The 72,089-nt window shown below is 41.5% G+C and overlaps 1 pseudogene; it reads right to left on the reverse strand.

Annotated features, from left to right (window-relative positions):
- Nucleotides 1–31,785: 31,785 nt before the first annotated feature.
- Nucleotides 31,786–36,970, reverse strand: LOC103299253 (tRNA (adenine(37)-N6)-methyltransferase-like; annotated as a pseudogene).
- Nucleotides 36,971–72,089: the final 35,119 nt, after the last annotated feature.

Genomic DNA, 72,089 nt, shown 5'->3' on the forward strand with positions numbered 1-72,089 from the left:
ACTTTCTTGATGATGTCTTTTTATGTACAAGTTTTTTAATTTTAGTGAAGTCAATTTATATATATACTAGAGGCCCGGTGCACGAAATTCGTGCACTGGGGAGGGTGTCCCTCAGCCCAGCTTGCACCCTCTCTAATATGGGACCCCTCGGGGGATGTCCAACTGCAGGATTAGGCCCGATTCCACAGGAATCGGGCCTAATCCTGCAGTTGGACATTCTTCTCACAGTCCGGGACTGCTGGCTCCTAACCGCTCACCTACCTGCCTGATTGCCCCCTAACTGCTTCCTTGCTGGCCTGATTGACCCCTAACTGCTCCTCTGCGGGCCTGATTGCCCCCAAATACCCTCCCCTGCTGGCCTGATCACCCCCAAGGCTTTTATTAGTATAGATATGACCCTGCACAGAAAATTTTACTAACCCTGCTTTACAATAAGGGCTTGACGATTGAATCATTAGGACCAGACACCAAGATTTCCTTTCTTTGAATAGTGGAGGGAATACTTATCTTGTCTTTAAGTTGCCCGGAAATTAAAATGAGATAATGACTTAGAAAAGTATAAAAGCATCACATAAAGACAACTGTCTTTTTAATGAAGTGGCAAAATGAAAAACACTTTTTATTCTCCCCTTCCTTCCTTTACAGCTTTTATTTAAACTTTGAAATTTATAAAAATTTCACTCCAATTTTCATTTCTTTATATTCAACATTATTTTGTATTGGTTTCAGGTTTTATATTAGTTACAGAATAGTGGTTAGACAATCATATACTTTACAAAGTGTTCCCCGATATTTCTAGTACCCACCTGGCATCATACCATCATTACAACACTACTGACTATATTCCCTATTTAAGTGACAATGGGTTTACAGGTTCCTTTCAATCTTTCTTTTGTGTTTTTTTGTCCTTACTTTTCTTTCTCACTTCTTCCCTCATTTTCTTTATATAGTATCTCAATTGGCCATCAAAGATCAGTGAAGGCACTGGGAAACGCTTCATCCATTTTACAGACCAGGAAACTGAGGCCAATTCCAGTTGGCTGTGGAACTTGACTCAGGAAGCCCTCAGAGCACACAGGAAGCCCTCAGAGCCATGCTCTTTGCGCTTCCTAAGGGGCAGCGGCCCAGCAAACAGAACAAACCTTCCAGTCAGGCTTCCGAGCCTCTTTCTCAAGCACCTCTTCATTGCAGATGCTCCACATTCTTTCCTCTCCCCCCATTCTTTACTGCCCCCCCTTCTCCGAAGCAGGTGGAAGGCGTCCCACTCACTGCCTAGGCATGCTCTGCTATGGGGCAGGGTGTAGCGAGCTTGCTTTTGGGTGAAGGCAGGAGCAGTAGTCACTGCCTCTGAAGTGTGAAGGCCGCCTGAGCGAGGCCCATTAGCACTGGGAGCTTCTCTTAATCATGTCAGTCAGTCCAGTAGCCTGCAGTGCAGTACCCCTTCACTGAGGTGGCTCCATCCCTCAACCCCCGCCTCAGGGGTGAGGGTCCTTGCCCCTCTGCCAGGAGTCCTTCCATGCCCCTTGACCCCTGGCTGGGCCCACCCACATCTTGGGGGCACTGCAGAACCTCTGTCTCTCTGCAGATGAAGCAGATCCCTGCCCTAGGTCTCCGCAAAGCTATGAATCTGTGGCCAGAGGCCTGGTCTGGGTCTCAGCAACCACATGCCTGCAATGTTCCCAGGGACCCTGGGAGGGGCTGGGCGAGTCCTGCCACGCCCCACCCAGGGTGGCGATGGCCCCCCGGAGCGCCTGGCTTGGCGGACTCGCCCCCCCAGGGTGGCGATTGCCTAGCTCGGAACGCACACGCCCCCGCAGGGTGGCCATCACCTGGCTCCGAACCTCCGTATGTGCCTGGCTCAGACTGCACACACCCCCGCAGGGTGGCGATGGCCTGGCTCCGGACCCCGGCAGCGCCTGGGTCGGACCGGACACGCCCCCCAGGGTGGCGATCGCCTGGCTCAGACCCCAGGCAGCGCCTGGCTCGGACCGGACACGCCCCCCCGGGTGGCGATCGCCTGGCTCAGACCCCCGGCAGCGCCTGGCTCGGACCGGATACGCCCCCCAGGGTGGTGATCGCCTGGCTCAGACCCCAGGCAGCGCCTGGCTCGGACCGGACCCGCCCCCCAGGGTGGCGATCGCAGCCCCAGACCCCCGGCAGCGCCTGGCTCGGACCGGACACGCCCCCCAGGGTGGCGATCCCCTGGCTCGGACCCCCGGCAGCGCCTGGCTGGGACCGGACACGCCCCCCGTGGCGATCGCAGCCCCAGACCCCCGGCAGCGCCTGCCTTGGACCGGACACGCCCCCCAGGGTGGCGATCCCCTGGCTCGGACCCCCGGCAGCGCCTGGCTCGGACCGGACACGCCCCCCAGGGTGGCGATCGCCTGGCTCGGATCCCCGGCAGCGCCTGGCTCGGACCGGACACGCCCCCCAGGGTGGCAATCGCCTGGCTCGGACCCCCGGCAGCGCCTGGCTGGGACCGGACACGCCCCCCGGGTGGCGATCGCCTGGCTCGGACCCTGGGCAGCGCCTGGCTCGGACCGGACACGCCCCCGGGTGGCGATCGCCTGGCTCGGACCGGACACGCCCTCCGGGTGGCGATTGCCTGGCTCGGACCCTCGGCAGCGCCTGGCTCGGACCGGACACGCCCCCCCCCCGGTGGCTATCGCCTGCTTCGGACCCACGGCATCGCCTGGCTCGGACCGGACACGCCCCCCAGGGTGGTGATCGCCTGGCTCGGACGCCGGGCAGCGCCTGGCTCGGGCCGGACACGCCCCCCAGGGTGGTGATCGCAGCCCCAGACCCCCGGCAGCGCCTGGCTCGGACCGGACACGCCCCCCGGGTGGCGATTGCCTGGCTTGGACCCTCGGCAGCGCCTGGCTCGGACCTGACACGCCCCCCCCCCCGTGGCGATCGCCTGCTTCGGACCCACGGCATCGCCTGGCTTGGACCGGACATGCCCCCCCGGGTGGCGATCGCCTGGCTCGGACCAGACACGCCCCCCCGGGTGGCGATCGCCTGGCTCAGACCCCCGGCAGCGCCTGGCTCGGACCGGACACGCCCCCCAGGGTGGCGATCGCAGCCCCAGACCCCCGGCAGCGCCTGGCTCGGACCGGACACGCCCCCCAGGGTGGCGATCGCAGCCCCAGACCCCCGGCAGCGCCTGGCTCGGACCGGACACGCCCCCCAGGGTGGCAATAGCCTGGCTCAGACCCCCGGCAGAGCCTGGCTGGGACCGGACACGCCCCCCGGTGTGGCGATCGCCTGGCTCGGACCCTGGGCAGCGCCTGGCTCGGACCGGACACGCCCCCCGGGTGGCGATCGCCTGGCTCGGACCGGACACGCCCTCCGGGTGGCGATTGCCTGGCTCGGACCCTCGGCAGCGCCTGGCTCGGACCGGACACGCCCCCCCCCCGGTGGCTATCGCCTGCTTCGGACCCACGGCATCGCCTGGCTCGGACCGGACACGCCCCCCAGGGTGGTGATCGCCTGGCTCGGACGCCGGGCAGCGCCTGGCTCGGGCCGGACACGCCCCCCAGGGTGGTGATCGCAGCCCCAGACCCCCGGCAGCGCCTGGCTCGGACCGGACACGCCCCCCGGGTGGCGATCGCCTGGCTCGGACCCCTGGCAGCGCCTGGCTGGGACCGGACACGCCCCCCGGGTGGCGATTGCCTGGCTTGGACCCTCGGCAGCGCCTGGCTCGGACCTGACACGCCCCCCCCCCCGTGGCGATCGCCTGCTTCGGACCCACGGCATCGCCTGGCTTGGACCGGACACGCCCCCCCGGGTGGCGATCGCCTGGCTCGGACCCCGGCAGCGCCTGGCTCGGACCGGACACGCCCCCCCGGGTGGCGATCGCCTGGCTCAGACCCCCGGCAGCGCCTGGCTCGGACCGGACACGCCCCCCAGGGTGGCGATCGCAGCCCCAGACCCCCGGCAGCGCCTGGCTCGGACCGGACACGCCCCCCAGGGTGGCGATCGCCTGGCTCGGACCCCCGGCAGCGCCTGGCTGGGACCGGACACGCTCCCCGGGTGGCGATCGCCTGGCTGGGACCCTCGGCAGCGCCTGGCTCGGACCGGACACGCCCCCCGGGTGGCGATCGCCTGGCTCGGACCCTGGGCAGCGCCTGGCTCGGACCGGACACGCCCCCCCGGGTGGCGATCGCCTGGCTCGGACCCTGGGCAGCGCCTGGCTGGGACCGGACACGCCCCCCGGGTGGCGATTGCCTGGCTCGGACCCTCGGCAGCGCCTGGCTGGGACCGGACACGCCCCCCCCGGGTGGCGATCGCCTGGCTCGGACCCCGGCAGCGCCTGGCTCGGACCGGACACGCCCCCCAGGGTGGCGATCGCAGCCCCAGACCCCCGGCAGCGCCTGGCTCGGACCGGACACCCCCCCCGGGTGGCGATCGCCTGGCTCGGACCCTGGGCAGTGCCTGGCTCGGACCGGACACGCCCCCCAGGGTGGCGATGGCCTGGCTCGGACCCCCGGCAGCGCCTGGCTGGGACTGGACACGCCCCCCGGGTGGCGATCGCCTGGCTCGGACCCTGGGCAGTGCCTGGCTCGGACCGGACACGCCCCGGGTGGCGATTGCCTGGCTTGGACCCTCGGCAGCGCCTGGCTCGGACCGGACACGCCCCCCGTGGCGATCGCCTGGCTCGGACCCCCGGCAGCGCCTGGCTCGGACCGGACACACCCCCCAGGGTGGCGATCGCCTGGCTCGGACCCCGGGCAGCGCCTGGCTCGGACCGGACACGCCCCCCCCGGGTGGCGATCGCCTGCCTCGGACCCACGGCAGTGCCTGGCTCGGACCGGACACGCCCCCCCCGGTGGCGATCGCAGCCCCAGACCCCCGGAACTAAGAGGATTGGGCGCCGCCATCTTGCTCTTCTCAACGGCCGGATAGGCCACCCGGAGTCCCGCCCCCAGCCTCTCGCAGGCCCAATCATGGGCATAGCGGAGGTGCGGTCAATTTGCATATTTCTCTATTATAAGGTAGGATATATTTTTTTTTTCTTTTGTTGCTTGTGCTTTTGTTGTCATTTCGAAGAAACCATTGCTTAACCCAAGGTTATGAAGGTTTATTTCTTTATTTTCTTCTAAGAGTTTCATAGCTTTAGATCCTATGACCCATTTGAGTTAAAATGTTTTCATGTGTTGTGATGTAGCAGCCCAAATTCATTATTTCCCATGTGGATATCCATTTCTCCGAAAACACTTGTTGAAAAAGGTTACTCTTTCCCATTTAATTTTCTTTGAATCATTGTCAAAATCAATAGCCTATAAATATGAGTGTTTATTTCTGGACTCTCAATATGTTTCATTGATCTATGTGTCTATCCTTATGCCAGTGCCACACTCTCATAATTACTGTAGATTTGTGGTAAGTTTTGAAATTGGGATGTGTAAGTCCTTCAACTTTGTTTCTTAATTTTAAGCCCATATTAGCTGTTCTAGATCACTTGCATTTCCATATGAACTCTAAAATCAGCTTGTCCATTTCTGAAAAAGACAAAAATTACCAGTTGATTTTGATAGAGATTTAGATTTCCAGTGAATCTAGATCAATTTGGAGAATATTGTAACTTCAACAATAAGTCTTCTGATTCATAAACCTGGGATGTTATCCACTTACTTCTTCTTCTTCTTTTTTTAATGAACTCTTTATTGTTGAAAGTATTACATATGTCCCCTTTTGTCCCCCATTGATCCCTTCTAGCCTGACCCCATCTCCTGCCCTGGCCTTCACCACTATATTGTCTGTGTCCATGGGTTATGCATATATGCATACACATTATTTGGTTGATCTCTTTCCACCCACCAACCCACCTCCACTTTCCCTCTGAAGTTCTCCACTTCTTAAATTTCTTTCAACAATATTTATAGTTTTTAATGTAAAATCTTATACTTCTTCTGTTAAATTTAATTCATTATACTTTATTCTTTTGCTGTGTCCTATGTTTTGGTACATTCTGTTTTTGTTTTAATTTGTGTCAATGTATATTCTAATTTCTATTTTTATGTCTTCTTTGACATTTTGATTAATTAAGAGTTATTGTTTATTTTTCATGTATTTGTGAATTTTCCAAATTTTCTTTGTCTCTAGCAATAATTTTTATCATAAATCAATTTGTCTGACATTATTATCACCTCAACTATCTTTTTGTTATCTTTTTGTTATTGCTTGTATGGTATACATCATTTTCCATCCTTTTGCTTTTTAAAAAATATATATATTTTATTGATTTTTTACAGAGAGGAAGGGAGAGGGATAGAGAGTTAGAAACATCAATGAGAGAGAAACATCAATCAGCTGCCTCCTGCACACCTCCTACTGGGGATATGCCTGCAACCAAGGTACATGCCCTTGACCAGAATCAAACCTGGGACCCTTCAGTCCGCAGGCCGATGCTCTATCCACTGAGCCAAACCAGTTAGGGCCATTCTTTTGCTTTTAATTGATTTCTGTCTTTGACTCTAAAGTATGTCTTTTGTAGACAATATAGAGTTGGAACATATTTTAAAATACATTCTTCCCATCTCTGCCTTTTGATTGGGCAGTTTAATCCATTTACATTTAGTATAATTACTAATAAAGTAAGATTTACATATATAATTTTGCTATGTGTTTTCTATAGATCTATGTTTTTTCTCTTCCTCTGTTTTTCAATTAGTGTCTTTCATATGTTAAATAGATATTATCTAGTGTACCTTTTTAATTTCCTTTTTTGTTTCTTTTAATATGTTTGTTGAGTTATTTTATTAGTAGTTGCCCTGAAGTTACAATTAACATCTTAATTAAAATAATCTATTTGAGAATATTATTAGCTTAATTGCTCTAATATAACTCAATTCTCTCACCCATCCTTTATATTAATATCATCATATGAACTATATATTTATGTTATAAACTCATCAATACAAATGTGCTAGTGTAATTTTTGCTTTATGCAGTTGTCTTTTAAAATAGAAAAGAGTTACAAACAAAAGTACATTTATATTGTCTTTCATAATATTCATATAGTTAACTTTATTAGTGTTCTTATGTCTTCATGTGGTTTAAAGTTACCATTTTGTGTCCTTTTATTTCATCCAGAAATTCTTTTAGTATTTCATGTTGATCAGTTCTGCTATAAGTCTCTCTGTTTTTGTTTATCTGGTAATGTCTAATTTTTCTTTACTTTTGAGGGAGAGTTTGTCTGTATATAGAATTGTTGGCTGATAGTCTTTCTTTCAACACTTTGAAAATATATTGCACTGTTTTCCCTTTTTCCTTTCTCTTCTCATTCTGGAACTCCCAATATGCATATGTTGATACACTTGATGGTGTTGCACAGGCCTCTGAACTCTTATTTTTCTATTTATTTTATTTTTCTTTATGCTCTTTAGACTGCATAATCTCTATTGCCCTATTTTCAAATTTGCTGAATCTTTCTTTCACCAACTAAAATCTCTTGTTGAGCCTTCTATTGAATTTTTATTTCAGTTTGTACTTACCAGCTTCATAATTTTTTCCTTAGTTCTTTTAAATAATTCTTTTGTCTTTATTCATATTCTGTATTTAATGAAAGATTGCCATATTTTCCTTTAATTTTTTTAGATGTGGCTTTCTTAAGTTCTGTGAACATATTTATAATAGCTGATTTTAAGTCTTTGTCTACTAAATCCATACTCAGTGGGTTTTTTTGGAACATCTTTTGTTGGATATTATTTTCCCTGTGTATGTGGCATCCATTAGCATTTGTTTACACGTTTCACAAATTTTTGTTGAAAGAAGTTTAAGAAGTGGAGAATCTCCTCCACCAAGTTGTTCCCTTGATCAGTATAATTTAGTGGTCAGTCAGTGATTGGTCAGATTTCCATAAATGCCTTTCCAGTAAATCTTCCATTTTTTTTTTTTTTTTACAGTGTATCAGTTTATCTGACACCTTTAGCTTTCACTTCCTACTTAATCATGGCCTCAAGGTCAGGAAGAGATGAGTGACTAATAATTTTTCTTTCTCTGGTCTTTTCTGGGTATGCACAGAGCCTTGCACAGTCTCAGACTTTTAGATTCCCAGGAAGATATAGGAGCTTTCAAAGTTTCCACTTCCCCCCTGTTTCCCTCTGAGTCAAATCAAATAGCCATAACTCCCTGAGAATATCCATTTTCCATGGAACAAGTTTGAACATATTTTGATGGAGCTCAAAAAAGCAATCAGATCTCTCTGTTGTCTGCAATTCTGCTGGCTGTTTGCTATTGAGTTTCTCAGCTGGCAAGGGATAGGAGAGAGAGATAGCCTCAAGGTAAAATGTTACAGATTGTGCTGTCTTATTGTGGTTTAATAGTTCTCTTTGCTAAATGATTCTCAATTTACTTTGTGACTCTGGTTTATTGCCCACATTCTGAATTGGCTGTTTTCTGTTTTGGTCATAGTTTTATTGTTTTTCAGAGAGGAGTTCACTAAGGTCACTGCCATTCTGAAGTTAATTGTCACTTTTTGTTTCTTAATCATACACTTTTTCCACGAACTACTAATTAGACTAATTTATTTAGTATTTTCCAAGATAATAATCATATCAAGAACTTAAAATTCAGTATTTGTATTTCCCTTATATTGTATTGCCAATAGTAGATATTTAATAAGTAATTGAATGTGACTAAACTATATAGTATTGCCAAATATCCTACAGAGAGCAAAATATGTATACCTTATGGAGAACCAATCAAGATACATTCATGATTGCATGTAATCTTCACCACGATTCTGCAGGGTATTCTTATATTCATTCTACGGTGGCTTAGAGAGCTATGACATACCTTACCAATGTCACACAGCTAGTTAAGTGGCAAAGGTTGAAATTAAATTCAGATTCTTTCATTCCAAGACCAATCTTAGCTATAATTTATAAATCAAAAGGAATCACTTTATTTTTATTTTTCTAAAGTATAATCACCTTAGATCTTGTCAGTTTCAGGATATTACATTTTATTTGTTCTACAATTTTGGCGTTAGCTTTTGGACATTATTACACATTTGACTGAACCTTTTGAGTCCCCATAATTGAGCAATCAGCAATATTACTGGGTTAACTTGCCTTTTTCCCCCCGATGCAATGACTGTGAACTCAGCATAACTGGGTTTGTGAGAATTAGTGATTTTTATTCTTCCATGCTTTCTTTTGCTTTAACAATAACCTCTCAGAGAAGGCTGGCTTTGAGTTGTGCACACTCATCCACACCCTGTTTGTTTTGTCACTAAAACACGGGAGATATAGAAGTAGTCCAAGCCCACCTATTCACATCCTGCTGCCAAGGCAATATTGCCATGATTCCCTTTGTTTTATAACTAAGATGGCAGCAGGCTGGCCCCAAGGAAACTACACATGCCCACCTGTGTCTTATTATTTTGGGAGAACAAAAGGAAAATTGTGCTTGAATTGGGCACGGTCAGGATTCTTCATGCTTATTAAGAATATACTCAGACAACTGATACACTTTTGATGTTTTTTTCATACAAAGTTTTACTGAAAAAAATAATGTGCCTAACTAAATAGATGCTAGAGGGATCCTTGGAGTCCATGTATTGAAACCCTGATTTGTCACTAACTGAGTATGTAGTCTTTCTATTTTTTAATATATGTTTTTATTGATTTTTTTAGAGAGAGAGGAAGGGAGAGGGATAGAGAGATAGAAATATTGATGACAGAGAAACATCATCAATTGGCTGCCTCCTGCATGCCCCTACTGAGAATCAAGCCCCCAACCCAGGCATGTTCCCTGACTGAGAATCGAACCTGTGACCTCTTAGTTCATGGGTCAATGCTCAACCACTGAGCAACACCAGCTGGGTTGAATATGGAGTCTTAAACTACTCTCTTCCTTTCTTGCAGAAATGTAATTATTAATATAGATTATCTCATTGAGTCACACTAAAGTTAAAAAGAACACATATGAAATCAATTTATAAAGTTATTCAAATGTTAATTTTAATTGTTTTAAAATTCTTCTATTTTGATATAGCTTTATCCCCATGTGAAGAAAGTAATCAGTGACAAAAGAGAAGGGATGTTGAATTGTTTGAGGTCAGGAATTATATTTATAAGGAGCATAAAGTAGCTCCTCAAGTAATTATTATTCATGCATAGGTGTAGGTTTTCTAAGTTCAAGTCATTGCATCTTGAAAAGCCAGGCTCAGCAGGACTCACCAGTGAATACCATAGTCATAAACACTGTGGTGTTCTTATCCTTGGCCTGCCTTAGAAGAAGTACCTTATTTTCATGAAAATAGTGTAGCCATGAATGGTAGATTTGATTGTCATATTTCTAGGAAGGTGTCTGTGTATATTTAAAGTTCCATCATTATGACGTACATTAATATTTTATTCAGTTAGATTAGGGATAAACTGTATTTTATAAATTATCTTTGACAAACATACACACAGCTGTGTTTATCCTAAGCACTACATATTATGATTGAAATAAAATTGAATGGAAGCTTTTATGCGATGAAGCAAAGAGTAACTCGGGCTTTCTCCTCTGAATTTTCTAAACTATTTCAGCCTATTAAGAGCAGATCAGAAATAATTTTATTTAGATCAATATGAATCAATTATAAGTATGGACAAAGTATGTTGGGAAGGAAGTGAGAGCGAATCTGAGCAATAAGAGATTTTCACTGCATCCTTGGTAATTATGCACACATCATTCTCAAGCAAAGTCTTGGTACATTTCTGATCTTAAACTAATATTTTTTCTTTAATGTCATTGGACAACAACATTTACTGGTACATTTCTGATCTTAAACTGATATTTTTTCTTTAATGTCATTGGACAACAACATTTATGAAATGGAAATATCTAAAAAAGAGTTCACAATTTCAAAAACCAATAAAATAATTAGCTATATTATATATAACCCTCTTTGAATTCATGACTCTCTTGAGAGTGAATTATGTTTTGCCTATAGACAAGATGAACACTTGTTATATTCATTTGATAAACTCTGACATTATAAAGACCATAGGAAATTCACCTAACTTAATGTCCCATAGAGCATCGGGTACCAATGAATAACTAGTCAGTGATATTTTTTAAAGTTATGAATGGTATCATCACTACTTCTCTTTCTTTGAAAGGCAAACAGAAATTCCATTTCCTGCATTAAAAGTGGACACTCAATAAATAATTGCTGAATAAAAATGTAATGAACAAATTAAAAAGCATTAGCAGAATGAAAATATTGTATCATTGCATACTAACACAGTAGTAACACTTGCAAGTAACACAGGTGTCTTCATTAGTGATGTGCAGTTGCCTACTCATTTCAGCAACAAAAGGTCATTTCAAATCCTTAAAGAAATAAAGATCATGCCCTGGCCAGTGCAGCTCAATTGTTTGGGCATCATCCTGTACACCAAAAAGTGCCAGTTTGATTCCCTGTCAGGGCCCATGCCCCAATTATGGGCTCAATCCCCAGTAGGGGCCATGTAGGAGGCAACCAATGGATGTTTCACTCTCACATCAATGTTTCCCTCTCTCTCTCTTTCCCTTTAATTTTCTCTGTCTTTTAAAAAAAAAAAAAAATCAATTTAAATAATCTTAAAAATAAAAAGAAATAAAGATCCTCACAACGACTATTTGACCAGTATATGTAGATCTGAGAAAGAGATTTCACCTGAACCACTGCCTACAATACTTTCAATATTAATGATGAATACATAATTAAACAAAAAATTTAATAAGAAATTATAAATGTATGTGTGTGCAGCTGTAAATATTGCCCTTCAACACCTTAACAGCATGGCAATTTTTGGTTTAACATTTTTCATTTGGGCCATATAACAAAAAAATCATACTATTTCTTCTCAGAGAACTGGCAGCTAGTCATCAACTTCAATTAATCAGGATGCTTCAAGTAATTTGGAATGTTTTTTGCATTATTAAATACTTCAGCCTCACTTGGGCCTTTCCCTTTAATGTTCTCAGAATGATTTAATATTATTAATTTTAACAGATTTCCTCATTTGTTCATCCCTTTAAAATGAATGTCTCTCAGGAGGGAAAAGAACCAACACAAACCATTTCCTTCTGACCCCATCAACTCACCAGATCCAGAATCATAGTAGCATCTGAAATAAGTTCATTTTCACCTATCCACAGGAAAAATAAAAGGTGTTGTGCCATAAGAATTTTCTTTGAGTAAATGCTAAAAATACCATATGAAATCATTTTCCCATGCCATTATGTTTCCATCTACTTAATTAATAATTCCTATTGAGTAAGCAATATTTCATATACTTGGATAAAGCAAAAAAACTACTGAAGATTTTTTCAGAAGCTTGCCTTTGAAGCATTTGGTACATGTACATCACATCTCTAGCAAGATTGACTATAAATATATATAGTCTGGTCATCATAAATTAAGTTTGAAATAAATGTATAGTATCTACAGACTTCTGGTCAAGATGGTGGCATAGATAAATGAGGTACTCCCATCTTCCCACAACCGCATCAGAATTATAACTAAACCAGAGAATAATCATCACTTGAAATCTAACTGAATAGAAATCCTACTACTAGGGATTGATCTAAAGAAACCACATTAAGACTGGTAGGAGGGACAGAAATGCAGAATGGGCAGGTCCTATGCCCACACATGGAGGGTAAAAATCAGGAGGGATATGTCAGCTGAAGAGGTACCTCTGAGAAGCGAGAGGTCCCAGCCCCACAGCAGCTCCCCCAGCCCAGGGTCCCAATGCCAGGAGGAGAAGTCCCCATAACTTCTGGCTGTATAAACCAGTGGGAATAGTGACTGAGTGAGATGGAAGGCTGTTGGAGTCCCAGGAAGTTCCTCTTAAATGGCCAGCACATGGATTTACTTGAAATCACTCCCTCTGATCTCCAGCGCTGGGGCAGAAGCTTGAAAGGAATCAGGTACATACAGGGAGGAACTAAATTATCTGGTATCAAGACAAGGGCTGGGGGCAGTTTTCTACCAGACAAAAGTGCTGGCAGAGGCCATTGTTCCTTTTCTGAGCTCTTCACCCATAGAGCTGGCAGGCAGGCACCATATTTGAGATTTCATCAACCTGTCTATCACTGTTTGCCCCACCCAACTTTCATCAAGCCCACCCAAGTTGTTTCCAGTGGCTTTTCCATATAAATGGCCTATCTTCGCTCATGCTTCAGACTTTCCTAAAATCTCTCAATCAAGCAGCATGTTGCCTCAGTGTACCCTATACCTCACAATAAGTGGTCCCAGACTCAGCATTAGCAGCAGCTAGTCTTGGTTCACAGCTTGGCTTTGTCTGGACACCTCCAAGCCCAGAACAAATAGCCCACTGCTGATTGGTTAGTAATTCATAACAGGTGGTCCCAGGCAGAACATAGCTGGCAGCTGACCTAAGCTTTCACCTCCCAGGAAGTCCCAGAGCCAGTGCACCACGTGGACTGCTTCAGACCACATGGAACCACCCCCCAGCTACCTCCATAAGCGACACTCAAAGGCAGGCTCAGCAGACACCAGAGCCCCACTGAAGTAAGCCTTGCCCTATGTTGCAGGGCCCTTGCACAGCTGATACTTCACAGTGATCAGAGCCAGTGTGTAAAGCCTATTGGCCTAAATATAAATCCCTCCCATTGATATGCCAATAGCAATCAAGGCCCAACTACAACAGGAGGGTGTACACACTGGGGGGTACACTTGGAGTGCCCATCTTGGGTGATAGGGGAGGCTGTGCCACTGGGCCCTACAGAACACCTACCACATTAGGCCACTCTACCAAGCCTGGGAGATGTAGCAGCTCTGCCTAATATGTATAAACAAACACAGGGAGGCTGCCAAAATGAGGAGACAAAGAAACATGTTCTAAATGAAAGAACAGAAGAAAGCTCCATGAAAAGAATTAAACAAAATGGAGACAAGCAATCTACTAAATGCAGTTCAAAACACTGCTTATAAGGATGCTCAATGAACTTAATGAGAACTTCAACAGCATAAAATAATATAGGAACACCATAAAAAAGAACCAGTCAGAAATGAAGGATACACTAACTGAAATGAAGCATAATTTAAGGGAATCAACAGTACAGTAGCTAAAGCTGAGAATCAAATCAGCAATTTGGAATATAAGAAAATAAATCACCCAATCAGAACAGCAAAACAAAAAAAGTATTTAAAAAAATGTGGATAACATAAGGAGTCTCTGGGACAACTTTAAGTATACCAATATTCACATCATGGGGGTGCCAGAAGGAGGAGAGAGAGAGAGAGAGGAGAGAGAGAGAGAGAGAGAGAGAGAGAAGGAATTGAAAATCAGTTTGAAAAAGTAATGATGAAAAACTTCCCTAACTTGGTGAAGGAAATTGACATACAAGTTCAAGAAGTGCAGATTCCCAAACAAGAAGAACTCAAAGAGACCCACACCAGGACACATCATAATTAAAATGCAAAAGGTTAGCCCTAACTGGTTTGGCTCAGTGGATAGAGCGTCAGCTTGCAGACTGAAAGGTCCCAGGTTCAATTCCGGTCAAGGGCATGTACCTTGGTTGCGGGCACATCCCCAGTGGGAGGTATGCAGGAGGCAGCTGATTGATGTTTCTCTCTCATCAATGTTTCTAACTCTCTATCCCTCTCCCTTCCTCTTTGCAAAAAACCAATAAAATATATTTTTTAAAAATGCAAAAGGTTAAAGACAAAGAGAGAACCTTTTAAGCAGCAACAGAGAAGCAATTAATTACCTACAAGGGAAAACCCATAAGACTGTCAACTGATTTCTCTACAGAAACTTTGCATTCCAGAAGAAAGTAAAAGAAATATTCGAAATGATGAAAAGCAAGGACCTACAATCAAGATTACCCTACCAAAGCTATTATTTAGACTTGAAGGACATATAAAGAGCTTCCCAGACAAGAAAAAGCTGAAGGAGTTAATCACCACCAAAGCAGTATTACATGAAATGTTGAAAGATTTTCCTGAAGAAGAAGAGGAAAAAGGAAGAAGGAAGAAGAAAGAAGGAAGAAGGGAGGAAAAGGAGAAGGAGGAGGAGAAAAAGGTTAAAAATACGAACAATAAAATGACAATAAATATGCATCTATCAATGATTAAATATAAAAAAAACAGAATACTAGTACATGAAAAAACAGAACAGAAACAGATTCATAGATACAGAGAACATTTTGATAGTTTCCAAATGGAAGGGGGTTGGAGGGATATGTGAAAAAGGTAAAAGGATTAAGAAATACAAATTGGTTGTTATAAAATAACTAGAGGCCCGGTGCACGAAATTCGTGCATGGGGGGGTTGTCCCTCAGCCTAGCCTGCACCCTCTCCAATCTGGGACCCCTCGAGGGATGTCCGACTGCCCATTTAGGCCCGATCCCCTCTCACAATCCAGGACTGCTGGCTCCCAACTGCTTGCCTGCCTGCCTTCCTGATTGCCCCTAACCGCTTCTGCCTGCCAGCCTGATCACCCCCTAACCACTCCCCTACCAGCCTGATTGATGTCTAACTGCTCCCCTGCCAGCCTGTTTTCCCCCAACTGCCCTCCGCTGAAGGCCTGGTCACCCCTAACTGCCCTTCCCTGCAGGTTTGATTGCCCCCAACTGCCCTCCCTTGCGGGCCTGATCACCCACAACTGCCCTCCCTTGCAGGCCTTGTCTCTCCCAACTGCCCTCCCCTGCTGGCCATCTTGTGGTGGCCATCTTGTGTCCACATGGGGGCAGGATCTTTGACCACATGGGGGCAGACATCTTGTGTGTTGGAGTGATGGTCAATCTGCATATTACTCTTTTATTAGATAGGATAGAGGCCTGGTGCATGGGTGGGGGCCAGTTGGTTTGCCTGAAGGGTGTCCCGGATCAGGGTGGGGGTTCCCTTGGGGCATGGGGCGGCCTGGACGAGGGGCCTGTGGTGATTTGCAGGCTGGCCATGCCCCCTGGCGACCCAAGTGGAGGCCCTGGTATCTGGAATTTATTTATTTCTATAATTGTAACTTTGTAGCCTGGAGCAGAGCCAAGCCTCCTGCTTGCTCTGTGGCAGCAGACATTTCTGTTGGGACTTATGTATCTTCTATAATTGAAACTTTGTAGCCTTAATTGGAGGCCTGGGCTGGCCAGGGTGTGCAGAAAGCTTAGCTTCCTCCATCGCCAGGGGCAACCCTAGCCTCCTGCTCTTTCCAGCTCTGTGGCTGCTGCCATTTCTGTTTGGATTTATGTATCTTCTATCATTGAAACTTTGTAGACTTGAGTGGAAGCCTAGGCTGGCAAGGGCAGGTGGAAAGCTTGGCTTCCTCCATTGCCAGGGAAACCCAAGCCTCCCTTCTGCTCTCTGTGGCCGTAGCCATCTTGGATGGGTTTATTTGCATATTCACTTCTGATTGGCTGGTGGGTGTGGCTTGTGGGTGTAATGGAGTGGTGGTTAATTTGCATATTACTCTTTTATTGGATAGGATTATGGGGCTATAAAGTACAGCATAGGGAATAGACTCAGTAATATTCTAATAACTATGTATGGTGTCAGATGGGTACAAGATTTATTGGGATGATATTTAATAAGTCATGTAATATCTACTCACTGGGTTGTATACCTGAAACTAACATAATATTGTATGTTAACTGTAATTGAAAAATAAAAAATGATTTAAATTAAAGAAAGAAAAGTCAATTCATATTTCATTTATTGTAAATTTTATGGAAAGGTTCATTTCTTTCTTGTTTTCTAGGAGTGATAATTTGCTTCTCTTAAGCTATTTAAGGATAGTTCTCTGTTGAAAATAGTATATTGAGACAAGTATTAAATGAAAACAAAGGAATTTGCATGAATTAAAGGTTCAAGGTTATCCAAGCTGAGTGAATGTGAAATGGAGAATAGTTGGGAGTCTAAAGTGAAAACAGATTATACACTAGAAGCTTCAAAGAGGCTTGCTGTATTTAAGAAAACTATAAAATCACAGATCACAGTGCTCACTAGTTTACTAAAATGAATGGCCCCATAAAGGCAGATACTCTTGTGTGTTGGAAGCACTATTGTACCCTCAGTGCTGAGGGCAGTGCAGGCACATAGTAAGTGTTCAATAAATATGTTTTGAATAAGTGACTTAATTAAGGCCAAGAGGTAGCCTTTCCAGAGGCTTCTCCTAGATTGTTGGCTCAATGTAAGGATGCTGGAAGTAGTGGAGACAAAATCAGTGTTAGAAAAATAGGCCTAGGGTGGGTATGCCACTGATGAGGTGGATGTATTTCCTGCATTTTATTCCAATATGTTGTTATAATCAAATTTCTTCACTGAAATCAGCTCTTTTCTGAAGGTTTCCGAAAACAATTGTCTAGATGAAAGGTATCTAATAGAATTTTTTTGACATGAAAATGTTCTATAATTTGCACTACTCAATAGAGACCACTATCTACATTTACCTATTGATCACTTGAATATGTAGTTAATGCAACTGAGGGATTGAATTTTCCATTTTATTTAATATTAATTATTATGAACTCAAATAGCCACTTGTGTTTATTGCTGGGATGGAGAACAGCAGACCATGACATCGGAATTACTTTCTGCTAATTGGTTCAGGGTCAAAGAGGGCTGTTGCTGAGAGGTACCACAGTTCCCAGCTCCTAAAATGGATGCCTTTCAAATAGGGAAATTGTGTTCTTTTTCACAAGAGGAAAGCAAAATCAATCTTTGCCTTATCACATAGTGTCAGGTCATTATAGAGGACTTAAAGAAGGATAGAATATATCAAGGGTTCCCAGAAATGCAGCTAGTAAGGAAAAACAATGAGGGGTTGTGATGTTTCAGTTGAGCATGGATTATTTGGCTTTCAGTGTTAAAAATAGTCTTGGTTTTTCAGCCCTACCTCTGACCTTCAGATATGATAAGCAAGATAAGAGAAGTGTTTTGCTAGACCTCAGAGCTGTCATGTCAGGGTCAGATGAAGCATTGCATTCCTCTCTGATAATAGAGTGTCTGCAGAGAGAAGGGCCAATTCCATTAGACCACACACAGAGAATTAGGTGGGAAGAATTTCAAACAGCTCTGGGAGGGGAGAGCATAGGAGAAAACGCAAGGGGAAAATGAACCAGAGTTAGTTTGCATTTGTGCATAAGAAATAAAATGGAAATGAGTATATTTTTATTTAGAAGATATCCTTAGGAAATGTGATTCTCATAGTCTGTGCTGGTCAGAGGAACACTAAGTACCTCTTGTGAAGGGAAATTTGGCAGTAATTATCTAAGAACCATTCATATGTGTATATTTTTTGACCAAGAAAATTTATTTTTAGAAAGGTATCACAAGAAATAATCATAACTGTGCAATAATACAGCTAAAGGACGTTCACTGAAGTGGTAGATATTGCAGCATTAATTTTAATGGTGAAAAATTATAATTGAATGTCTATCAGTAGAAGTTGGTTAATTAAATTATGATACTTCCATAACAAAGGAAAATTATACAATCATAAAAATCATGTTGGAGATGCATATAAATGCATGAGATTTTTCTATACCCATAAAATTGTTTTTCTTATTGTATATGTGTATTTTAAAAATATTCTTTATAAAGACGATGTGTTGTAAAATTGGGCACCCGAAACTTGTATAATTTTATTAACTAGTGTCACCCCAATAAATTCAATAAAAAGGAAAATATATTCTTCAGTATACTTTCAAATTTTCTTAAATATATTTACAAAATATTTTCAAATAGATTAATTTTATAATAAAAAGAAAAGTTGTTGTTTTCTCAAAATGTTCATATGCTGTTTTACCAAAATTGTTTTTAGCTATTCTTGAACTCCTTCCTACCTTGGTGGACTAGGAGATCTACTGTTTCTTATATAGTGGGCAAAAATAACCCTCTTTGACACCTCTAGAAACTTTGCTGCCTACAGATCTAGGAGGACCTTAAACTAAGGTGACCAGATGTCCCGCTTTTGATGGGACAGTCCCGATTTTTAACCATTTGTCCCGCGTCCCGCGGCGTTTTAAAAAAGTCCCGATTTTTGGAAAGAATGCACGACAAGCTAGGGAACGGTGGGGGAACGGGAAGGGAATATACAGTTTTCGGGGCCATGTGGCTATTTAACCAGGATATTAGTTTTATATTATTTTTGTTAATTTTATCATGTTAAACTTTAATAATAACAAATAATTGTTGAGAACTGATTATCGAGAACTGCTTATCAAAGTTCGCATTGTTGATCAGTTGTTAGAATTCGACCACCGTTGTTTGGACTTAATGAACAATGGCATTTTTTGGGATTGGCAACGACAAAAACATTTTGTAACTGTCTCTCAGACAATACACATCGTACTGCGTGCTAGTAAGCTAGTTAAACAAGTGATGTCATTACAAATCGGCTATTCAGATAATTTAGGTAAGTAATTTATGTATTTATTTCATAAATACATACATTTTCTTGAATTTAGCAGACAGTACTCGTATTATTTATATTTTATAGTGGCGGCAAAAAGTCTAGCGCCGGCCTTGAAAGTGACACTTACGACTTACGTTATGGCAAATTCAGAGGAAAAATAATACAAGTTAGTATTGTTATTATTTAGAAAGAAATATAGGATTAAAATTAAAATAATTTTTAAAATATAGTTACTTTATAACAATCAAATTAATTTAATTTATAAACTAACAATAAAATATGTTCATGTAATTATGTACCTACTTACTGTGTTTTTAAGCAATATGTATATAATAATTTATAATATAATTTTAAATTATTTTTTTAGATTTTTAACATAATGAGTAAGAAAAGAGGATGCAAATTCAATGATGATCTAAGAAGTGAATTTCCTTTTATTAAAAAAACCAAAAGCGATTACAATATAGATCAAATTTTTAATCAAGACCCATCCCCCCCAGGCCGAAACCGGTTTGGCTCAGTGGATAGAGCGTCGGCCTGCAGACTCAAGGGTCTCAGGTTCAATTCTGGTCAAGGGCATGTACCTTGGTTGCGGGAACATCCCCATAGGGGGTGTGCAAGAGGCAGCTGATGATGTTTCTCTCTCATCAATGTTTCTAACTCTCTATCCCTCTCTCTTCCTCTCTGTAAAAGATCAATAAAATATATTTAAACACCCCTCCCCCCCGGGTCAATGGTGTCCCGCTTTACCAATGTTAAAATCTGGTCACCTTACCTTAAACCATATAAGCAGTCACTAAAAAACCATAGTTAATGTGTAAGCCTCTTTATGTACTTATGATTTTCATTTGGCTCATGAGCGTTACATTCCTGTTTTCTCATCACCATAATAAACAGGACCTATTTCACAGCTACAATTGCCAGTGCTGGTTGTTTCCCCTTTCTCTATGGAAAGATCTGGGTCCCTAATTGGGTGACTGGAAAAAACTGTCCCCAGAGTGCTTGTCTATTGCCCCATCCTGGTCAGTGAACGTTTGCAATGGGTTTTCTAGAGAGTATGAAGTCAGGGCCCTGAAGACCTATTGACTCTGTCTCTGCAACCCCTTTTCTGAGGTCAGAGAGTTTGACTTCTCACTTCCTTCCAACAGTACTAAAGCAGCTACAAAAAAGGAGAGAGAGACAAAAAGCAAACAAAAATAAATAAAAACAAAACAAGGAAAGAAATCCAACCTGCACTGTAGACAAGGGTCATGGGAAGGACTGGGAGCAGAGGTCTCAATGCTTTCTCACTTGTTTTCATTGCTCGTATTGAAAACCACAGCCAGTTTTTCAATCTACCGTCTTCACCGCGGCGGTGTCAAAGTGGCATGCACTCAGAAGCTTTTGCTGAAATGAAATTATAATGCCAGGAAGGGGCCTGGAAAGAATGTTCTCGTAACAAAAGGCCATGTCAGTTTTTTCTCATTTCTTTTCTGGAAGCCAAATCTCATGAAACAACAACACATATTCCCGGGAGTGACAGATCATGCCTTTCTTATCAGTGTCACTTTGGACAGAATGTACCCAAGTCGTGGGAATATTCAGAAAGGCTGTTAGCTTAGTTGGGCTTCTCATACCAGTATTAGTATAGCTTGGAGACTATAGATCTTTTCTTAACGAATTCTATTAGCCAAAGGTGCACCTAGCAGTGGCTCCTCAGTTACTCAGTAGTCAGGTCCCATTGGTAGAGACCCCCAAGTATTTCATACCATTCACAGCATGTAGCACATCTGAAATCATGTGTTCAATGCCTGTCTCTCCCACATCACTAGAAGACTCTTGCTTTCGGGGACTATGCCTTTTTTGTTCACTGTTTTATCTCTTGGGCCTGCTTCTGTGCCTGGGGCAGAGTGTACAGTCAAAACCTGTGTGTTGAGGAAACCTTGGAAAAGCAACTCTCACTGGAGTGGGATTAGGACCAGGGCTGATAAGATGGCATGTCCAGTATTATTGCTCTATTGATACTCTTCATTAACCTGAAAGTAATAGTAACAATAACCATTTATTGAGAATCTACTATAAAAGCCAAGCCTTTCCATTCCTTGTGCCATTCAATTCTTATAAGAAGTAGTGAAACAAGAAATTTGGGGGTAAAATAGCACAGGTTTAGGAAATATTATAAATTTTGGAAATTAAGGGGGCCATGGAGGAAGCACAGGGCTGCAGAGCAGCAGAAGGTACATTTCCATAGAATGGGGGAGCTGGGAACAGCAAAAGGTCTATATTTACAAAATAAAGAGTAGGAAGCCCTTCATCCAGAAGGAGAAGAAGAAAGTGCAAAGGGAATAGGAAAACAATAAGGAAGGAGGGGAGAGAACTTCACATGTCCCATGTGAGGTTCAACCTTTGAGCCCAGGAGTTACTATAGTAACCAGTCTAAGGGAATAGTGACCAATCAGAGGGGATATCAAGGCACCAGGATCTGCAGCCTTTATAAGCCACAGGGAAAGGGAACACAGTGGGACTCTTTTCCCCCTTCCTACGTGCGAGTCAGTTCTGTGGGACTCTCCCCTCTCCCTACGTGGAAATCTGTACTTGTTCTTCAATAAATCTCCACCTTTGCTATACCATTTTCTGTCCCTGGATTCATTCTTCGATTCCGGCAGACAAAGAATCCGGGTTCCAGTCCAAAAAGTCTGTATCAGTAGTATATATGTTCTTATTTTGTGGATGGAAAACTCAGGTACAGGGTATTCATGTTACTTAATAGCACAGCTGTAGAGCATATAGCAGACTCTTGCCAGTGATTTATTCAAAAAATAAATGAAATGGAACCACCAGAATTTACTCAGTTCTTTGAGTTCCAAGGCTTATAAAGCTTTCATTCAACTATATTTCACTCATTCCCAGAAAGGACATGTAGACAAATTATATCTGCATAATGCATGTTCTTGCCTAATGCTGAGCTAGCTACTACTAAGCAGATTTCCGCAGGGGTGGCTGAGCTCAGACCTCCTACGTCGTGAGGAAAAGAGGTGCTCAGAAAGAGGGAAGCAAGCTCCACTGGGGTGAGCTTCCGGGTGTAACCTCAGGATGACCTTTCCTCTCCTGAGAGCAAAGCGCAAGGAACACCGATAAGGGGTTCAGCACCTTCCTGGTGGGAGTAAGGAGCAGGACCCCAGCAGCTCAGAGGTGGGGACCACGAACCCTCAATCAACAGCAAGGAAGGGGTGGCAGTAGCAAGACAGGGGGAGGCCAAGAGCACATCTGAGAAAGAAGGAGCAGTTGTGGGAGAACCACCTCTGCTGGGCTCAGCTGAATCTCAGAACCAAGCTCCGGAGAGAAAGGCCTCGTCCTTGATATCTACGTGTAATTAGTTGGATTTGTCATTTAAAAAAAAATTCAATTTCTTTAAAACAACAACAAAAACAGTTCACCTGTTACAAAGAACCAGAATAAATCAAGCAATGCTCGGAGAGTTTGGAGTTACATTTATTACACGCGGGTCCAGAGGAAAATACCTCTCAAATTCTGGGCCCCAACATGGAGGAATTTTCCCTACTTATATGTTTTCACCTTCTTTGTCTCCCAAATATGGGGTGTTTCCGGACCCTTTTGCAAGTTCTTAAAGAGCTCCTATGTGCTGGGAGACCTCAACCAAAGGCCTGGCCTGGTGCCAGCACTGATAATTTTGTTCAGGGAAGGTTTAATGGCCTCTCTGAAGTGGGATTAGTCTTATTTTCTTTATTATTTAAGCAAGCAAGCATTTACAGAAGCCAAATAGCAGGGTTAAAATTTCAAACAGCAGTTTTTATATAAGATGGATTCTTCACACCCATTTCTCCCACCCCCAAGCCCTACCTCTGGCCACAACCAATCTGTTCTTCATATCTATGAGCTTAGTTAGTTTTTTTTTTTAATTTCCACAACAAAAGAGATCATATGGTGCTTATTTTTCTTTGCTTGAATTGTTTCCTTTGGCATAATGTCCTTGAGGTCCATCCATATTTTTTATGGCTGAATAATATTCCATTATATATATATTTATCCATTCACCCATTAATAGACACTTAGGTTGTTTCCAGATTTGTCATTTACTGGTGGACTTGCCCTTAGAGGGCTTGGGGGAATGTGAAATTCCAGGCGGGTTTCGGACAAGGGCACACTGGAGCCTGGTTCTTGGTCTCTGAAAACTTGTTTGGAAGCTGACCTTTAAGGGGTGGATGGTTTGGGACAGAAATGCAGCTTCTATTGGTTGAGACAAAGTGAACTTAATTTCTCCATTTCATTTCCTCCACACTTAGCTTTATGTCTTTGAAATTGCTTGCAGGAAAGGATTCTTTGAAGGCTGGGGCCCTGTGCTCTCCTTAGTGACTGATGCATCCTCACTTGTCCACATCAGTCCCCTTCCAAGAGACAAATAACAGGGAAAGCACTCAAAGCTTATCAGGGCTGACTTGAACCAGAGACCAGGGACTAATAGCTCAGCTGAATTTAGTGATTATTAGGAGCTGAATTGTGTCCCCTCAAATTCACATATTGCAGTCTGAATCCCCAGTACCTCAGAATGTAACCACATCAGGAGTTAAGGTATTAAAGGAGATAATTAGGTGAAATGAGGTCTTTAGGGTGAACCCTAATCTCATATGACTGGTGTCCATATAAGAAGAGGAGTTTAGGACACAGACATGCCTAGAGGATCCTGGAAGACAGACATCTGAAAGCCAGGGAGAGAAGCCTTTGAAAAAGCCAACCTTGCTGACAACTTGGTCTTGGACTTTTAGAGCACAGAATTGTGATAACATAAATTTCTGTTGTTGAAGTCATAACAAAGTACCCAATCTGTGGTACTTTGGGTACCCTCACAGACTAATATAGTGGCTCACGGTTCTGAACATGAAGGTTTAGAGCAGATGGAATAGGGATGAGGGGGAATAGTGGACCAAATTCTTCTTGCATAAGTAAATGAAATCACCAGGTTTTGGTGTACTTTGAACCCATGTACAAATAGAACGTTCACAGAGACTATATAATAAAAATGATAGTAACGGCTATTTGTGGGATATTAATTGCATCTAGTCTGTGTTCCAAGTGCTGTACACATATTTCATTCAATCTTCGCAACTGCACTCTGAGGTGGGAAGTCTAAGGATCCCCATTTTATAGATAAGGAAACAGTCACAGAGGGCTAAGTAATTTGCTCAAGGTCACCTAGCCAGTCACAGAGCTCAGGCTCTGACAAAAGAATGGACTAAATTAGGCTCAAAGGTACTTAGGGCTCAAAGGTATTTAACAGTTATTCAGGCTCATAAAATAAGCAAACTAGCAGATATGGGACTTCCAATCAGCTCCTCCATCTTTAAATGTTGCTTCCCACCCTAACTGGTTTGGCTCAGTGGATAGAGAGTTGGCCTGCAGTCTGAAAGGTCCCAGGTTCGATTCCAGTCATGGGCATGTACCTTGGTTGTGGGCACATCCCCAGTAGGTGGTGTGCAAGAGGCAGCTGATAGATGTTTCTCTCTCATCGATGTTTCTAACTCTCTATCCCTCTCCCTTCCTCTCTGTAAAAAATCAATAAAATATATATTTAAAAAAATAAAAGTAAAGGTTGCTTCCCATCATCCTTCCCAGACTGCACTGACTCAAATGAAGGTTCTCATTTTGCACCCAGTGTATTTCCAACACTCTTTGGAAAAGGAACAGCCTGTTACAAACAGGAGCATTAAGACGCCAGGGGTGGTCAGCTAACGATGGACTCCTTCCACTTTATTTTTGCTTAAACTTTTCTTCCTCATTTCTGAAACTGCTCAGAGGAAACCTTCAGCTTATGCTGAGTATTTATAATATGTACGTAATCTTACAACTGGAATTATGCCATGATGTAAGGCTGCAATAATGCTTAACCACTGACTCACAAGCCCAGCTGGTGCTTAATTTATATTGCAACCAGCAGTGTAGAAACACATTTTTAATTTTTCAAACCTAGTAAACATATGAATCCAGGATCGATGTAGATGGGAAAATGTTTGCAATTAACAAAATATGAGTTGTATAATATTATGCGGGGGAAAAAGAGAGCACAAGCAAGGCTCTTCTCTAAAATTTATCCTGTTGCTCTCTTGTTGAAATGCCTGAATAAATTGTTATAGACTTAGGAAATTGTGTATAAAACAGTGTTGTAGATACACCTGTGTTAAAACACACACACACACACACACACACACACACACACACACACACACACGGAAATAAGCTTTTGAGGACAAATATTTATTTTGATTAAAGATAACATATTTCAGCCCTGGTTGGTGTTGCTAAATGGTTAGAGCATTGCCATGAGCACTGAAGGGTTTGATTCCTGGTCAAGGGCACATACCTGGGTTGCAGGTTCCATCCCAGCCCTGATCAGGGAGCATGGGAGAGACGCCCATTAGTATGTCTCTCTCACATCAATCTCTTTCTTTCTCTCCTTTTCTTTCTCCCTCCTTTTCTCCCTCTCTTCCATTCTCTCTAAAAAGGAACCAGTGGAAAAAATATTAACAACAGCAACAAAAAAGATAACATATTTGAGCTTGAAGAGGACAGATGGTTGTGTGTGTGCCTGTATCTTCATCCCTAATTGTGTTAGAACATTTGTAGTGGATTTCATGTGTTCTCTGAAAATCTTTGAGGTGTGGGCTGACCTTTCAACTGTGTGTTTACTCACCTATTCTTCTGTTTACCTGTAAAAAATGTTTATGACTGGCTTACTGGTGCTCAGAACTGGAGACACCGCAGTGAACGCACCAAAGCTTATCTCCGCTGCCCAAAGACCTCAGAGCCTAGAAAGGCAGTAAGCCATCGATCAAGGGACTGCAGTGTTGATGAGTGCAGTGAAGGAGAAGTAAATGGTTCTATAAGCACAGAACAGGTGGCCTAACAAACTCCAAAACTAAAATTATTCCCCAGATGTGTTTGCAGAGGTGATATGAAATGCCAATAACTAGGAATGAGAGCTTAAAAAGAATAGTCACATTTTATGCTACAAATATTTCCTTTCACTGCATTTATAGAACTTATTCTGTAGTTGCCTGAAAATATAGACTAGTCTAGCTCAATGGTGTTCTGAATGGCTATTCACTACTATTGACACTTACATCAACTTCACATTAAATCAAGAGGAGGAACAATTTTAAATTTTCTCCTGCTTTATTTTCTGGACACCCAATGCCATCCCTCAGATTGGCCGGAGCACCTTCAGCAGGAGAGAAATCAGGAAAAGGATGGAGAGTCCAACTGCTCTCAGCCCTTTCTCATTGTCTTCAGGTCTGTTCTTACTCATTTAGCTGTTGATTTCATGGGTTCTGAACACTATTTGTCCATGACTCAAATGTATGGTTCGGGAAGAGTGAGCTGCTTCCTTAGAATTGAGAGTCAATTTAGACTCTGAAAACTAAATGGATATTTTTTCATGTGGAAACAATGAGTTCTTTCCTAACTCATCTTATGAGTAGAAAGTCACTTAATCACCAAAAAATCATTTAGCCAGTAAATGTATAAACTCTCCAAAGGTGCAAGGTAAGTATGGGAGGAAGTAAAGGAGAAAGGAAGAGAAGTGAATATTTTGAAAATTAATAAAAACAACTACAAGCAAAAGCATTCCTTTTTGACTAGCTGGCTTTGCTCTGTCAAACTAATCTTCAGCCAGGTAATCCTAGCTACCGTATAGTACCGGAAATTTTTTATTATGCTGTGACATGCCTGAAATAAATTTTATTAGAATCCATAATTGTAACAAATATCAGGAAAAGCTCAAGATATAATAAGCTAATGTTTTAATTTTAATATTTTCAATGTTTTACAGCATTAGTATCCTTTTTCAACATAAGTATCTGTTGGTAAAATAAGCAAGCAAAAGGGAACAGGAATTAAAGATGATATTTCCATTTGATAGTTTATAATTTTAAGAGCGAGTAAGGATAAAAGATAAAACCTTTAGGGTTTTATAAATCTCTTATAGCTGATACTAAATCCTGTCTAACTAGTTACTACATGGCCTAAAAGAGAGAAGGATAAATAATCCACACTTGGGGGGGGGGGGGAATATTCAGACTTTAGCTTTCAGCAGATTAGAAAGATGTATTTTTACATTGACTAATCAACATTAAGTTATAAAATTAGACATATTATTAGATAACAAAAGAAAATCAATAAAAAGACATCAAGAGTATAAATTTATGGCACTCAAGCAAAACTGTATTCTAATTGTTATGCTGAAAAATTAGCTACATGTGGATTAAATAAAGTAGTTATTTTATATATGATTGAAGAAACTTGTAGCTTATTCAATATATAGCACTGTTCAAAATGCCAAATATTACAAATTACGGTGTAGTTACTGTTTTGCTCCAAGAGAAGACAATTAAACAAGAGTGATGAGGTTTAGAAATAGGAAATTTTAAGGACTAATGATCTAATAATAAAATTTAAATGAAGTGGAATAAAATACATCCTGGACTGAAAGTCAAGAATAGAAGGATCTAAATACTAGCTAGCATTTTTGGCTCTCTAAGTTCATTTCAACAAACATGAAAAATGGAGATAATTATGCCTTTCTACCCCCTATTGCACCCAGGACAAACAAACCAATCAATAAGAAGCCATTCTTGGCCCTCAGGGGAAAGGTAATTTAAATTCACAGGATGACTTTAAGCCCTAAGCCCCATGCTAAATGCAAATACTCACATTTTATTTGCTTAACTATTAACTGGGAGGCCTGGTAAGGTGTCCTCTTGGAATATTATTCAAGATTAAGAAAATGTATTGGGTATAGGATGAAAAAAGTGGTAACAGCTATTTTTGTATCTCTCAAAAAAGCTTTTACAAGGCTTGGAAATTTTCTCCAAGTTATGCAGCTATATGGGCAGTTCAGGACAGGAAGTTATCTCTGTAGCTGCCACCTATCATTTCCTATCACCTGGTAATTATTTTGTACCCATGGGAATATGTCTCCACATGATCTTTCCCTGCTACCCCTTAAAAGTTCTAAATCTTATTGTATTCAATGTGCACGCCTAATGGTAGTTGAGTAAATGAAGGTCCTATCTTAAGTATGACCTTCTTTTTCTTTTTTTTTTTTTAAATATATTTTATTGATTTTTTACAGAGAGGAAGGGAGAGGGATAGAGAGTTAGAAACATCGATGAGAGAGAAACATCGATCAGCTGCCTCCTGCACACACCCCACTGGGGACGTGCCCGCAACCAAGGTACATGCCCTTGACCGGAATCGAACCCGGGACCCTTGAGTCCGCAGGCTGACGCTCTATCCACTGAGCCAAACCGGTCTTGGCATGACCTTCTTTTGATGAATATATGTTCATCAAAAATAACTCTCTCCCTAGACACTCCATCAAAATCATTTTCCTCATAGCACTTGTCACTGAGTCAGATTAGTAAGAAGCTAGAAAAATTCCTTGGCAAGTGGAATGGGGAAACTGAAACAGTTAAAGGGCTGAGCAATTTATAGCCAGATTATAAATTAGGTGATAGTGGAGTAAATGGCTCCACTATCACCTACCACACAGAGGAATGAAGTAGATATTTCTCTGCCCTCATTCATAGAGATAATTGTGAAGACAAACATTGAAGAAAGAAAACCATCTAGTTATGAATGCTTTGGGGGAAAGAAGTTTGCATCATGTTTTCTCAGTTAAATTGGTACAACTCTTTCTTTAAAAAATTGGTTGTTGTGAATCAAGGATCATAAAAATGTTAAAATCCATTACTTAGTCATCTCATTTATTCTTAAAAAAAAAAAACAGTGAAAAAGAGGACAAAATCATATGCAAAGAGATACTAAATTATATGTCTATTATAAATTTTAGCATAATAATATACAAAATGAAAATAAATTATATGTTCATAAATAGCAGTGCTTATGGCACGCAGAAAGAATACTAAGCAGTCATTTATAGTGATCATTATAAAGTTCGTGTGGCTACATGAAAAAATGTACACAATATTTATTAGAAAAATGGGAATATTTTATATACAAGATAATATTTTATATACAAGATAAACACAAAAAATATTTACTGAATGCTGACTTTGTTCCAGGTCCTGGTCTAGGAATTAAGAGAAAGCAGTGAAAAAAAACAAATAAGACACAATTAGCTTGACATTTGCATTTAGTGGAAGAAAATAACAAACAAATAAAAAGAACATATCAGATAGTGATATCTCAGGAAAGAGACCAGGACTAAGGTGGGTGGGCCACAGTATGATCTGGAATGTGTGGGTTCTTGACTTTGTGCAGGAAAGATTTCAAAATACAAGTCCAGGTTATTTTGAGAGTAAGTGTATTAAACTGGGGATAGTGAAATAAAGGAAGGACTTAAGATAGAAGAGGCAAGATCAGAGCAACAGGGGTGGAGCTGCCTTGACCCTTTGGAAATGTGAGGAGAGTCCAGCCTAAGCACAGCTGCCTTGGCCCTTAGAAGGAAAGTCATAGAGGTAGAAGAAGTGAGCCAGCTGGGCTGCATGGACTCAGGAAAAAAAGTTAGAGCCAAAAAGAGGGCCTTTGGGGATAGGTTGAGGGGGTTAGCCAGGACGAGCTGCTGCTGCCCCAGCTCCCCTGGTTACAAGTCTTCTGGGAACCTCTAGAGCTTAGGAGAAAGAAAGCAAAGATACATGCCTAAAGAAAGGAGGAGCAGAAAGGCACAGGCATGCCTGAGGGAGAACGTGCAATGGGTCCTTTGTCTTGAAGCTTTTTATCTGTTTTATAGATGTGAGAATTTTTGGAAGTTCTAAGGGGGGAAGCTCAATAGAATATTCATCATCTTTCCAGATGTGTCCTTTAATATGCTGATTCATCAAAATGAACATATAGAGGGATCAGGGTTATTCTCTGGTCAGTTTCACCTTCAAAGAATGTCACAAAAGAGGGTCAGACACCTAGGTGGCTCTGTCTTAACACAGTCGGTCTAGAATGAATAAACCACTTGCTCTTAAGTGTTCTTGGTTAGGAAAGATACGACCTTGTAATTTATAATCTGGCTATAAATTGCTCAGCCCTTTAACTGTTTCAGTTTCCCCATTCCACTTGCCAAGGAATTTTTCTAGCTTCTTACTAATCTGACTCAGTGACAAGTGCTATGAGGAAAATGATTTTGATGGAGTGTCTAGGGAGAGAGTTATTTTAGATGGAAGAGCTGAGGGAAGATCTCTGAGGAGATGGACTATAGTCAGAGACCCTGAAACTGAGGGCTCATCTCAGCTCTGTGAGGAACACATCTCGTAACCTCTCCCTCTTTCAAGTCCTCTTCAGCTACCAAGTGGCAATAATGATCCTACCTCCCTCTGAGAGGAGATTCCTGAGAGTGAGTCGTTTCCTCCTGTGGGAACAGACTGCCGGGGACTTTGGCTTCTTTGCTACAAGTCCTATCTGCTCTGTTGCATTTCTTGGGAGCAGTTATGTGGTCATTCGGCTTTTGGAGGCCAAGCCAAAAGGAGCTGCTGGTAGGGGTGAGAGTTCTTGAGTCTCCGGTTCACCCAGTCTCCGATTAAAATCAGAACCAAATGCTCTCCCTGAGAGGTGAACACTCAGCCTTGCACTGCGTTTGAAATCACTCATTTTCCTTCTATCTCCCCACTGATCTCTCTCAATGCTTGTTTCTTTAGCTGTTTCCCCCAGTGGTGAGCTGAGGATTCAGTCCGGAGACACCCCTCACGGAGGACTCAGGTGCTGGAGCTAGCTGCCAGCTTCCTTTACTGGCGGACCACGCACGGGGCCTGGAGGAAGGAAGTACTAGTATGTGACACAGTTTGCTCTGTCAAGCCTTCCAGCAGGAAGGTTTTTTGTTTTTTTTATTAGTTTTTTTTTTTCATGTTAAAGTGGATCCTCCCTGACATCACCTTCCAAAAAATAGCAAACTCAAAGGCCATGTGGCCTTAAAGCCATTCTAACTGCTAAAGTCCAGCAGTGAGGTGATGGGCGTCATCCAGGCTGTTGTCTGCCGTGTGTATGTGGCAGCAGCTCAGGTGCCTGTCTCTTGTCAAACTCACAGACATTTCCCTCTGTCTCTATGCAGTAATGGGCCTGAAGTCCTACAAACAGAGCCGATGAGAGAGGGCTTTTTTCACACGCACCTGCTAGACTGGGAGTTTGCACAGAGTTTTGAGCTGAATGGGTAGTAAATTGTTGCCATTGTTGAATCCAGGACAGACCCTTTATTTGCCTTGAGATTCATCCTACCTTTAAGAGCACACAGCACTCCTGGCACACCTGAAGGGTTAAAATAAAGCTGTCCCCTACCCCTTCGCAATCAGCCCCACACAGATTCTCTGTAGCCAAACCAGTGTGTGTCTTAGCCGAAGAGACAGACTGCTCTCAGCCTGCACAGCGCCTGTGGGGGTAGGGAATCATGGATAGGGACTGTGGTGCAGAAGGAACAATGGGAGCGCTGTCACCTGGTGGTCTTATGTTCTGGAGGAGGCACGAGGACCTCTCCAGGGATGTCTGGCAGGATCTGTCTTGTGTAAGGGTTCTCTGTGGATGAATTACTGCCCTCCAACTCCTCTTCCTGGTATGCAATGTCTGAATTAATGTGTATCAACTGCATTACCTCGAAAGCCTTAACACTAGACAGGTGCTCTCCCCACCCAATAGCACGTGTCCTCCTAATCCTACCTGATATTAACAAAACAGTAATAATTCCAAACACAATCTCAATTTTGTTGTGTTTATAGCTGTTTAAAAAAACGAATCTATACTGATAAAAGAGTAATATGCTAATTAGACCAGGAGACCTTCCAGAGACCTTCTGGACGTCCTTCCAGACAAAGCCAGGGGCTTGGCCAGTCTGCATACTGCCCCCAAATGGCCCTCAGCTCCACACCCAGGCCAGCCACGCTCCCCAGCTGGGACCCTCACCCCATGGGGGTGTGGCCAGCTTGCAAACAGCCCTTAGCCCCTCCCTCAGGATGGCCATGCCCCCCAGCAGGGACCCCCATCCCAATGGAGGCATGGCCAGCCTGCAAACCACCCCAGGCCCCTCACCCAGGCCAGCCCCGCCCCCCAAGGGGACCCCTGCCCTGATTCGGGACCCCCTTCAGGGAAGACCAGCCGGCCCCCACCCATGCACCAGGCCTCTATATATACTAATAAAAGGGTAATATGCTAATTAGACTGGGAGACCTACCGAGAGACCTTCCCGGTCATCCTTCCAGACAAAGCCTCGGTAGCAGGGCCAAGGCAAAGGTGGTTAGGGGTGATCAGGCCAGGAGGGGAGGGCAGTTGGGGAGATCAGGCCAGCAGGGGGGGCAGTTGGGGGCAAGCATGTCAGCGAGGGGGGGGTCAGTCGGGGGTGATCAGGCTAGCAGGGGTGGGCAGTTGGGGGCAATCAGGCTGGCAGGGGGGCAGTTGGGGGCAAGAAGGCTAGCAGGCCGGTGGAGGGGCCATTAGGGGCGAGCAGGCTGGCAGCCAGAGTGGTTAGGGGCAATCAGGCAGGCAGACAAGTAAGTGGTTAGGAGAGGGATGTCCCAGACTGGAGAGGGTGCAGGCCGGGCTGAGGGACACCCCGCCCCGTGCATGAATTTCATGCACCAGGCCACTATTTGTACTATAATAAACAATAAGATACTTCTTACATTTTCTCTGTGCAGAACATCTGGTTCTTAAAGATTTGAAATAGAATCTGCTTGACAATACCGACCATGCCACCATGGGTAATTTTATGCATTTTTTGTCCTCCCCTACACTACCATTCTATGCTCTTATAACTGTTTCTGAACCCATGCCTGCCTCACACCTGCTTAGTATTCCAGCTCTGTCTCATCTTATAAGAATGCTAACACTGTGCTCACTGCAGCCTCAGATCGTGACTCTTTTTTTAATCCTCACCTGAGGACATGCTGAGACAGAGAGAGAGAGAGAGAGATCGGGCCCTGACCAGGGATCGAACCTCTCACCCAGGTATATGCCCTGACCAGGAATTGAACTGGCAACCCTTAGGTGCACAGGACATCAGATCCTGACTTCTAAATAACCGTATGGAATTGTTACGAGGACATACAATATACTGCATTGTCATCCAACATGGTTTTCCCACAGAAGATACTCTTTTTTTTTTTAATTTAAAAACGTCCTCACATTTTATTAAAATACATGCTTTTCAAATAAACATATGAACAACTCAAATCAATTAAAGCAGCGAGACCACAAAGTGTTGCTTCTCTCTGCAAAGGAGGCACACTATGAGCTTGTAGGAAAAATCCACCGGTGAACACCAAAGTCAAACAGGCCGTCTCAAAGAGGGCCATGAAGGGGGCCTGGTGCACGCCGCCCGCTGCCAGTGGGGCCACCACTTCCTGCCCTCTCCGGGGCCTCTTGTCTGTGCTCTCCTCTGCAAAGCTCTTCTCCAGGCTCTTCCCAGGCTCTGGCACTCAGCCTCTGGCCACTCTGGGTTCTAGACCCAAGCCTGCTGCTTTCTCTGTGCTTAGGCGAGCTCAGTGGGTTTGGGTTGTCATTGTGTTGCATGTCGTTTCCTCCTGAAGTTCTGTCTTCAGGACATTTAGACTTCTCCTTAGTGTGACTGCAGGGCCATGGTTCATCATATAAATGACTTTGGGTTTATATCGATTGTTCTGTAAATGACAATCCTCTAAAGGCTCAATCAAATTTTGTGGTGAGTGACAATCAGCGACACAGGGCTTCATGTCCAGTACAGGTGTGCCGTGAATCGTGTCAATTCCAGAAAGGTGTATAGCTCCACTGTCTACCTTTCCCAGCGTGGCCAGGGTCAGATCTATTGCTTTGGGACAATGTGAGTCCTTAAGGAGAAAACTCCAGTCTTCCCACCATTTGGCCTAGGAGCCTGAACTTTTACCTTACAGCTCACATGACCATTTTTGTGAAAAACAAGCAAAATCCAAACCTGAGCAACTCTTCTAAACCCATCAAGAAATGTTCACAATTGTTAAAGACTAGAGGCCCGATGCATGAAATTCATGCAAGGGACTTGGCCCTCGCAGCCCCAGTTACCTCCAGGCCCTGGCTGCCCCGTGGCCCCGCAGCCCCCACCCACTGGTCATTCCAGAAGGTCGTTCCGCTGTCAGGTCTAATTAGCATATTAGCTCTTTATTATATAGGATGCTCTTTCTAATTCTCAAATAAGCCCTTGAATGGCGACAATTGGATGGCTGCCTTAGAGCACCATTCTTGGCTGACAAACAGGATTCCAAGGAGCCAATTGGCTCAGTTAAAAGATTCCCCGTCTCCAGAGCTGGCTTCACGCACCCGCTCAGGTCCCTGTGGGGCAAGGCTCTGGAGCCTCCAAGCCTCGTGTGGCCACTGGTCAGAGAACCCACCTGGCACAGTCTAGCTTTCTGCTTCCATCCTCACACCTGGTGTCTACACAGCAGTCACACCCACAAGGTGGTCAGAAGATACTCTTTTGATATCTATAGATACTTTTTAGTTTTATGTTACTACAAATATAATGTACACTATTAATCCACAAGTCATTTTCAATCGCTCAGTAGGCTGTGTATTTAAAAGGAACAAGCAGTAATGCATATTCAGTCATCTGGTCCACCATCTGTCACAAATGTGTTGTTTGGTTATCACTAAAACTGTGATGCAGATTAATTCATAGAGATTTATAAGAATCAACCTTAGAACAAACCTTAAAACATAGTTCGTTTGATTTACTACAAGCTTATCTTTACAATAGAACTCAGACACACAGATTTGCTGCTTTCTTTATGATTAAAACATTGACTTGGGAAAATATCACTATTACAGATCACACTGTGGATTTCTTGTATTATAAAAGCACTAGGGGCCCGGTGCATGAAATTCGTGCACGGGGGTCGGGGGTGTCCTCAGCCCAGCCTGCCCCCTCTCACATATTAGGAGCCCTCAGGGGATGTCATACTGATGGCTTAGGCCTGCTCCCTTTATGGGAGGCGACTGGGCTGATCAGGGGAAGGCGCCAGCCCCATCACCCTGCTGCTGCAGCCACTGCCAGTCACTGCAACCACCAAGGTGTTTTCATCAACACGGACTCCAGTCCCTTCACTATGAAAAAATGACAACTTTCTTTAGGCATTTTTAAGATGTGTCTTTCATAGGATATGACATTTCTTTCTTTCTTTTTTTTAATCCTCACCTGAGGATATGTTTCCATTGATTTTTAGAAATGTGGAAGAGAAAGGGAGAGACAGAGAGAAACATCAATGTCAGAGGGACATTTTGTTTGGTTGCCTCTTGCATGAGCCCTGACCTGGGCCCTGGCCAGGGATGAGCCTGCAACTTAGGTACATGCCCTTGATCAGAATTGAACCCAGACCGTGCTGTCTGCAGGCCAACGCATTATTCACTGAGCCAGTCCGGCTAGACATTTCTTAGCCTTCCAGCAGAGGACCTTCATTTTTTTCTCCAGGAGTGTGGTGGAAAAAGCCTAGATCACCTTTTTGGATTCTTATTACCCAAGTTACTAAGAATATTACCAGTGGCATAGAGGGAGCATAGCCAATGAGCAGTCAGAAAAGGTACATAGATCAAGTGGGTTAGAAACTCAGTTCACACCGATCTCCAGCTCTGCCCCTGCCCAGGCCTAAAGCCTCTGGGCCTGGGCAGGTGCCCTCCAGCTCCCTCCAATTGCTGGCTCCGCCCAGGCCTAAAGCCTATGGGGCCCCCAGCTCCCACCAATCACTGGCTCCCTCTCCTTCCAATGGCTGGCTCCCTCTCACTCCGATCGCTGGCTCCCTCTTGCTTGGATGGCTGGCTCCCACTCGCTCTGATCACTGGCTCTGCTCCCTCGGATCATTGGCTCCCTCTCCCTTCGATCGCTGGTTCTGCTCCCTCCAATTGATGGCTCCCTCTCCCTCAGATCACTGGCTCCGCTTGATCCAATCGCTGACTCTGCTCCCTCAGATGGCTGGCTCCCACTCGGTCTGATGGCTGGCTCCTGCTCGCTCCAATTGCTGGCTCCCTCTCGCTCCCATCACTTGCTCCTGCTTCCTCCCATCATGGGGCCTGGGCCCTGGGCCCCCCAGCTCCCTCCGATTGCTGGATCCACCCCTGCCCACCTCCCTCCGATGGCTGTGCCAGCTCTGCCACTGCCCCCTTGGCTCCAATCACAGGCTTGGCCCTGCCCAGAAGCCCCCTGGCTCAGGCCCTTCCCAGGCTGCTCAGGGCCCAAGTGGGTCCTACCTTGGAGTGATCTGGGTGCCAAGGTTGTTCCTGGATGGAGGCCGCTGGGCGTCTATGTATGCAAATTAGCCTCCAACTTTGTTGGGTTAATTTGCATACTCGCTCTGATTGGCTGTGGGTGTAATGAAGGTATGGTCAATTTACATGTTTGTCTATTATTAGGTAAGATAAGTATTACTCAGGTTGTTCAATCTGTAGATACCATTGCAGTCAGATTAGACTCAACATGTTATATCCTAAAAAAATCTCCCATAGTATTTACCTGCTTATAATAATTCTTGGCTCTAGATCAGTAAGAGACTTTTAAATTCAAAACATGATATTAACCAGGTGTCCCTTAATGGGAAGTTTTTGGGGGCATTCCTACAGGTTCTCTACCTATCAAAGGTCTGACCTTTCATGGGAGCTTCACTCCAAAGATGACCTCCAGCCATTTTTCCCCTCGGTGTGTTCATACTGAAGGTCACATTCAGAGGAAGAGCTTCTTTCTTCTCCCTAAATCTGGACTAGTCAACAGAAAGCAGGGAAGCGGTGTACTGGGACCTCCAAGCCCAGGCCTGAGAAGCTGGAAGCTTTTTTGAAGGGCTTGTTATCTGGATGATCCCTCTTAGAGCCCAGCTTCCATTCTGTGGGAAGCCCAGGCCCCATGGAGAAGCCGTGTTAGCCCAGTTGACATCCCCAGATGAACTCCCACCTGAAAGTCAGGGCCTCCTGCCAGTCCACTCGACATTCCAGCGTAACCTAGGATGACTCAGCACATTGCTGAAGTCACATGAAGGAGGAGAACCATCCAGCTTAGCCTAGGCAACCCACAGAACCACAAGACATAGGAAATGGTTCTGTTACAATGTTAAGCTGGATGCTGGATAACACTAGACAAATAAAATGCCTTGTCAGAACCCTGTGCCCACCAGGAGGTAGGGTCTCCAGTGGGCAGCTGTTAGGTGCATCCGGTACCGTTCCCTGGGCGCAGTTTCTCCCCTGCACTCAGTACTTTCCCATTGTGCCCCGCTTGGGGCTCCTGCCCTCTCTGCGATTTTCCTGTTATTCTCATTTCAGGTGTCACAAGAGACAGCTAAGCGGCCAAGAAGAGCAGCTCTGGACCCAGATTCCTGCAAATGCTTGCGCCTGCAGCCGGCTTAACTGCTAACCTCGACCCACATAAGAAACATATAAATACCCCACCTCCCTGCTCTTGCTGGCCAACATCACTTTGGTCTCAGCCCTTCTGTTCGCAGAAGAAACTACATTTATCAATTTTGCTTTTTAATTTCATTTGGCCTGGTTCCTCTCGGCATTGGCCTAGCAGCAGGTATATCTTCTGTGGGAGAAAAAATATTGCCAGTCCTGACATTTACCAAGGGACTTTTTTATGCGCCTGTCAACAGTTGGGGTTTCCCTGAGAACAAAAACTATCAAACTCCATCACTCTGGAACAGGGAGAAGCAGATGGGGGTTCTCGATATTATTCCTACACTTATTGATACCTGATTTTTATATTTGTCTTGTAACTTTTTTTTGTATTTTTTTTCCCTATTTGCATGACAAGCTGTTCAGAGTAATGGAGACAAGTACAGGCTTCTTCCCTGAGTATATCCTTGACACTATACTTGAGTCTCTGTAGTCTGTTTTTCTGCCTGTAAGAGGAGTATAGCAATATCTAATTTGCAAGATTGTATAGGATGAAGTAAACAGACTTAAGTGTTTTCTATAATATCTTAAATGCACTTCCAAATTTATGCTTTCTATCTAGGGTATTGCTATGTATATATTTTTTGCTTTGTCTTGTATATTATGAAGACTTGACATGTTTAAATGATGAAATTTTTTATTTAGGTTTGGAAACAATATATTTATCACTTTTTTTTCCCAGGAGGCTTTCCTGGCAGTGTATGAATGGGCACTTTGCCTCATATGATAAATTATAGCAGTACCACAAACTGTCCTGAGGCAAATCGCTTCCTGAAGTGAATATGATTAAACTCGGTAGGGGAGTGATGGATCACTGACTCTCCTAAGAGTTTGTCTACACAGCCATTAGAATGGCCTTCCTAGCCAGGCAAGGCTAAAGTGTTATAAATGGCTCTGATTTGTAATAATGAGACTAACCAGAATGGGTCTCTTCAGGAAGCAAGAGTCTGAAGTGGTAACCTTTTTTTTTGTTTTGTAACCAAGTACAGCACTGAGACTTGTACTTCCTAGTTGTAGCCTATTTTCATATTATTTAGAAATTGAGTCCACTTGAGTGGATAAATCAGATAATGGCATCTGGTGAAGCATGATTTTGAAACTTTAAAAAATTAAATTTGAAATATTGGCATTCTTTAGACTTCATATAGGAAGCAGAAAATCTAATCTCTTTGTTATCTAAACTTACCTGTGAGGAAATTATACGTGTGAACTTCTCAGTTCCTGTAATCCTCCGGGTCCCAGGAAGCTGACCCTTCCCTAAGGAAACTCTCTTCCAGGATGTCTTGACTTGTATGCCATTAAAGATAAGAGAGGGTCAGTGCTCCTCAAGAATTTTACTGCTCTTAAAGGAGCCTAACACATGAAAATTTAACTAAATAGATGCAGCCTGAATATAGATGTTTGTTTACTTTTTATTTCAGTCTCCTAAATGGCATGCTTTCTTAAAGTTTTGGAATGGAATTCAATGTGATCCGAGTTTTTCTGGCATGCCTGTGCATTTTATGGCTCACATCTATGTAACTTCAAACAGCTGCATGCTGTGTAGGTATGTGAAAGAGCTCCTTTAAGAGCAGTAAAAAGCTTTAGGAGCATTGGGTACCCTCCCAAGGAACACAATGCGGAAGCCTATAGGAAAATGAACTAGGGAACAAAGCACAGGAAGTGATCAATGGACTCACTGTTCCTCACCAAAGCCTCAGAAATAAGTTGGGTCTAGACTAAGGTGACCAGACGTCCCGCTTTTGGCGGGACAGTCCTGATTTTTAACAATTTGTCCCGCGTCCCGCGGCATTTTAAAAAAGTCCCGATTTTTGGAAAGAATGCACCACAAGCTAGGGAACGGCAGGAGAACGGGAAGGGAATATACAGTTTTCGGCGGCCATGTGGCTATTTAGCCAGGATATGAGTTTTATATTATTTTTGTTAATTTTATCATGTTAAACTTTAATAATAACAACTAATTGTTGAGAACTGATTATCGAGAACTGCTTATCAAAGTTCGCATTGTTGGTCAGTTGTTAGAATTCGACCACCATTGTTTGGACTTAATGAACAATGGCATTTTTTGGGATTGGCAATGACGAAAACAGTTTGTAACTGTCTCTCAGACGATACACATCGTACTGCGTGCTAGTAAGCTAGTTAAACAAGTGATGTCATTACAAATCAGCTATTCAGAGAATTTAGGTAAGTAATTTATTTATTTATTTCATAAATACATACATTTTCTTGAATTTAGCAGACAGTACTCGTATTATTTATATTTTATAGCGGCAACAAAAAGTCTAGCGCCGGCCTTGAAAGTGACACTTACGACTTACGTTACGGCAAATTCATGACCTTTTAAACAACGACAGCAATCTACTAAAAAAAATCCACTCAAATGAGAAATATGCCAAAGAATAAAATAATACTATACATAATTTTTTATTTATTATATTTGTAAATTGTACTTATGTTGAAATTTTAAAAAATATATTACAATACTATTTTTGCATTCTATGAAAATTTTTGTTGCTCCATATAGACCAAATTTTTTTTTAATATATTTTATTGATTTTTTTACAGAGAGGAAGGGAGAGGAATAGAGAGCGAGAAACATCGATCAGCCGCCTCCTGCACATCCCCTACTGGGGATGTGCCCACAACCAAGATACATGCCCTTCACCGGAATCGAACCTGGGACCCTTCAGTCCTCAGGCCGACGCTCTATCCACTGAGCCAAACCGGTTTCGGCTAGACCAAATTTTTAATCAAGGACTCCCCCTCCCCCCACGTCAATGGTGCCCCGCTTCACCAATGTTAAAATCTGGTCACCTTAGTCCAGACTGGAAGGGGAAAAGGTCTTTCTCTGGCGCCTTCCTTGAGGACCTAAACCAGCACTGTGATGTACAAAGAAAGGCCCAGGTGCCTGCTTCACCGCCCTTCACCTGCTCTTCCATCTGTCTGGAATGTTCTGCCTGTCATCTTTCTCAGCCAGTTCCTGCTCACCTGCCAGGTTTCAGCCTAAATGTCACCCCTTCAGAAAAGCCTTCCATCTGAAGAACGTACTGACCCTATCCTGCACCCCCCCCCCCACCTTGATTTATCTCCTTGCAGGTATCGCCATCTCTAATTATTCATTCTATCTGTAGTCCATCTTCCCACTAGAATATGACCTCTGTAAAGCAGGATTTGCCTCATTCATGTATTTATGTCCCCAGTTCAAATACAAGAGTGTTTACATGCATATTAGTCAAATGAATGAATGAATGAGAGCCTTAGGTAAACATGCAAATGTTTACCTTTAGTGTGTGTTTATAAAACTGCATTGTCTATAAAATCCTGGAGGAAAGATAGTTTGTGGATACACAGAGACGCTTTAGGGGGAGGAGGCTAAATTTTCTGCATGTGACTAGCTCCCTTGTAGATTCCCTTTGCTAGCCTTAGATTCCAGAGCACCTCCTGTTGTCACTAAGAACATGTCTTGATTGCCTTGCTTGGCTCTGATTTGATATGTGCTCTCTGAACACTCAATTTCGTACCACTTAAGTCAGACATAATTGAGAAGGGAGATGAGCTGCTACTGGTGCAGATGTACATATCCCCAAAACAAACAAAGAAACAAACAAAAATAATGAGCAGGGAAAATTCCATGGATTGCTGCTGTGAGGAAGAAAGTGGTCTTAGAAATGAAAGATCTGAGTTTTAGGCCTTGCTCCACAGCTCTTATCCCCTTCACAAGAGGCCTCTTTGAGCCTCAATTTTGTGAATTATTGTGTTGGGGTAAGAGCAACTGCCCTAACTTGCTCTCAGAGTTTCTGTGAGAAATCATGACATGGAAAGCACTTGAAAGACTGTAAAGCTCTCTATCCATAAAAGGAATTGTTTTTAGAATATAACATAGATAATAAGTTCCATAACTTGTAGACAAAAGCCTGTGAACAGAGGACATAACACCATACACAAATTCCATATTCTCATATGGTCCTGCCACTGAGAAAGTCAATATTATATATTTATTCCACAACATGTATCAAATTTTTCTATCTTCCAGGCTCTAGGGTAGACACTGGGTGAATAAGAGACATAGTATGTGTCTACATAGATTACAAACTAGTGGAGAAGATGATTTGGGAATAGTGGTAGCATATAAGTGATATGTCAGGGTTAGTGGCAGGTACTCCAGGAAGGATGAGCAAAAACATTGTTTCCTGAAGGAAATATAGATAATCTAAAACCTGAAATAGAAATAGGAATGATGAGGTTAAAGGGTAGAGGAAAGATTGCTTTTAGGGGGGATGGGCTTTTTAAAGTCCAGGAGTGAAGAGAAGAGATCATAGGGATTTTGAGGAAAACAGAAATTGTAGATATGTATGAAGTTCAGTGTGTAAGATGGGGAGTGAGGTGGAGAAGCTAGGCTGGAGTCAGGAATTGATGGAGTTTAAACTTTATTGTGAGGTTGATAGAGGGATCTTGAAGGATTTCAAAGCATGGCAGTAAAATGAGATTATTTTAGAAGGGTTACTTTGACCATAGCAGTGCATATAGGAAAAGCGGTACCAACGATGTAAGTTAAGAGGTTGAATAAGGAACCTAGGCAAGAGATGGATGAGAATGATGTCAGGGGGGCGGAGGGTGGATTGAAATGCAGGTACTTGGTTTAGTGAGGGGTGTGAGTGAGATCACACAGTCTGAGTCTCCCCTGCCCACTCTTGGTGGAGGCTGTCCCTTTCATTCTAAGATTCGGGGTCAATAAATACTATTGTTCCTATTGCTTCAGACTTTAAATTAGTCCAAATTCTCAACCAGGAAGTAGAAGAAAGCTCCAGAGTGGCTTCACTATTTTTCTTGGATCTATTCTTAAGTATCCTATTGGGTTTAGGAAGGAAAGAAACCTGATGCATATGAAAGTTTGTGCTGTGGCTTCTTCTTCAAAAAAACCAATATAGAAAAGCTACACTTTTAAAAAATATATATTTATTGATTTCAGAGAGAAAGGGAGAAGGAGTGAGAGATAGAAACATCAATGATGAGAATCATTGATTGGCTGACTCCTGCATATCCTACCCCTGGGGATCAAGATGGGGGGAGAGAGAGAGATAGAAACATTGATGAGATAGAAATATCAACATAGCTCGGCTGCCTCCTGCATACCCCCCTCCAGGGATGGAACCCACAACCCTGGTATGTGCCCTGACTGGGAATTGAACCGGTGACCTCTTGGTTCAACCACTGAGCCACTCCAGTCGGGTACCCACATAATGCTTTAATTTTTTCAATGAATTGCCAACATTTTAAAATTACGGTACTTTACATGTATCTTGAATTTCTAGCTTCTTTTAGAAAATTGTGAGATCTGACCAAGGTTTCCTGCAGAAAAATGATGAGTTGGAGTTCAGCTTCAGTATTTAACAGAGTGCAGCATAGCATATTGCAGTACAGCGTAAAGTTTATACCTTGTACTCTCCAGTTTACAGTAATTCTATTTCCCATTGCATTTCTATCATTGAGGCCAAGCGTCAGAATGCCTGCCTGGTAATCTTGCTTAAGCTAGAATTTAAAAGACTGAATTTCTTGTGATGTATTCACATTTCTCTGATGTTAAAAAACGAAAAGGTAGCCCAAGAAGGCTGCATGCTTAAGGACAAATGAATAAAAAAGTATTTTTTGAGGTTTTGGAAAATTCTGCTTACTTACATGAACCCCTGGTTCATCAAATCTGTGATACCTGTTTAATCTTTCTATTTTGTTCATGACAGCTTCGGAATGGACGCGCAGAGAGGCCCAGAATGGATGCCTGGGTATTTTTTTAAAGCTCCCAGGAATCTTCAAGCAGGTTGAGAATCACTAGGTTAACAACAGAGCTGGTTGTCGCCAGAGCCCGGGCTCCTGCCCTAAGGATGAAGCCGATGTGTGGGTGGCTCATCTGGGAGGAGAAGCAGGGCTGGCTGTGAACTCCTCCCAGGAGCCGGACAAAGCCTCCTCCGTTCAATTCCAGTGAAACAAAAGGCCTTTTGTGTTTCCCTTTCATTTCATATTTTCTAAGCTCTGCTTATTTCTGTTTACTCTTTTGCTGGCAAATATTTTTAAAAATCTGTCTAATTTAACACAGCACTAGCCTATTTCTAACAAGATTGAAATTGGGAACAGCTGTGTATAATATTGATGTGTCATCACCCCCTCCAGCAGGAAAGGGCATAATTGACAGAGTGGGGAGTGATGGAGAGATGAACCATTTCCTACTGGACTTGAAGTTCAGAAAGTTATAGGGTCATTTTTTTCCCCCTGAAGATCAAATGAAAGTATGCTAGAATAAATCTGTCAGTGATCCTACTGTTGACAGCCAGGGGGAAGCAAGAGTGAGAATATATAAAAATTGAAAAGAGCAAAGAGCCCAGGTTTCCTACACGCAGGCAGCAAGTGCACAGAGCATAACAGAGCCATGAGCTTCCCTCAAGAATTTCACACATCAGTTTGGGAGCTATACTGACAGCAAACAGAATTAAGTGAGGACTAGGTTTTAGGAGTGGCTTAGCTCAATAGACTTCTGATCTAGCATTTCTCTATAAAACATATATCTTTGTTGTGGTCCCCCCAAAAAAGGAGGCATGTCAAATTAATCTGTTTGTTTAAATATTTAACACCCTGGAGGTAAAGCCCTTGAACTTGGTATCTAATTATCAGTTCAATCATGAGCAAATTATCAATCATGTTGAAGCACTCAACATTTTTCAGCATTAATGGATCACTCATTTTGGAGAAAACACAGAACTAGGCACTCTGGATTAGCATCAACTTGTAAATGCTTGAGCCGATTACTGAAGATTCTCAAAATTTCAGAATGAGTTTTATTTTAGTGGAGAGTCTTAACTTGGAGGGCGGCAGTAGAATCTGTGAACCCACATAGAAGAACCACTTAAAAACGTTGAGCTTGAAATATTATAATCCCTGCTGTATGCTACACCTCGACTCTCCTGTACTCCAAGTATTTGGGTGCAGGGAGACAAGTAAATTAGCAAGTGAAATGACCACAGCTGGGTTTTCATGGGTTGTCCTATCCCATGGGGGTTCTACTTTACTTATGCTTAATCTGTGGATCTAACTGCTCCATAGGTTAAGTAATGTCAACTGATTGTCATTGGTGTCAGGTCAATGCCAACAGGAATCCCCAATTTGAAATGTGGTGAAGCCTGGAAACTTTATTCAGGGCATCAGCTCAAGGGGCTGTTAGGTGGCCCTGGGGCAAGGACCCTTCCAGCTTAGCAGCTCTGCTCTGCCCTTCTCTGTTCTGTGGTACTCCCCTGCTGGGCAGCTCCCATCTGGGCCAGACATCTTTGGTGTTTCATTGGCCCTTCAGTTTCAGCAGGAGAAACAGTCTTCAGTCTTGGTTGGAAAGAGAAAGGGAAACTGGATCATAGAGACAGGAGTCCCCGCCCCTGGTCCCTGATTGGTCCATCCTCATGCAAACGAGTACTCCATATAATTGCAGTTTTATTGGTCCAAAAGGCACTGTCCTGATTGGTCAGAACGGAGCTTATCTAATTGTTTGGTGAAGATGCTGTGGGAATATAGCTGCATGGATCCAATCAGATGGGGGAAATCTCAGTCCTATGGATTGAAAGAGGATTCCAAGAACTCCTTTATAAAGGGCTTGCTCAGATGACAGGAACACAGTGCAGGTCAGTGCACAGGCTTCGCCCTGAAGTGCAGTTTGCTTGAGAGGCCCCTGTGTACCAATGGCTTCTAGGCTCTGTCTTTAAAAATTGAGCCCAGTGAAGCTCCCAGGGCCACGATGGTGGTTTCTCCAAGTATTCTTCAATACATTTGCACTCATGCCATATAATGATTATCAGTCTTAAAATTACTTAAATTCGATCTGATTCTCTGCCCATGTATGTGCAAGCTATATAACCTAGAACAGCATGCTGGGTGTTTCTAAACTTCAGTTTCCTCATCTGTAAAAGTGAAATAATAATGGGTTCTACTCCATAAAGCCATTGTGGAAATTAAGTGAGATAATGTATGTTTTAAAAAATACATACGGGTGTCCCAAATTTTGAAAATGAAATGTATTTTCATAAACACTGCTTTTATAATTATTCAACATGTGTATACATTTTGGGGGGGACACTCTATATATGGGTCACAATCAGTAGTTACTGTTAGACATCATCTTTATACTCATCACTACCATCCGATCTTCACCTGCTGTTTATGTATAATAGTGTTGCTTTCACAGCTTCTCTTTTTTGAAATCTCCAGTCTTTGCAGTTAGTTTTTCTCCACAGCTTTCCTTAGCACTTTGTTTAAACCTTTATTACTCTAAAACTAAATTACAGTCTGGCTTGTAACAGAGAATTTATTTCCCTAATACACAGTGAACTCCTTAAGAGCAGTTTCCATGTCTTATTTATTTTTATTTCCCTAGGACATACTAAAGTGACTGAGTCTCAGAACATGTTTTCTGTATTAAGTGTTTCTGGGTGACTAGACACTATTACTAAATTGGTCTTATCCAGGTACTGTGGAGCACTGCTGTGATAAAGATCCTCTTCATGATTTGAAGAGGATACAATAGAAAACAATGACCAGAATATTCATGCATTTTAGTAGAACTTATTTGTAGTTGTAAAAACATTAGAAAGTACTAGAAAATGTCAAGAAGTGAAAAAAAATTACCAAATAATCCCTACAATATAAGGCAATTACATATTTTTGACATATGTATTTTTTAGTGTTTTAATATATTTTAACAAAGGTAAGCTCACACTTGTGTGTATACATACACACATTATAAATGTCATATTCTTCTCATTTCGCTTAAGGCTAAATTAGTAAACTCTTCCAATAAAATTTAAAATCTGTAAATATTATTTTAATATCTATATAGAGAATCATCATCTATGCATAGGAATTGTTTTTATTCCTTCCTTTTCGATTTGAATGTACTTCATTTCCTTTGTCTAGCTCATTGGGCAGGCTGGAACTTCAGACTATGATTAAAGTAGTAGTGAGGGGACATCCTTTCTGTGTGTGTGTGTGTGTGTGTGTGTTGTTAATCCCCACCTGATTGGTTGCCTCCCAAAGGTACCTGGACCGGGGCAAGAGATTGAACCTGCAACCCAGGTAGATGCCCTTGACCAGGAATCGAACCTGTGACCCTCGGTGCTTGGGCTGATGCTCTAACCATTTAGCAACACCAGCCAGGGCCCATTCTGTGTTCTTTTACTCTTAGCAAGAGAGCTTTCAATCTTTCACCTTTAAATATGATGTTAGCTTTGCTTTTTAAAATTAAGTTGGATTTCTCCTGTTTCTAGTTTTCTTAGAGATTTCATCATAAACATTGTTGAATTTTTTTCAAATGCTTTGTGTATACTTGTGTATATGTGTTTGCATCAATTAACATGATCATGTGATTTTTCTTTTTTAGCCTGTAAATATGGTTGGCTGGACTAATTTATTTCCAAATATTGAATAAGCCTTGCATCTCTGGAATAAATCCAGTGTGGTTATTGCCTGTAATTCTTTTTACATATTGCAAAATTCCATTAGTTAATATATGTTGTTAAGAATATTTATATCTATGTTTATGAGGATTATTGGTCTGTAGTTTTCCTTTCCTATAGTGTGCTTGTCTGGTTCTGGTCTCAGGGTAATTCTAGATTCATAAAAAGAATTGGGAAGTTTCATTTCTTCCTCCAGTTGCTTGAAGAGATTGTGTAGAATTGATGTTAATTCTTTAAGTGTTTGGTAGATTTCTCCAATGAAACCATGTTAGCCTGGAGATGTTGTAAAGGGTTTTTAAATAACAAATTACATTTCTTTAATAATTATATGGTTATTCAAAATATATTTTTATATTCTGTATTTTGACCTTTTCAAGAAATGCATCCATTTCATCTCAGTTATAAAATGTGTGTGCACAGAGTTGTTTCTTATATTTCCTTAATGTAATACGGATGTTTGCAAAATCTATATAGATATCCTCTTTCTTATTCCAGTTGTGGGTAAGCTGTGTCTTTTCTCTTTTTTCCTGTTAGTCTTGCGAGAGGCTTTTCTGTTTCCTTTTCCCTGGTTTCCTCAGGGTTACAGTGCCCATTCCCCTCCCCCATGGTGTGTGGCTGGAGTTCAGTGCTCTCTCTCTCTCTATCTTGCTCTGCTGCTTCTTTCCCTCTTCCCTGGTCCTTTAGCTATAGATAGCAAGCTTTTTTTTGTGTGTATTTTTTTTTCTTTTTTTGGTATGCCCATTACTCTTTTTGGTTTGCTGGCTTCTTAAGCTCTAAGTCTGGGATTTGTAAGATAAAATGAAAACCCAAGAAACTCACCACCATGTTGTTCTATGGGTCCCAAGTTCCCTAGCTGATCTGCATTATTTTCTCCATCTTTCAGAGTCCTTCTGTGTTTATTTTCTATGTAATGTCCAACCTGTTCAATTGTGCTCAGTGAAATGAACAGGAAAAAAGCGCATCTATCTCCTTCCCAGAAATGGAAATCTGTACACAAGTATTTATATGAGAAAGATCTGTATGTTAACAACTTTGAAACATGGATAAAACAAGTCTAAGAACTAAGTAAATGGAGAAATATAAGTGTTTATGGATTGTAAGACTCAATACTGTTAAGATATCAATTCTTTCCAGACTGATCTATAGATTCAATGCTATCCCAATAATAATCCCAGCAGAATTTTTAATAGAAATCAACAAGCTGCTTCTGACATTTGTATTTAGTAAAGGAATCTAGATTACCCAAATAATTTTTTAAAAAAGAAGAATGTTGAGGAATTCACACTAATAATTGCAAGCCTTGAGATTAAGCTATGGTAATCAGGACAGAGTTGGCAAAGGGAAAGACACATGCATGAATGGAAAGTAATACAAAGTCTAAAAATAGATCCACACATATATGGCCAATCGATTTTCATAAAATTATCAATTTAAATCAATGCATAAAAATAATCTTTTCAACAACTGACACTGGGACATGTATATAAAAAATTAACCTCAATCTGTAACTCACATCATATACAAAAATTAAGTCAAAATCAAACACATACCTAAATGCAAAATCTTCACCAAAATAGATATAGAAATGACAAGCAGTCATATGAAAAGAATCTCACTATCATTAGACATCAAGAAACGCAAGTTAAAACCATAATAAAATACCACTTAGAACTTAGATAAGCTTGGAATGGCTTTTAAAAAAATCTGTTGAGGTTATAGAGTAATATGAACTCTCATACATTGGGTCAAGGTGCAAAATGGTACAGCAACTTTGAAAATCAGAGTAGCAATTTCTTATAAAATTAAAATGAATTTGCATAAGACCCAGCAATCCCACTTCTGGGTATTTGCTCAAGTGAAACGATAACATATGTTCATACAAAAATTTGTATGGAAATATTCATAGAAGCTTTATTCATAATTGCCCAAAAGTGAAAATCCAAATGTTTATCTAGTGAATAGATAAGGAAACAATAGTACAATGGAATACTACTCAGCAATAAAAGGAATGAATTACTGATAACGTATAACAATGTGAATGAAACTCAAAAGCTTTAAACCAAATGAAATTAGCCTCACTCAAAAGGTTACATACTAAAATATAAATCCCATTTATACTACACTGTGAAATAGATATATCTATAGAAACAAACAAACAAAAAAACCCTGAAAGGTGATTTTCAGAAATAGGGTAGAGACATAAAGGGATTTTAGATTAATGGAAATGTTTAGTACTTTGATTTTGGTGGTAGTGTTTTGTTTTGTCTTTTAATCTTTGATTTTTATTTATTTTTTTCTCTTTCTTCTAGCCTCTTTTATTTTTATTTATTTTATTTTTATTGTTGATCTTAGAGGGGTGGGGGTTGGGAAACTGAGGGAAAGAAGGTAAAGAGATTAGCCAAAGAGCATACATGCATAGTCAATAGACACAGACAACAGTGTGCTGAAAGCTGGGACTGGGGGTAGGAGGTCACTGGGTGGAGGTGGTGGTAGCTCTTATAGGACTATTGTCAAAACTTATGTAGTCATACACTAAAAAATGGTGAATATATTAAATGTCAATTAGACCTATATTTTAATAGTCACCTGGATCTCATTATTATAGGAAAAATGGATTTTGAATTAAACACACACACACACACACACACACACACACACCCTGAAATCACAGTTAAAGCATGGTTTTTATAACTTTCAGTGCTCAGTACCTTGTAGGTCACTCAATAACGGTTTGTTGAACAAAGTCATTGAATGGGAAATAATTCAGTAAAATTTTCATCTAAGCAAAGGGATTGTGGTTAAATTGAATGTACAGATGCCTGTGGAAAAAATATTGTACATAGTGTGAATCATTTTCAAAGTAAAACACTAGGGAAACATTATTATGATAAATTATGATTCTCTACTCATTGTTCACATTTTTATTAGATCATTAGTACTGATTGTTGTTTTCCAAATTACATGTCAGAAGTAATCTGTAAGTACAGAAGTAAATTTACCAGTCATTTAGTAAGCAATATCACTGTCTATTCATAGATAGGTTTTAAAATATAAATATGTTTTTAGTTCCATTGTAGTTTTCATGAGCTGTTTATCATCACTGGATTTTATTTTATCATAGTGCCTTAACATAAAAAATAGTAACATTGATAAAGTGGGATATTGCATTAGAGTCTCCTTAGCTCAAAGAGGCTTGAATAAATTTCATATGGGCTAGTGCCCTTTGTTATTCTTAGGACTGTCAGTGAAGGGTCATATACATGACTATAGAACAGACAGTGCTAGTGGTTGATAGATTACTCAATAGTCAGTCAACAAATATTTACTGAGCTCCTTCTCTGCAAATTCTGCAACCTGGGCCTTGAAAGACCTCATCCCCATAGGCATAAACACCTGCTCCAGCTGTCTGCTACCACATGTGACTGTCTGGGTAACGCGACCAGCAATGCTTCTAAATTATGTTTTGTTTCATATCCTAAGGACAAAAAGGAGAAAAATGTCAATATCATCTTCACCCACATGCAAAAAACAAACAAACCACATTTGAATGTCCAGGAATTCCTGGAGCCTGATAAGAAGCATAGTATAGTAAACAGAGAATGGGCTTTGAAATGAGACTAACTTGAATCCAAATTCTAAATTATGTGACCATATTTTGCTTTTATGATGTTCAGTTTCCTTATTTAGAAAGAGAGAGAGGAAATGATCATATCTTCCTCATAGTATTGTGAGTGTCAAATGTATAATATTTTTGAAATATGTATGAAAGTACAGAGCATAAGCAATCAATTGTAGTGCTATTTCCCTTTCTCCAGGGCTGAACTGTGAGTTAAGTAGATTTGGTTTCTATCTTTGTGGCCCTTATGATTGGAAACCTAGAATAATTATATTGAAGAGCACAGTATAACTTATAAGTTGTCTGCCCCAAAGTGCATTCTCCATCTCTCTGAAGTGGCCCCGTGGTCTACATAAGTATTTCTGAACCTGCTAAGTTTTTACAAGATCTGCTTCAGCTACCTTGCCCTCTGTTGGCCCAGAGCCGGCCCCTGACCCACGCGGAAGCTTTTGAATTGAAATAGTCAGTTCCTCTCTCCAGTGGAAGCTGTGTGATGTGAACTAGCAGCTGTTTCGGTTGTTTAACCCTTCCAAAATTCCATGAGCTAATTTGTTCACATTTTTGTCATGTTTCAACCATTCAAGTTATGGATAGATACTTAACAGAGAAGTGACATTTTCAAAGCTTACTTTCTTGAACGATTAAAAAAAAGGTTGAATTTGAGTGAAGAAGCTGGCTCAGAGAGTGTATGTGAATTTTCCAAGTCACAAAGTCCTTAAAGTTAAGACTAATTTTGTGCCTAGTTATGTTTATTATACCATGTGTCTGTGTGTCAGGGGCTAGAATGCCACAAAAATCTAGAACAGGGAGTTCTGTGGCTAAAGACACACAGAAAACTTTTTGTAAGGAAAGTTGACTCAGAGAGCAGAGCTTTGCTTCCTTAGTGGTTATACTGAGAGGAGCTCTGGCCTGTAGAGGAAGAGGAGAAGACATGCCCCATTGAAGCAAAGGGCTTCTGTAATTGATTCCAATTTATTTTTGTTTGATTTTTCTTACAGTATAAAAGTTGGAAAATATTAAAGATTACAGAATTGAAAGAATTTAGTGATTGTTTATATGGAGGGAATGATGATAAAAGAGAAATAGAAACGATGCTCATGTCTCTGGCTTGGGTCAAAACATTAAAATTCATTGAGATACGACACATGGCAGTGTCTCTCCAGCTGCAGCCACGTTCTTTCTCTGAATACGACTCCCTTTTCCAGTCCCGGAAGGTATGCATGTAGTATGTTACCCTGCCTCCCTGGGCCATAGTTTATTGCACAGGGATGAACACTTGACTCAAAGTCAATGATATTTTTTCTTTAAGAAATTTGGACTTGGATTGAATTTGCTGCTGAAACCGAGAACATATAAATTCAAACACAGGTGGTATCATCATCTACCATGTGCAGGGAGAAACAAAGGAAGCTGGTATTCAGAGTGAGAAGAGCAGATGTACATAAGGAAGCAGGGGAGAGAGAGAGAGATAGCAAGAGAGAGAGCCAGAGAGGAAGGTAACACAGCTGCCTTGGTTTCCAGCAGTTTTCTGTACTTGGCTTTAGACCACTGTCGTGCCTGGATATTCTCTCTAATCATCCAAGAGATGCAAATGTCTCTGTGAGATATACAGTTGACCTTTGAGCAACATGGGTTTGAGCTGCACAGTTCCATTTATACACAGATTTTTCTATAAATATTCTTATAGTAAATGTCTTTTCCTTATGATTTTCTTTTTTGTTGTTGTTGTTAAATATTTTTATTGATTTTTTACAGAGAGGAAGGGAGAGGGATAGAGAGCTAGAAACATCGATGAGAGAGAATCATCGACCAGCTGCCTCCTGCACACCCCCTACCAGGGATGTGCCCGCAGCCAATGTACATGCCCTTGACCGGAATCGAACCTGGGACCCTTCAGTCCGCAGACCGACGCTCTATCCATTGAGCCAAACCGGTTTTGGCTCCTTATGATTTTCTTAGTAACATTTTCTCTAGCTTATTTCACTGTAAGAATGCAGTATATAATACACATACAAAATGCGTGTCCATTGACTGTATGTTAATGGTAACAGTAGGTTTTTAGTACAGTTGGCCCTCTGCATCTACTGTTTTTGATCTGCAGGTGCAAACCTCAGAGATACAAGGGCCCACTTTAGTTAAGTTCTGGGGGAGTCAAAAAAGTTATACTTGGACTTTACAACTGTGCATCGTGTCAATGCCCCTAACTTCTATGTTGTTCCAGGATCAACTGTATATTGTATTTTTTGAGAGGTAAGGGTTAACTTGAGTGATTGCTTTCAGCCGGGATTCAGAAAAGGAGTTGGCTTCTCACAGACCTCCATGGAAACCCATTATGGCCTAGTGCTTAAAGCAATTAACCCTAGTCAAGAACAAGGCTTGGACCCAGCCCCGGATCACTAGGAAAGTGGCTGGTGGGTTCCAATCATCGCCACTTGTAAAAACATCACTAGCTGCTAAATTGACATATTATCTGACTTCAACAAAAAGGCATGGACCCTCCCATTCTGTGGTCACACTAGAGGAGAGGCCACTGCTTACCCCAACATGGATACTGAGCTGGCAGGATAAAAAATACAGTCAAGGACTCTAGTCCCTTCCTTCCAGTTTGTCTGTTGAGTTTCCTCCGCATTTCTGCCCTGACCTAGAAGGTTATAGGCAACAGGGAACTGACTCAGTGGTTGCTGCTTCTGTGCCCAAGAGCTTCCCCAGTAAAACCTGTTACATGAAGCTTGATTAATTCTTATCTACGAATTTGCCCTTGCTTTTTACAACTATCTTTATGATACATCCCCATCTATTTGTTTAAGATACCCTATGGTTTCTATTATTATCTGCCAAAAATTTGAAGAGAACAGAACATGAATAATAATGTCCATCCTTACATTCCATATTTAATAAAGGTAACTCCTGTGGATGGCCATGACTGTCACTTAAGCCAAGTGAAAAGCCTGTTAATTCTTGATTGTCATGAAAGCAGATACAACAGGTGCCCTAACTGTGTTCTCTATAGTACTTTCTTGCAACGCTCCTTGACGGGTAACCTGAAACCAGGATCCAGTAGGTGTGAAGTTGTCTGCGTGGATTTGCACTTCCACCCGAACTATGGGAAGTATCAGGATAGGGCTATTGCTCTAGTGTTAAAAGCCCTAGTTGACTTCTTAATGGGCTCTGATCCAGGGATTACTCAGTACCCCCCAGCATCCTGTGAACATTTTACTTCGCCAATTATTAATCCTTATTCTGTAAACATCCCAGAATATAAGCAGGGCATTTTCTTACATATTTCCTCCATTTACTCCAACTCTCTCAAGGGTATTCTCAATCCAAGTATTTTACCTTTCACTGTAGAGCTACCTCTATCCTTTGATATTAGAATAACTTCTCTGGAGTCTTGGCGGTCTTATTACTTTCATGTCAACTCTCTTGAAATTTATCCACATGACAATTTTGATTTTATCCCCTAAGTGGCTCCAGTGGTTCTGGATCAACACATCTCAGAGAACAAATAGAATATCCAAGGTGTTGGGTCTGTGGGCATGAGACTGAAAATTAACAGTGATAAACTCTCAAGTTTTCTAAAGGAATGTTTGCTATTTTCCTTACGATAAAGCTATATCTTCATCCCGGAGACATGCATGGGCTGCCGAACAGACGCGTGCCAGTGCTTCTGCCACACCCGAACACCGCCGTCTTCAGAGCGGCTCAGAGGTGCCTCCTGGCCGTGGCCGTGGCCGTGGCCGTGGCCACTCCCCGCCAGCGCGACGCAGGGAGAACGCTCGTGTCCAAGGTGACCTCGCGGGTGATGGCGAGAACTGTAAGCAGCATGTTGACTTGTCCTTGTTGCTGTGGGACTGGAACCAGGAGATGGAAAGCTGGAGACCTTAATACCGAAGCCCTGGGCGTGCCGTTGCGAGGCCTCCTCCAGGGCTCCCATATATTTCTATTTTACTTATTATCATAGCATAGATTTAAAGTGTACTCATTAAAAATAGTCTTTTTTTTTTTAGATTTTAGGCGACATAGAAATTTGTTAAGTATGTAGTTATTACTTTATGTACCTTTGTTTTCCTTTTAATTTTTACCCTCCCCCCATGTCATATAATGTCTTTTTATTTTTCAATTAGATTGCATTCAATATTTAAAAAAAACACTATATCTTCAGAGTAAAAATTATAAAATATATAGAATAAAAATTTAAAAAATACTTTATATCTCACTTTAAAGAGATAAATTAATGACATTTTAAGAGAAAAATATATGTCCTTAAAGTATCTTATTAATTGTCCTTGAAATCCACTTTTCTTTGAGTTCACTTTTTCTTAATGAAGCACATTCTTGAGTTCTTGTGATGGCTGGTCAACCATAAAAGCTTTCATTTTTATTTACTTGGAAAACATCTTTGTTGTCCTCTTTACATCCACTTATCAATAATTTAGCTGGGTATAGAATTACAATTTTGGGGACATTTTGAAGATATTACTACATCATTTTCTGCACCTTACTATTTTGCATGAAAAATATGCCATATTTCTTACAGTCATTCCCTTGTATTGTTTACTCTGGCATTTTAAAAAATATTTTTTTTTGGTTTTGGTTTATTTGTTTTGTTCTACTCTTTTAAGTTAGGGAATTATTGCATATGACTTTGCGTTTATTTCTTTTTCTGCTTACATCTTCTTCCATGATTCAATCTTTCTTTAAATTTGCCCGTGGTTAATCTTTTGAATATTGCCTTTTCTTCTGAAACATTACTAGATGTAGCTTGGCTATTCTCATTCTACTCTCCATGCCTCATAATGACTCTTGCATATTATCGACAAAATAAAAAAGAAGAACATCTCTCTATGCTGCTTTCTGGGGATGTACTCAGATCGACTGTATTTTTCAATCAATAATTCTCTCTTCAGTTGTATTCATGTTACATTTTGCATTTCTAGTCTTCCATTTCATTGTGCTTCAAATCTGCCATTTTTGCTTCATTCATTCTATTATTGTCTTATCTTTTTGAACAGTCTGAAATACTTATCTCAAAGTCTCTTTTGAGTGGCTCTATTATCATGTAGTTCCATGGGTTTTGTGTTAATTTCTTTGTTTTAGATTCCAGCATTTCTCACATTTTAATAAAGATGTATGGTTCCAAAATTGTGTGCTGAGTAAACTGTCATTTCTGTTGCCACCAGAGCCAAAGCCAAGCAGCTTAGCTTTCTGCCATATCCTCAGACTGGAGAGCTGAGGTTTCCAAGCCTTTATTCGTGGATGGGACAACTATTCCCAGGCTTCTATACTGGTATTTCCAGACCATATTTTGGTCATAAGCCCTTGAAATTTATCCACATGACAATTTTTCCCTGTGGTCGTCAGAACTACTAATTCAAAGTCTATCTGGTTTGGTTAATCTTTTCACTCTTACGAGTTACTTCTTAAATTCTGGCACTTAGTTTTAATTATGCTTATGTATTTTATAAAATAAAATTTATTTTTTCTACCATTTTATATATATATGAAGAGGACGAGGGGCGTTTACTCTTTAACCCAGGCCATAACGATAAAAGTCTCCATAATAGGCTCTGTAAATTTCCTTTCTACAGACATCTCTAATTCCCTAGAGAAAGGTACAAGTTAATCAAACTATTACTTAACTTTTATTGAATAAAGCCAACATTGCTTACTGCTACTAGTCAATTGTGTTACCAGTCATTATGAGCTGAGATAAATAACAGAGGACTATATTTATGGAATATTTGGTGTTCCTTGCTAAGGCAATCTGTTTAAACAGGAGGACATAACTTTGACTATCACCAGATATATACAAATTTATACAGACTAGAGGCCCAGTGCATGAAATTCGTGCACTGGGTGGGGGGGGGGTTCCCCTCAGCCCAGCCTGTGCCCTCTTGCAGTCCAGGACCCCCTGGGGGATGTCCACCTTACAGCTTAGGCCTGCTCCCAGATTGGGCCTAAGCCAGCAGTTGGACATCCCTCTCACAGGCCAGGACCCCTCGCTCCTTACCACCATCTACTCGCTACTCCTTACCACTCTGCTCGCTGCTCCTTAGCACTGTCGCGGAGCAGGGAGAGGCTCCAGCCACCGCTGCTACACTCACCAGCTGTGATCCCGGCTTCTGGCTGAGCAGCACCCGCCTGTGGGAGCGCACTGACCACCAGGGGGCAGCTCCTGTGTTAAGCATCTGCCCCCTGGTGGTCAATGCACATCTTAGCGACTGGTCGTTCTGGTTGTTCTGCTGTAGTGGTTGCTATTATCAGTTATACCAGTTGATTGCTGACAATACATTGATTTCACAATGTTTAAATTAATCCATTAATATTAGCAACTAAATGCATAAGAATTTATCTGTTGCATTTGTTAAAATAGTTTAACTGGCATTTTAATGGTATCTTTTTTACCTCATGCTCAATATTAATTAGAGGTGAACAATCATCTGAATAGATGCTAGATAAAAAAAAAAAACTGGTGACATGAAACAGACATGATCTAAGAATAATAGGTTAAAAATAATGATGATAATCATTAAGGTGAGAATATTTGTTTCTAATATTTTCAGTGGGCTTTCTATGTATTTTAACAAGTTCAGTATATTGGTTGATCCATTTTTATGGAAATAGTTTTTGTAGCATAACAAAACAGTTGCCATTAAATATCTTATAGACCTCATAAATACTAAATACGTACATTCACAGTGCTTTACTGACAATGTTGCTGAAGTACTTTACAATCAAATACACTATTAGCCTTGTTTTTGCATGGAGCAGTTAAGGTTTAAGATACTAAATATAATATTAAAGTTTACATAGTAAATCGGTAGCCAAGAGGGAAAATGAGCCCTTCTTAGGCCTCATCCTGTGCTCCAGCCTGAACACAGCATATCATCAGCATAAATGTACTCAGAACATTCAGGGCATTCGTTAAGTAGGTCATGTGGATGTGCCTGGAATGTACAGTGATGCTACCGAGCCCTGTGGACTCACAAACAGCAACACTGAGTTAAATAGACCATGAAATTTCAGATCTCCAATCTGATAAATGTATTTGCAAAGGGGAAAGGAGATAAAGTGGAGAACGGCATTTTCTCATTCTACTAAATCCTAAAGTTTATAAATTCCTTACTTTGATTGATTATTTTAATATCAGTTTGATCAGAATTGAAGGGAGCAACAATATTGAAGTAATTATATAGAATAAAGATATCAATAAGCAGATATTTTTATTATGTTGAAACAATGGGGAAAGGTTCTGATAATGAGGTGCCTTTGTTTGCAAATAGGCTTGATCATTTTGATCCCAGGTTATTATTGATTGTTCTCTTATTAAGCTACCAAATAACCTGGAAGAGCATGAAGTTGGTATATGAAGAGATAATTACAAATGTGGGTAATACCTCAGAATCTATGATATACAAACATACTGCAATTTTCTAGAAATGAGCAAATGTAAGTTGAAATTAAAATGAGTTATTTTTTGACTTTTGGATAAAAAGTTAAAAGTCACAAAATCAGTATTGACAGGAAGTGAGATACAGATATTACATATTTCTAGTAGGTATGCAATCTGGGACAGCCAGTCTGGAAAATTACATTCATAACCTAGGAATAGTCATCTCCACTTTTTGGAACCCCCTAGAGAAACATGCATAAAATGGTGTACGTTAAATATTGTTTGATGTAGTAAAACAAACAACAATTATTTCAGCCCTCACTGATGTGGCTCAGTTGGTTGGAGCATAATCCCATGCACCAAAAGGTGACTCCCAGTCAGGGCACAGACCCAGGTTGCAGGTTCGATCCCTGGTCAGGACATACAGGAGACAAGCAATAATCGATGTGTTTCTCTCTCTCTCTCTCTCTCTCTCTCTCTCCCTCTCTCTCTCTCAAATCAATAAAAATAATTTCCTTGGGTAAATATTTTTAAAAATTATTTCAAAATCCATCAATGGAGGATTTGTTATCTATCTAATAACAGAGGAATATGCAAATTAGCCGGGACGCCATAACATCATGACCAAACGCCTGCCGGTGTGAGGGACCTCAGTCCGAACCTCTCGCCTGGCAGGGCTTGACAGGGGACCTAAGGCTGTGCCTCCTGCCCCAGCACCAGGCTGGGAGACCTCAGGCTGCACCCCCCGCCCAGTGTGGCTTTACAAGGGACCTCAGGCAGTGGCCCCCTACCCAGTGGAGCTTGATGGGGGACCTCAGACCATGCCCCTTGCCTGGTGGAGACCTGAGACTGTGCCCCCCCCCACCTGACACTGGGTTGGGGGACCTGAGGCTGCGCCCCCTGCCTGGAGGGGCTTGATGGGGGTGGGGCCGGCTGGGTCTGGGTTTCACCCAATGGGGGTGGGGCTGGCCAGATCTGGGTCTCCTATGTTTTCAAAGTGCGTGCAGGTGGTGGGTGGGGACTTGACTCACTCCTGATTGGCTGGTGGGCGTGGCTGGTGGGTGTAGCGGAGGTACTGTCAATTTGCATGTTTCTCTTTTATTAGATAGGATACCACATAATCACATTCTTTAAATGCACAGGTCAATGATTTTTGATAACTGCATATAGTCACTTATATCCATCTTCTTAATCTACATAATTATAGACTATTTACATCTCCTCAGAAAGTTCCATTATTCTCTTGTGATGACACACTGCCCACTCTCTGCTATAACTGATCTAATTTATACTATAACGAATTAGACATGTATACCTCAAATGACTTCTTTCTCTCATTCTAATGTCTGAGATTCATTCATATTGTATATAGCAGTTTTGTTCATTTTCATTGCCATATTGTAGTTTTAAAATAAATATACATTTGAATATGTACAATATATTATATGAATATATTATTGGAACTTTCCCCCCAGTTTGAGGCTATTATGATTAAAACTTCTCTGAATGGTCATGTATCAGTATTTCTATGGATGAATGTTTTCACTTCTCTTGTATAAATTTCAAGATGTAGAATTTCTGGGTTGCATACTAAGTATAATTTTTATTTTTGTAAAGAACTGCTAAACAATTTTCCCAAGTTGCTGTACCATTCACACTCTCTCCAGCAATGTATGAGAATTCCTGTTGTTCTAAATCCCTGCCAGCTTCTGGAATTGTTAGTCTTTCATTTTAATCATTTCCGTGGGTTAAAAAGGTACCTCAATGCAATGCTGATGTTCATTTCCATGTTGAGTATTTTGTGTGTGTGTGCTTATTGACCATTTGTATAATTTCACTCGTGAAATGTCTGCCCAAATCTTTTGCATCCTTTATATTGTATTGTTAGTATTTTAATTGCCTTGTGAGAACTCTCTCTATATTCTAGGTAAATCTTCTATGTCAGATACAGGGGTTTCTACTATTTTATTGATAATTAGTATTATTTATTTCTTAAATGCCTGCTAGAATTGACCAGGGAAGCCATCTCAACCCAAAGTTTTCTCTGTGGGAAGGTTTTACCTATAATGTCAATTCCTTTAATAGATACAGAATCATTCAGGTTATTTCTTCTTTATTTTAAAAATATATTTTTATTGATTTCAGAGAGGAAGGGAGATAGAGAGAGAGAGAATCATTGATCAGCTGCCTCCTGCACGCCCTGTACTGGAGATTGAGCCAGTAACCCGGGCATATGCCCTGACTGGGAATGGAACCGTGACCTCCTGGTTCATAGGTTGATTCTCAGTTACTGAGCCATGCTGGCCGGGCAAGGTTATTTCTTTTTGAAAGATCTCTGGTAGTTTGTTTCTTGCAGGAATTTGTTCATTTCACTTAAATTTGTTGAAATTATTGACATAAAGTTATTCATAATATTCTTTATATCCCTTCTACATTTGTAATGTCCCATTCTCTTCCTGATATTGTTATCATATCTTTTCTCCTTTTTCCTCATCTGTATAGCCTGTTTATCAATTTTATTAATATTCTCAAGAAATAGCTTTTGTTTTCTTTGATTTTCTCCTCTGTTTTTCTGTTTCATTGATCTCTACTTTGATCTTTATTGTTTTCTTTCTCTTACTTACTTTGAGTTTCATTTGACTTTTCTGGTTTCTTGAGGAAGAAAATTGAGGTTATTGATTTAGACTAAGCATGTCAAACTCACGGTCCATGGGCCACATGCTGCCCACAACAAATATTTTTGCAGCCCAGACAATATAATGGTATGTAAGAAATCCTATCTAATAAAAGAGTAATATGCAAATTAACCATCACTCTGTGACAAAAATGGTGGTGCCCATAGCCACAAGATGGCGGCGCCCAGTCCTCTCAGCCCCCCCAGAGTCCCCCAGTCCCAGGGAGGGCTGCCACTGAGAGCCGGGCAGCCCCGAGTGTCCAGCTGGGAGGTGCTGGTGACCCCACGCCGCCATCCCCTACAGGAGGCAGCCAAGGTGTCCAGCTGGGAGGCGCCCGTGATCCCATGCCACGATCCCCTGCCAGAGGCAGCCCGAGGTGTCTGGATGGGAGGCACTCACGCCCCCATGCCGCCATCCCCTCCAGGAGGCAGCCTGGGTGTCCGCTGGAAGGCACCCGTGACCCCACACCACCATCTCCTCCCAGAGGCAGCTCCAAGTGTCCGGTTGGGAGGCGCGCGTGACCCCACGTCACAATCCCCTCCCAGAGGCAGCCCCGGGTGTACGGCTGGGAGGTGCCCCCATTCCACCATTCCCTCCCAGGGGCAGCCTCGGGTGTCCAGTTGGGAAGTGTCCCCGCCCCCATACCACCATCCCCTCCCAGAGGCAGCCCCGGGTGTACGGCTGGGAGGTGCCCCCATTCCACCATTCCCTCCCAGGGGCAGCCTCGGGTGTCCAGTTGGGAAGTGTCCCCGCCCCCATACCACCATCCCCTCCCAGAGGCAGTCCCGGGTGTCTGGCTGGGAGGCGCCTGCAACCCCATACCACGATCCCCTCCCAGAGGCAGCCCCAGGTGTCCAGCTGGGAAGCATCTGTGCCCCCACGCCGCCATCCCCTCCCAGAGGCAGCCCCAGGTGTCTGGCTGGGAGGCGCCCGCGCCCCCAGGGAGCGATTCAAGTACTGATGATTCTACCAAAGGAAAAGTTTAGAGAAAGAGAGGACAGAAAAGGAATACTAGGAGAAAAGAAAGAAAGGACAAAAGATAAAACATCAAGAAAAAGAAAGAGAAGGAAAAAAGGAAGAAACAACCACATGATATCACCTTTCCAAGTCTCATGAAATTCCTGTTTAAGGAGTTTATTTTATGACACTTTTTGTTTGGGTTTACATTTTTACTGGTTTGTCAAGACCATGGCAGGTACACTGTCCAATATGTTTTTCTTTAAATACATTTTATTGATTTTTTACAGAGGAAGGGAAAGGGATAGAGAGCTAGAAACATCTATGAGAGAGAAACATCGATCAGCTGCCTCCTGCAGTATGTGCCTCCAACCAAGGTACATGCCCTTGACCGGAATTGAACCCGGGACCCTTGAGTCTGCAGGCCAACACTCCATCCACTGAGCCAAACCAGTTAGGGCTGTCCAATATGTTCAAGAAAAAACCCTATCTAATAAAGAGGGAATATGCAGGGGAGGGCATTTGGGGGTGACTGGGCTGTCAGGGGAGAGCAGTTGGGGATGATCTGGCTGGTAGGGGAGCAGTTAGGCATCAATCAGGCTGGCAGGGGAGTGGTTAGGGGGTGATCAGGCTGGCAGGCAGAAGCGGTTAGGGGCAATCAGGCAGGCAGGCGAGCAGTTGGGAGCCAGCAGTCCTGGATTGTGAAAGGGATGTCTGACTGCCTGTGGGATCGGGCCTAAACAGGCAGTCAGACATCCCCCGAGGGGTCCCAGATTGGAGAGGGTGCAGGTTGGGCTAAGGGACACACTACCCCAGTGCACGAATTTCGTGCACTGGGCCTCTAGTGTTTTAATAAAAATTTCATAACTTAATTTTTACACTATCTTGTTATACATAATTATTATAACAAACTACAATGTTCCCTAATGACTAATTACTATAATCGTGTTGGATTCATTTCCCATATGGGCTTTCCGCGCAGGCACACCATTTCTCTCCACTAATACTAGCAGTGAATATTTCAGCAGCCGATGGCCACATCATTAGTCTTGGACTGACTTGTTTGGTGTGCGCAACAGGAAATATTTTGCTTTCGGAGAAGAAGAAAAGTAGGTTTATTTGTGTCACCCTTATTAATTTGTGGGGTTACTCAGTGTCTGGTAAGTTAATGTTCAAGAAAAAATATTAATTTTATTAAAATGTTCTATTATTTTATGTTAACAATTACTCATTTATTTCATCTCTTTGTATTCAGCATGTCTCTATTGAAATAAACCTACGTTTCTATGAAAATTGAAGCTTTTGTTTTTTTGCAGCCCACATAAACCTTGTTTATTTGGCCCACGTTAGCCTTTGAGTTTGACATGCTTAATTTAAACCTTTCTTCTTTCCCAATATGTATAGGTATTTCCATCTTCATTCAGTTCAAAGTACTTACTATTTTTCTGGCCTGTGAATTCTCTTGTTTGTTTTAGGGTGTTTTTTTTTTGTTTAGGGGGCAGGGAGATTGTATTATTTACTTTCTAATTATCTTAAAATTTTCCAAGGATCTTTCATCTTTTTGTTATACATATTCTTATTGAATTCTATTGTAGTCAGAGAACATACTTTCTTTTATTTTAATCCTTTCCATTTCTGAGAGGAAGGGAGAGGGAGAGATAGAAACACCAATGATAACAGAGAATCATTGATAGGCTGCCTCCTGCACGCCCCCCACCAGGCATGTACCCTGACCAGGAATCAAACCATGACCTCCTGGTTCATTGGTCAATGCTCAACCACTGAGCCATGCCAATTGGGCATATTCTAATTCATTTTAAACCCAGAATATGACTTACCTTGGTAAATGTTCTGAGCTTGTTGGATGAAGTGCTCTATAAATGTCATTTAAGTCAACTTGGTGATTGTGTTTTTCAAGTCCCTGTATGCTTATGATATTCTCTTTCTCTGTGAAGTTATGAGAGAGGAATATTGAAATTCTTGACTCTTATTGTTGATTTACTTGCTTTTCCTATCAGTTTTGTTTCATGTCTTTTAGAGTTGTGTTATTAGGTACATGAATGTATAAGATTGTTATGTCCTCCTGATGAATCAACCCCTTTATTTTTATGAAATATACTCCTTTAACTCTGATCATATTCTTTGCTCTAAAATCTACTTTGGCTTATACTATGTAACTACACCAACTTTGAATTGATTTGTACAACTTAGTTTTCTAGGGAGTCTGTAACAAAGTACCACAAACTGGATGCCCTAAAACAATAGAAATTTACTCGTGAAGCGTTCTGGGCTCATAAATCCAAAATCAAGTTGTCAGCAGGAGTGGTTCTGTCTCTAGTGTCTGAGGAAGAATCCATTCCATGTCTCTCTACTAGCTAATGGCGGCTGCTGACAATTTTTAGTATTTCTTGACTTGTGAACTCATAACTCCAATCTCTAACTCCATCTTCACATGACCTTTCCTTCTATGTGTCTCTATTTCCTCTTCTCCTCTTATAATGACGTATTAGATTTAGGTATCACTCTAACCTTGGATGATCTTATCTCAATATCTTTAATTATAACTGCAAAGACCTTTATTCCAAATAAGGTCACATTCTGAAGTAACAGATGGGCATATCTTTTTGGGTTCCACAATTCAACCTCCTACATTTGATATATCTTTTCCCTTCCTTTTACTTGTAGCCTATTTGTGTCTTTATATTTTCAGTAGGTCTCTTATAAGCATGAGACTGAGCCTTTAAAAAAATATGTTAGACAATATCTGGTTTTTATTGGGGGTTTTAGATCATTTGTATTTTATGTGATTATTAATATTGTTAGATTTAAATCTATCTTCTCAATATTTGTTTTCTATTTTCCAATATGTTCTTCTTTTTTTCCTCATTTTCTTCCTTCTTTTGAATTAGTTATAATAATTATTTTCTGGTTTTGTTTTGCAATTTTATTCTTGCTTTTTTCTGTGAGGATTCGAAATGAACTGATTTTAAGTTTTTATTGTTATATTTTAAACACACACTCACACACACACACACACGCAATAACACACCAGAGTGCATTTCCTCAAAAATCAAATAACAATACACTAACATTTATATAGCACCTACTATGAGCAAGGCACTATTTTAAGTATTTTACTCGTGCCAATTCATTTAATACTCACAGCAACTCTATTGAGAAGATACCTATTTTATATCTATTTTACAGACTAGAAAACTCAGCTACAAGAAGGCTAACTAAATTTTCTTAAGTTTACACGTGAATAGCATATCTGGGGTACAAAACTAATTGTTCTGTACCAAGATTTTGTTCTTAGTCAGAAGTCTAGTAAAGCTTTCAATTGTTGACTATTATTGTTGATTTTCTTTGTGGTCCTTGAGTGAAAGACTTTGGTGTTTTGGGTTTGGGGGTTTTGTTTTTGTGTTAGCCAGGTTGATGGAGATTCAGAGATGGCACCTACCTGTGCCTGCATACAGTCACTCTGCCAAAACTGGGGAGTGTAGCAGTCTACCTAATGCTGAGCAGTGGGAGGGCTCCACAAAGGAACAAGGGCTTCTGCCAGCACTTCTGTCTGGGAGAAAGTGGCTCAGATAGCTTTCGCCCTGAAGCCCAGACAATTGAGTTTCTCCTGGTATAACCCTGGTGCTTTTCAAGATGCTGCCCCAGCATGGGAGCACAGAGTGAGTGAGTAGGTTTGTGTGTGAGTCCTTTACAAGGAACATCCTGGACTCCAGAAGACCTCTCTCTCACTCAGCCACAATCCCCGCTGGGTTCCATAGACAGAAGTTATGGGGACTTCTCTTCCCTGCACTGGAACCCTGGGCTGGGGGGCATGTTGTGGGCTGGGACCCCCTCGCCCCTCAGCCAAGATATCTTTCCCAATTGTTTTGTTTGTTTGTTTGTTTTGTTTTTTTTTTTGTTAGTTAATCCTCATCTGAGGATATTTTTTCCATTGATTTTTCAGAGAGTGGAAGGGAGGGGGAGAGACACAGAGAGAGAAACATCAATGTGAGAGACACACTGAGCAGTTGCCTCCCACACCAGCCCTGCTGGGACCTGGGATTGAGCCTGCAACTGAGGTGCGTGCCCTTGACTGGAATCGAACCCAGGACTTTTCAGTCTATAGGCTGATGCTCTATCCACTGAGGCAAACCAGTTATTTTTAAGCACTGCTTGTGGGTGTGGAACCAGCCTTTTTCTCCACTTGGCTTCTTCTGTATATCCTTAATTATAAAAATTCCATTCAGCTCGACTTCAGGTGGTTCTCAATGATGGTTGTTTCACAGATTAGTTGCAATTTTGATGTGATTGTGCGATGAGGTGAGCACAACCTTTACCTACTCTGCCATCCTATTAGTGCCATTCCTTAATGATTGTCGTGGCTTAACTGTTTTGTCTTCTAATTTATCTTCTGTTGTACTGCCAAGGTAAACTTTTACAAATGGAAATCGGATCAGATTTCAGCCCTTCTGAAAAACACTTAATGGTTCTCATTTTCTTTGGTATAAAATTTAAACCTTGTAATGTAGAGTTCAAGGCACTACATTGATTGGTTGGTCCCTGCCAAACTCTTTAATGTCATCTCTTGCCTCTGTCACTGAACTTGACACTTTGACAGTTGAAGTTCCCAGATTTTTTCATATCCTTAGAGAGACACAGAGCACAGCTTTTTCTTGTAACTGTGCACAACTCTGTTTTAAAGTAAAGGGCCTGGTTTACTTTTGTGTATATGCTTTTTTCTGTAATTCAAAGTATCTTCCAAGATGTCATTTATATCAATTCTCAGAAATTCTCTGTTTCTCAATAGTTCTGGAAAGATAATATTATAAAACAATACTACATTATTCTAATGTTGGACAATATCAACAGGCACTTAATACTAGTAGATAGTACACTACTTCACATATAATTTGAGATCCGTAAAGCAACAGTTTTTCAATATCGTCTCCTAGATTTTGTAGTGTTGTCATACTTCTTCATAATTATACTTCTATATAATTATAAACGTGCTAATATTCTATTACTGTTATTATTTTATTTTAAAAGTTGATTTTTAAAAAAATTTAAATAATTAAAAATAGACTATGTATTTCCCAGAAATTATCATTCCTAATGGTCTATGTTTCTTTGTATAAAACTGATTTCTTTCTAGTATTATTTCTTTTCTTGAAAGACTTTCTTTAACATTCATTGAAATTCAGATTTGCTGGTGATGAATTCTTTTAACTACTTGATGTCTGAAAGGTTTTATTTCACCTTCATTTTTAATTTTCAGTTGATAGTTGTTGTTTTTTTAATTTCAGAACTTTAATGGCATTGCCCCACTCTCTATTAGGGTGCATTCTTTGTCGCCAGAAATCTGTCATCCTTATCTTGGTTTCTCTAAGTATAAAATCTTCTTTTTATCTTACTACTTTTAAGATTCTTTGTTTATTACTGATTTTCATTAGTTTTTATTTTGTCTGTCATTGGGTTTTGTTGAGCTTCTTAAATCTGTACATTTATTGTTTTAAACAAATTTAGAATATTTTCAGGCATTCTTTTTTCAAAGTATTTTTTCTGACACTCCCTCCTTAAGTACTGTATGTGTGTTTCCATCTGAAAAATTTACATTGCTACATATTCTTCTGCAATGCCTAATGTGATATTAATATTATTCAATGTATTTTTCATCTATTTCTAATTTCCATGCCAATACTATCATGTTAAATCATTCCTCTAGCTTCTTGAACATTGAAATATAGTCATAAAAACATTTAATGTTCTTGCATACTATCAACTGAGTCATTTCTGAGTAGATTTTAATTGATTATTTTTTTTTCTCATATAGGCTGTATTTTCCTGCTTCTTTGCAAGCCTGTTATTTTTTGATCCAATGTCAAACATTGTGAATTTGACCTTTGTTCAGTGCTAGATATTTTTTTATATTTCTATAAATATTCTTGAGCTTTAATCTAAGACATGGTCAAATAAATTGGAAACCATTTGATCCTCTTAATCCTTGCTTTTGTCCTTTGTTAGCTGGGACCAGACCTGTGCTTACACAGATTAATTTTTCCTCAATCCTAATACAATCTTTCTTTGTCATTTAATTCATGCACTGTGAATTATAAAGTATTCTAATCTGGTTTTTCAGACCATGCACTATTTCCAGCCTTGTGCAGGCTTCAAGGTACTGTTCCTTAGCATTCTTTCTAGTGGTTCCTTCCCTGCATTGATTAATTTTCTTAAATGTATGCACTGAGTGGCACTCAACTGAATACTCAAAGGGAACTATCTCCAGACCTCCAGGATTGTTTTATTATTTTTCTCTGTAGCTCTCTCCTCTTTGGGACATTGCACCATGAATTCTAGCTATCTTAGCTCTCCTGGACACCCAGATCTTCAATTCATGGAAAGTGGCTTCTGCCTTTGCTTCCCTCTCTGCTCTGTGGCCTGAAGTAAGTAAGAAGTAAGCTCAGGCAATTGTAGGGCTCACTGTTTTTGTTTTCATGTCACAGATTTCATAATCCTCTGTTACCTGAAGTCCAGTGTCTTAAGTGTCATTATTTTATATATTTTGCCCAGTTTTTAAGTAGTTTTATGCTGAAAGGTAAGTAAGTCTGTTCCTTTTTACTCCATCTTGATGAGAACCAGAGCCCTCTGCTATTTTAATCAAATGAGCTGCATGGTGACATAGAGGGCATGGTGACATATCGCCTGAGTAGGTGGTGAACTGTAAAAGATAACTAATGGGAGAATTAGTATCAAAACTTCCAGATGAACCAAAATGAGTAAAGAAAAGTGCAATAAAAATGTAAGCCTTAAAATTATAAAAAAAAAAACAACAACCATAAACTAGGAATATTTATTTTAACAGTGATCTTGAATAATTCATTTTGTAGTTCTTATTCTCAAATCTCATTTTGTATATATTCTTTTTTAAAAATTTTGTCTTTATTGTTGAAAGTTTTACAGATGTCCCCCTTCTCCCTTCATTGACCTCCTACACCCTGCACTATGTCCCACCCAGACCTACTGTACTATTGTCTGGAACCATGGGTTATGCATATCTATATATATAAAAAGCCAGTGCTGTGACGACCAGGATGACCAAACGACCGGTCACCATGAGGTGCATTGAGCACCTCTTGGTCCCTTCCCCCCGACCCACGGTCTCCAATAGCAGCATGGTGAAAGGGGAACCACGGCAAATGGAGCAATGGGACAGGACTGGCAAGTGGGCAGAATGGCCACCTCTTGGTCCCTCCCTCTGGCCTCAGGCTCCAGGGAACTGGATCTATGCTGTGATCAGGAACCATGGTGAACCGAGGTGAGTGGCAGTGTGGTGGGACTGGTGAGCCAGGCAAAACAGTCGACCTCTCGGTCCCTCCCCTGGCCCTCAGGCTCTGATTGCACCTTGGCAAACGGGAACCACCGCAAAGTGAGGTGAGTGGCAGCGGGGAAAGTGGGAGGACAGAGCAGAACAGTGACCTCTTGGTCCCCATCCCCACCCACAGGCTCCAGGGAACTGGAGCCATGCTGCGATCGGGGAACCACAGTGAACCAGGGGGTGGCGACGGGGAATGGCAAGTGGGCAGAAGATGGCCTAGGGACCCTAACCATGCATGCTTTCGTGCGCACTGGGCCTCTAGTATGCATATAAATTCTTTGGTTAATCTCTTCTCACCCTCTTCCCCCTTCCCTCTGAGATTCACCACTCTGTTCCATGTATTCCTAAAGGAGTAATCCAACCTTGAACACAATTTATAGAGAAACAGCATTCCTAAGGAAATTAATGTCCTAATGTCCTAGTGTATTTTACCCTGGTCAGATCATATCTGAGCTTCATGTCTATTCTAGGAAGTCTAGCTCCAAAAATAGCATAGACAGCAGAAACAATTCTGGAGAAGAATTGCTAAGATGGAGAGTTGTTTATACAAGTAAATATCTTTTTGGAATGACTGAAACAATTAATGACATTTGCTTTTGCTAAAGGATTACTTAAGAAAAGCATAATATCAAGAAGACCTGTGAAAAAATAAATAGACTTAGTGTGTGACATAAGATAGATCTAGCAGCTTCTGTTCAGTATAAGCAAATATAGACCAGCAGATTTGGATACAAATGTAAAGAGTTAGGTGGAAACAATTATGGAAATATTTGAACAGACATTTCGTTGACCACATATCAAGGAAGTCATAGAGAGTATTGTAAGTCTGTGAAGAAGCTGCCTGGAATGCCCTATGGATTCCCTTCTATCTTACTTTCTGAGGTCGAGAATTTTCTAAGTTGTGCTCTTTGACAGCTAGGAGCTCTGCTGAGTTCTCTCAGAGACCACGGCATTGGCTAGAGGACTCTCAAGAGGATTCTTCCACTTTCATCTCCCACATCCCCTTCATTCAGGGGAGCACATCTTTTCATGGCTTTATATATTGACTTTCTCATGAATTGAAGAAAACATTTGAAGAAAGAGTTGCACGGATAACAAGACATAGAAACCCAGAGATGAAGTCTATAAATTTACCTTTAGATTCTTCAGTTATAAATAATTCTGAGAACTTGTATATTGGAATGATAAAATGCTGCAAAATCGAAAAGCTCATTTATTTTGTGGCCACTTCTGGATTGGCGTGAAATAAAATGTCACATCATTTAAAAGCTTAAAAGGTGCAATTCATACAGTACAATGCACTCAATTCTGTATTGGCATTTCTGAGAATAATTCTTTGTCCTCATTTCAGACTAGGAAGTGACAGATACTTTTTCAATTTCACCTCCATTACAAAATTTGTTTTCTAAAGCCACACACACACAAAATGATGTCTATGATATAAAAAAAATAGGATTATGCAGGTGAATTCAGAACTTACGTATGGAAGATCTGAAAGGAAGTAGTGAAGTTTAAAACCAATGTTCTCTTCCTAAAGACTAGTAAACAAGCAGCCAGTTCCCATCAGATATTCTGCTTTTCTGCAAGTTATTTGTGCTGTGAGGAAAAGGTAGCTTTAACACAAAAGCTTTTCTCTAGTTAGTGAGGTGTTCTTTCTTTCTACATAATTTTCATCACAGTCAAAGATTCTTTGAAACTACAGAGGCAAAAATACAGCAAATGAACATAAGGTTCAACTTGTGGGTGACATAGTCCTTGTCTCAACATTGCTGAATCAGAATTGGCCATGTACTGATTCAGCATGTACAGTTCAACACACTACTGGAAACTTTTTTCTTGGCTTCAGATTCTCACTTTTGTGTGTCCTGTTCTTTTCTACAGAGGTTTTACAACATTCATCAAGAGATGATTAATTCATTTATCTTGCTGGCTGGTATGGCTCAGTGGTTGAGCAATCAGCCCATGAACCAGGAGGTCATAGTTCAATTCCCAGTCAGGGCACATTCCCTGGTTGCAGGCTTGATCCCCAGTAGGGGGCGTGCAGGAGGCAGCTGGTTGATGTTTCTCTCTCATTGATATTTCTATTTCTCTCTCTCTCTTCCTTTTTCTAAAATCAATCAAAATAAATTTAAAAAGAAAAATAGCAATTAATTTATTTTCTAAATGGTGCATTGGCTGGTCAGGGAAATCATAGATTTGCCACTGTTAGCTATTTGGATCTTTGGAATATAGTTTTGCTCATCTGAATTTGTTTCCTAATCTAGAAATGTTCTGAGACTGAAATTTATATAAATACTTAGGATATAAGTGCTCCATAATTTCCATTATTTAATAATAAATTTAAATTATTTTATTATTCTAATTTGCCTAAAGTTTAAGAAATTATTATTTTTTTTAAAATATATTTTATTGATTTTTCACAGAGAGAAAGGGAGAGGGATAGAGAGCTAGAAACATCGATGAGAGAGAAACATCGACCAGCTGCCTCCTGCACACCCCCACCGGGGATGTGCCCGCAACCAATGTACATGCCCTTGACCGGAATCGAACCTGGGACCTTTCAGCCCGCAGACCGACGCTCTATCCACTGAGCCAAACCGGTTTCGGCAAGAAATTATTTTTTAAAAGCATCTTAATCTGTGCAGACTATGCTTACTTCTTTGACCTATTGAATGTACTTTGTATTTATTTTTGGCTGTCAATGACCACTTGAGGATGCTCTTGAATATAAACATTATGCTGTTAAGTTCAAAATTACTTTATTATAAATAAAATGTGTGCTTCTACTTCATTTTCAGATGGTTCCCTTCTCCATCTCAGGATGTTCCCTCATGACTCCAAACACATTCAAACAAGGCTTG

Source organism: Eptesicus fuscus, chromosome 13 (genome assembly GCF_027574615.1).
Source record: "Eptesicus fuscus isolate TK198812 chromosome 13, DD_ASM_mEF_20220401, whole genome shotgun sequence".
In the NCBI taxonomy this organism is placed as follows: domain Eukaryota; kingdom Metazoa; phylum Chordata; class Mammalia; order Chiroptera; family Vespertilionidae; genus Eptesicus; species Eptesicus fuscus.